Here is a 59,946-nt window from a genome sequence, read left to right as displayed (position 1 = left end):
TTCTCAGCGTGTAGTGCGGCGAGATCAACAGAGCTACTCCCCGGTGGGTCGCCATGATGGTGGCTCCCCTTGAGAAGATCTTCAACATCAGAAGTCTGAATTTGTTTACTCGACATGTGTTTGAGCCATAACTCAAAAAGAATTTATACTAACACGAATAATCATTAGTTGATATCATGTTTCGAATGTGCAAGTACAAATTAAAGGCTCTCAATTGGGCTCATTATTATCACAGTTACCACAAGATTTGTCTTTGTTTATATGTATGGAGTTACAACATCTCTAGTCGTGTCTCTAAATCGTCTCCCAAAGCGATTTGAGACGCTCCGAACATTTGATCTCTCCCAGTCGCGCATCTTAAAAGCAGATTTGGTTCAGCGCGACCCAGTACACTGCCCGACATTCCCTACCATTCCTGCTACATAGAGGTCATTACGTGGGCGACGAACGCGGAGAGATGGGGTGAGTGGTGGGCCCATCACGACACTCACTTAAACGCAAGGCGGACGTTTTTTCTTAATGGAGCGACGGTTTTGAGACGTTGGCATGCGAGACATCATGTCTTCTACACGCATTTGTTAGGGAACGCGTATAAAAGATAAAAAAAAATCCTATGCATAACCAGAACCATATGCGAGAGAAGAGGCAACGGAACATACCCTCGTAGATCGAACTAGCGGAAGTTGTCGATGACGTGGTTGATGAAGACGCAAGTCGATCCCCGCAGTTAGACTCGTCTAGTCGCAAGGAGATGTATTATCCCACGAACTAATGTTGCACGTGCAACACCTCCACGGTATCGACACGTACGAGATCAACAACACCGTGTCGAAGTGTTATCAAGCACACCGTCGAAGCGGAAACGTGTCGATAAAGATTCGACAGTGCTTCTACGAGCTCGACTAGATTAGATCTATGCGGGAGTAGAACTTGGGCAGCACTCCGCGAAGAAGTCGAAGTATATTTCCTTGGTAGTCCTTCGGTGTATATGACTAGGGCGCCGGCAAGGGGAGGGGCGGCGCGATGGCGGCGGCGTCCGGCGGCGGCTTTGGTGTAGGCGACGCGGCTAGGGTTTCAGGAGAGGGTTGGCTTGGGGTCCTTTGGCCGAGCCCTCCCCTCCCCTTTAAATAGGAGGCCGGTCGGCCCTTGCCCCCTCCTCTAAACCAACTAGAGGGGAGTTGGAGTCCGGGATGAACTCCTCCTCCCCCCCAACCGACCTAGGGGAGATGGAGTTGAAAGAAACTCCTCCCCCCATCTTGAATTGAGGGAGGAGAGTCCACCTTGGACGCTACTCTTCCCCTTATGTTCCGGCCTTGGTGGCCCTCCTGCGGCCAAGGCCCATGGTGCCTCTTTGGGCCTTTCCCTTCCGAACCCTTCCAACCTTCTGAAATACTCTAGACTCTTCCGAAACCTTCTAAAACTATTCTAGATCCTTCCGGTACTTTCCATATATGACCAAAACCATTTTGTATCACTCTCGGACACTCTCCGGATCATTCCAGGGTATTCCGAGACCTTTTGAACATCCTTCGAAGCCACTTTGATTCTTTATCTTTATAAGCACTTGATACGTCTCCGACGTATCGATAATTTCTTATGTTCCATGCTACATTATTGATGATATCTACATGTTTTATACACATTATATGTCGTATTTACGCATTTTCTGGCACTAACCTATTAACAAGATGCCGAAGAGCCAGTTGCTGTTTTCTGCTGTTTTTGGTTTCAGAAATCCTAGTAAGGAAATATTCTTGGAATTGGACGAAATCAACGCCCAGGGTCCTATTTTTTGCACGAAGCTTCCAGAAGACCGAGGGGGAAAGGAAGTGGGGCCACGAGGCGCCGCCACACTAGGGCGGCGCGGCCTGGCCTTGGCCCGCGCGACCCTAGCGTGTGGGGCCCTCGTGTGGCCCCCCGCGTTGCCCTTCCGCCTACTTAAAGTCTTCGTCGCGAAACCCTCTGTACCGAGAGCCACGATACGGAAAACCTTCCAGAGACGCCGCCGCCGCGAATCCCATCTCGGGGGATTCATGAGATCGCCTCCGGCACCCTGCCGGAGAGGGGAATCATCTCCCGGAGGACTCTTCATCGCCATGATCGCCTCCGGAGTGATGAGTGAGTAGTTCACCCCTGGACTATGGGTCCATAGCAGTAGCTAGATGGTCGTCTTCTCCTAATTGTGCTTCATTGTTGGATCTTGTGAGCTGCCTAACATGATCAAGATCATCTATCTGTAATACTATATGTTGTGTTTGTCGGGATCCGATGGATAGAGAATACTATGTTATGGTGATTATCAATCTATTACCTATGTGTTGTTTATGATCTTGCATTCTCTCCGTTATTAGTAGAGGCTCTGGCCAAGTTTTTGCTCTTAACTCCAAGAGGGAGTATTTATGCTCGATAGTGGGTTCATGCCTCCATTAAATCTGGGACAGTGACAGAAAGTTCTAAGGTTGTGGATGTGCTGTTGCCACTAGGGATAAAACATTGATGCTATGTCTAAGGATGTAGTTGTTGATTACATTACGCACCATACTTAATGCAATTGTCTGTTGCTTGCAACTTAATACTGGAAGGGGTTCGGATGATAACCTGAAGGTGGACTTTTTAGGCATAGATGCATGCTGGATGGCGGTCTATGTACTTTGTCGTAATGCCCTGATTAAATCTCACTATATTTATCATATCATGTATGTGCATTGTTATGCCCTCTCTATTTGTGAATTGCCCGACTGTAATTTGTTCACCCAACATGCTTTAATCTTATGGGAGAGACACCTCTAGTGAACTGTGGACCCCGGTCCTATTCTTTACATCGCATACAATCTACTGCAGTTGTTTTTTACTGTTTTCTTCGCAAACAATCATCTTCCACACAATACGGTTAATCCTTTGTTACAGCAAGCCGGTGAGATTGACAACCTCACTGTTTCGTTGGGGCAAAATACTTTTGTTGTGTTGTGCAGGTTCCACGTTGGCGCCGGAATCCCTGGTGTTGCGCCGCATTACATTTCGCCGCCATCAACCTTCAACGTGCTTCTTGGCTCCTCCTGGTTCGATAAACCTTGGTTTCTTTCTGAGGGAAAACTTGCTGCTGTGCGCATCATACCTTCCTCTTGGGGTTCCCAACGAACGTGTGAGTTACACGCCATCAACACTCACGTTCTAAATGTCGATAAACCTTAAGCGTGTGATCCTATGGGTTCAGATATATGTAGACATGTCTGGAATGTCCTTCCGCTACAATGATTGATGTTGATCGCTTGATAACCGCAACAATCCCTACATATAACACGAAGTTCTCTTGTCGCGGAACCTTTCGTATTACTATTCTATACACGTCGCATTGCTTTATGATACTTTACAAAGCCCGAGGTGAAACATCTAGGTTATCCTCGTTACCCGGCATGTTCTCTTTACTCATCACACATGATCGATGTTCTTGTGACGTAACAACTTCACGTGTCCAGCCAGAGGATGACGAATATCATGATATATATGAGTGGGCCAGAGAGTATCTTTCTTCCCATGATCATATGAAATGACGCTTCGCCATATTATCCGGAATAACGGAGATCATCTTTGTAATCACCCGGTTACGAAGTGACGTTTGAAGATCCTATGACATCCATATCATATGATAGCTCATAACATTGTCGTGGTCTAACGATCTTAATAACGGCAATACATTGTCTTTGATAAACAACCGATAACTTGTATTGACGATGTATTTCACTGTATTCAAATTAGGGTCTACCCAATATCATTGTTCACTGATAATGTTACTTACATGTATATCTGGCCATGGGAAGCCCAACCTGGCCCGAAAATCCCAGGTCAGGCCCAACAATGCCTGACCACCGGGCCGGGCCTGGGCCTTGAAATTTAGCCCGAAGATAATCTTGGGCCGGGCTTGGGCTTTAGTTTTGGCATGAAATTTGGCAAGGCCTAGCCCGACCTCCACTTCTCTATCTACTTCTCTGCCTCCACTTTCCCAGATTCATCCCAACAGACAGAGGCCCAGCGTGGGTGGTGCCCTAATTCCGCACACCCTCACTTGTCGATTGCCACGCTTCCTAATGATCCCCAGTTCCCCTTCCCTTTCCCCACCCCTCCCTCTTCTGGCAGTGTATGCCCGACCTCCTCCTTCTTATGACGCCGAGCACCACCACAGCTTCCCTGACTGCAGCACCTCCATCCTCACCCTTGGTCTCTGCACTTCGTCCTCGCTCGGGCCTCCGCCACATGTCCATCCTTGTCTTATCTCCTCCCTTGAATTCTTGATACGGAGGGATCTCCTCCCTCGAACTCTTGATGCGGAACGATCACAAGTTCAATACATTGATCCAAAAGAAAGCAGTTTTCAAGTTGATGGGCTTGCAATATAAGATACAATACATAAGGGCTCCTCCAACGTGGCTGCTGATACTTCATCAAGGAGGCCTCATTCAGTGTATGCAGTGTCCATGGCCAAATCCAAGTGGATGGAAATGGTCACGAAACGTTATCCGACTGACAAAAAAACAACACAACTGCTTACAGAGCTCAGTGTGCATAGTCCAAATGATCAAGGATTTGCTCTGGTGAATGGGGGTAATAAGACACAAGGACAAAATGTGGGCCACACAAAGAGGCACATCAAGTAGTTCTTCAGGCACTGCACAATAGTGAATTGGTGGACATTCTAGAGCTGTTCCCAGCTACCACAAGGTGAAACAAATATTCTTCTGGCCAGGTATGAAAGGTGATGTCTATGACTATGTCCTCAAATGATCAATCTGTCATCAAGCTAAAAGTGAGCATCCAAATTACCTGGTAACCTGCAGCCGTTGCCTATACCACCCGAAGCTTGGCATTTTTAAACAGTAGGCACAAAGTGCCCAGCTTTAAATTAATAAAGCCCATACGGCCAGGATTATTACAAGATGTAGAGAACCAGCTTACAAGCAACACAGACAACAGCAAAACAAAGGATAAACACAAGGAAAGCAGCTGGAGTTCTCGATGCCCTTCAAACGAGAGCGAAGCACCAGGGGGCGTCGAAGGGAGTGCTCGAAGAAGAAGCGTCGTCAACAGAGTGGCCGTCCTTGCCTGTACCAGGAGGAGCGAGCCATCGCCTGAGCGTTCTCTTCCATGACTAGAGAGGGACCCCTGCCCCCTCGCCCCGGCTCGAAGGGCGCCGCACCGCCGTCATTGGAAAAGCTCACCCTGAGCAGAGAACTATCTGTTAGAGATATATTACGTTTACTATAAACGGATAGTCTAGGATAGAGATAGGACTCTCGTGTCTTGCCTTGCACTCCAAGATGATCCCTGTACGCCTATATATACTCGCCCATGAGGCTCAATAATACATCCATCATATTCCGCATATCCCTCTATCCTTCTACATGGTATCAGAGCGGCGCCGATCCTAACCTAGCCGCCGCCCAAGCTTCCGCGCCGCGCCGCCCCCGGGGAGGTCGATCTCCATGATCTACTCCGGGGGCCGCGCAATCCGTATGAGGGTTCGTCCGCCGATCCGTTGATCCGCTGCCCTCGAGTCTTTTTTTTTCCAATCCGTAGATTGGTTTTTCTTTTTGCTCCGCCGATCGCTCGACCGGCGTTTTCTTTTTTTGGTTTTGCCGATCCTCGATCGGATTGAGTCGCCCACCGCCGTCGTCATCACACGCCTCTACTCCAACCTCGGCGTCGACTGCACCGGCCATCGTCATCAACCGCGCGGCACGGCCACATGCGTCACACACGGGACGCCTACGTGCGACGCAGCAGGCTGTCTTACCCGCGCGGTCTCCATCGCTGGTCCGTCTTCGTCGTCATCGCCCGGGACATCAACGACAACGCCGCATCGACTCTGATCTGCGTGTCGTCCTCGCCATGGCGCGTACACAGCTGCCGTCGGTCTGATCAACCGATCGCGCGCACGTCTACGCCAAGCACGTCCCCGAGCACGCGCCTACCACCGATCGAGCTACGGGCTGCCGCTGCGTCGCCCCTTCGGGCCGCAGCGCCGCCGCCTTTGGTCCATACTACCGGCCTCTGACGCGCCTTCCAAGGCGTGTATGTTGCTGGTGGCCTCCCGCCGCTGCATCGACTCGCGCCCTGCAGCTACGCCGGCCCCTCGGGCCGAGACGTCGCCGCACGCAGTCTACTTCGCCGTCCCCGCGCACCGACGCTCCAGGCTACTACCGCGCCGCCCCATCGGCGCAGGTCGCCACCGTCAGCGCAAGGTCTACGTCAAGCCGCCGGGTTCCTCCTCGCCTACTTCGAGTACCGCTGCCGCGCCTCCACAGGTAACCTGCATGGCCACTGCTGGCCGTTGCGGGTCCCGTCGACCACCTCCACGCCCATCTAGGCGTCAAGCATGACCACTCCAGGCCGCTGCTGCGACCGCCGCCTTCTACGTCTCCGTCCACCACGACCTCGTCGCCAGCGTCATCGACAACCGCGGACTGCATCGGCACCTCTCCCGCTTCGCCGCTCTGCGTCTCGCCACCGCTCCGGAGGCCTCCTCTGCTGGTCCTCCTGACACTGGCGCATGGTCCATGATGGTCCCTTCCCCCGCACGCCCGGTATTGGCAACACCGACGCGTGCCTTCGTCCCCGACGCGCCCCCGAGCCTGGCAAGCTCGGGCCAGCGCCTCGTCTTCATCGGCTTCGACAACGTCTTTATCGGCATCGACTCTTCTACGACTGCCTCGACCACGTCGCCGACTTCGTCTTTGCGTACTCGGTTCTGGCAAAACCGGAGTATGCCTTCGTCCCCGACGTGCGCCTAGTTCTGGCAAAACTAGGGCAGCACCTCGTCCTCGACGGCTCGGACTGCATCGACTTCGGCATCGACAACCTCCACGACTGCCTCGACGCGTCTCCGTCACTCTCCTTGCGCACTATGCGCTTGCGGCTTCATGTGCGGCTACCTCGACACCGGCACCCGACCACGACATCGACCACGGCATCCCCTCGCGCGGCTACCCCGACCAAGGTTGCAGCACCCACGCTCTCGGCTACCTCGACATCGGCACAAAGGGCTATCACCTCGCATGAGCACCTCTACAGTCCAAGCATCCGCGACGCGACATCGTCCACGACGCTCCCGCTACGACTGCGGGGGAGTGTCAGCCTTCTGGGGTCCACTTCGGTTTATCTCCAGTCTGACCGTCCACGTCGTTCATGTTGTTCACGGCGCTCCCGCTACGACTGCGGGGGAGTGTTAGAGATATATTACGTGTACTATAAACGGATAGTCTAGGATAGAGATAGGACTCTCGTGTCTTGCCTTGCACTCCAAGATGATCCCTGTACGCCTATATATACTCGCCCATGAGGCTCAATAATACATCCATCATATTCCGCATATCCCTCTATCCTTCTGCACTATCCAGGAACCAGACTGCCAATTGGACAAGATAGAGACGAGCTACACATTGCACCGAGCTCGCCTTGAGACGCCTTGCCGCCTGCCATGGATCCACTCACGCCGAACCGAAGCCGCGGGTCTGATCGTTGATGAAGAAGTTGTAGAGGACTAGGAGCTCGCCAAGGTACACCAGTAACCAAGACCCACCCCGAGCCACACTGCAGCCGCCACCACCAGCCAACACAAAGCCACACCCACCGCCCCATCGAACCCAAGGCGGCGCCTTCAAGAAGGTCACAACGCTACCAGCGCCACCGCCGCCCCAACAAAGTTGGGGTTTTCACCAGGGAGACGGAGGGGGAGGGGGAGGGGGAGGGGAGGAGAGAAAGGACGGTACCTCAAGAAGGATGCACAGCGCCCCCAGGCGTTGTCACCGTCGGACCAGCGAGGCTGACCAGGGATTTCTCCCTCACAACCCGAGAACCAGCATCTAACCCGGCCAGAGTTCCTGCGAAGGAGGGTTGCCATGGATAGTACCGGAGATGAAGGGTGCGCCTCGGACGAAGTGGGAGGACGGCCTTCAGATCTAGCATCGGTGTTCGCGAAACCGCCGCCACGCCACGACCAGCGCCCGACGGCACCTCGCCGTCCGCACGGCCGAGGGTGCTGCCGCATCCACGCGCACTGCTCGCCGCCAAGCCACTGGCGCCTCACCCTGAGGCCGCCGCCTCGGCGTCCCGTAGAAGCCGCGTCGTCGCAGCCTGCCGCCCGCGAGGAAGGCGACCGCGCCGCCGAGCTCCGCCGCCTCGACCTCGAGGAACCGCCTCGCCGCGGTGCGCCGGCCCGCCGCGCGAGGAGCCATCGATCCCTCGCAGTGGATCTCCGCCGCCCGAGGGAGAGGCCCCGCGCCATCTCCACACGAGCCAGATCCAGGGGCCTTCTGTGGGGCTGGATTTCATTGAAGGTTTGCCTTTTTTTTGGTCGTTTTGACACAATTCTAGTTGTGGTTGATAAATTCACCAAGTATGGCCACTTTATACCACTAAAAAACCGCTCAAACAGTAGCACAACTATGCATGGATAATGTGTATAAACTGCACAACATGCCTAGGTGCTGGAATTTGTACTAACGGAGTTGATTACGTACTTGGATTAAACGCTAGTAGTAGTATGTGCTAATGGCAACGGAAGTATTTTGCTTTTGTTGTTTGTGGTGTCTACTGAAGATGAAAGTTAGTGTCATGTTGTATTTGCGGTGACAGCGATCTTAGGTTTGCCAGGAATAATTCACTTTTTTTTGTGGGTTACATGCTCGGTATCTTATGGGTATGAAGCCCTTGTACAATACTATATATTAGTACTTATTTTTAATCAAATCTGAGCTCCTGATTTTATGGAGCGAACCCTGATGATCTTGAAGATCATGCAGTTGACAATTACCTGCACAAGTAAAAAATATTGTCTTGTGCTGGGCGCGCTCAATCTTTTAATTGATAGAGTGGGCAGTGCTTGCTTGTTTATATGTGACCAACTGTTCTGACGCAACATACCATCTGACCTCGCATGATCATCGACTCAACGTAGAAGATGGTGACAAGTTAAGAACCCAGGGTGAGCTGGCTCACTTTACCCGTCCCCTTTCTCTCTCTACCCTGAGAGAGTCGCCGGCTGGAGTGGGTAGGGGAGGGGAGGCTGTCCTCCTTGTATAGATAAGTGTAGTGGTAGGTGTAATTTTAGGTGCTTTTTTCATGTTGAGAATGTCCTATGTCGTGGAGGTTTTTCTCAGTGCCACCGCGTAGTGCGGCACGATGGTGGCTTCCCTTGACAAGATCTTCAACATCAGAAGTTCCGAATTTGTTTACTCGACAGGTGTACAGAACTATTTGAGCCATAACTCAAAAAGAATTTACACTAACACAAATGAGAATAATCATTACTTAGAGGGATATCACGTTTCGAATGTGCAAGTACAAATTGAAGGCTCTCAATTGGGCTCATTATTATCACAGTTACCAAAGGATTTGTCTTTGTTTATATGTATGTAATGTAATTACAACATCTCTAGTTGTGTATCTAAATCGTTCCTCAAAGCGATTTGAGACGCGTCGAACATTTGATCGCTCCCAACAGCGCGTCCTAAATGCTGATTTGGTTTGGCACGGCCCAATACATTGTCCGACATTTCCTACATGGGTGCCGAGCACAACTCAGAGAGACGGGGCGAGTGGTGGGCCCATCGCGATAGTCACTTAAACGCAAGGTGGAAGTTTTTCCTTAATGGAGCGACCGTTTTTGAGACGTTGGCATGCCAGATGCGTCTGTTGGGGAATGCGTATAAAAAATAAAAAAATCCTATGCATAGGACTATATGCGAGAGAAAAGGCAACGGAACGTACCCGTAGATCGAACTAGTGGAAGTTGTCGATGACGAGGTTGATGAAGATGCAAGTCGATCCCCGCAATTAGACTCGTCTAATCGCAAGGAGATGTATTATCCTACGAACTAATGTTGCACGTGCAACACCTCCACGCCTCCACGGTATTGACACGACACAACGCACCATTCTGTGCGCTTGGTCGATCACCATTTGGTACGACACAAGACAGTTTGGCTTTGAGCGAGGAGCTCCAACATGTAGTACGTGCTGACTTGGACGTTTGGCTGCAAGAAAGAGCAACAGTAGTCCCGGTAATTCATCAGCACTTGGAGCGAGCACATCGCCAGTGGTGCACGTTTGCCAACTGAAAAAAAAAAAAAGCATTGAAGCCAACGGAGAAGGCGAGCACTGATCTTTCGCTAGCTATGTTGCAGGATTGCGTCTCACGGCAACCCATCAAGATCTGCGGGGAGAGGATGGTCCGACGAGGGAACCCATCGCGATAGTCACTTAAATGCAAGGTGGAAGTTTTTCCTTAATGGAGCGACCGTTTTTGAGACGTTGGCATGCCAGATGCGTCAACAGATGCCCGTCGGCACCAGCTTGGGGACAAGCTGGAATTCCAGGAGGGGGTATGGGACGCGCTAGGCGTTGGTCGGCCGATCCCGGCAACATAATCGGTTGCTTTTCCACCCGTCTGATCACCATCTTACGGTCATTAATTAGTCACTCATTCCTCACGTCGCTGTTGCACTGTGTCAGGAGGAGGCGATGTCGCTTTCCGGCCGGGCAGCCATGTTGTGTGCTGGTCATGTACATGTCCTTTTTACACTGTGGAGCCTGCCGCTGCATGCATATCGCTAGTGCATGCTTTTCGCTGTGGAACCCCCTTTGTCCAAAAATAATGTTTAATTTTTGTGTGCCAGAGTCACAGACTCACAGTGTCACACAATGACTACTCCTGATTATGGTATTTGTTGTTAAAGTGAGTTACTAATGTAGTATTACAACAAATGAGCTCACAAAAATGTTTTAATACAGAGTACAACTTTTTGCAAGACACTGAGTTACCATAAAAATCAACAATGATGTCAACAATAATCACAACGGAATACAACAAAACTAGTTTGCATCAATTAAATAGTAGTGGTTAAACAACAATATTTTGGGTACAAATTCATTCACAACAAAAATCACTACTATTACAACAAATAATTATCAGCAAATTTACAAAAAAAGTATTTACGAAAAATCAGTTAAGACAATAATCATCAAAAAAATCAAGATTTTTGGGTATTTACAACAAATTAGTAACAACAAATCAACGCCATATTTACAACAATATTTATTAACAGAAAAAAACAAATAATTTCGGTGTTTACAACATATAGCCAGCAATAGCTTTAACAACAAATAAATAACAATTCCCATGGTAAAATATATTTACAAAAAATCACCAAATATATTTACAACAATAATTAACAACAACAACAAAAATACGGTATATGCCTCACCATAAGATTCCCCATCTCCTCGCCGGGAGGGGTAAGGGTCGCTCGCCGCCGGGGGAGAAGCAAGGTTGGCATGCTCGCTGGGTGGCGCGGTCGATGGGGGAGCATGGCGGCGCGCTCACCGGTGCAGGAGCATGGGCTCACCGAGGGAGGATCAAGGAGGCTCGCTCGCCGGTGGAGAATCTTGAACGGTGCGCACGCTGGGGCTGGAGCTGGGCGATTTGTGCGGTATCGGTGGGCTGGTGGGAGCGTTTTCCAGGGGGGTATTGTCACGGCACGATACATGCGTGATACACCGAAGGCGAGGAGAAGGGAAGAAGGGGGCAGTGTATGTGCGAGACCCACCTTGCGGCCCTAGACCAGCCCAAAGAGTAATGCCCAAGACGTTGGTGGTCGATTCAGAAACTTGTAAAGACTTGTTCTCCACAAGACACAATTTCGATGAATCGGTGATCGATTCAGAAACTTGTAAAGACTTGTTCTCCACAAGAGACAAATCCCCTTCCTCCTCCATCGTCGAGCTAGCTCGCTAGACGATTTCCATTCAAATCCCAGCATAACGCTGCCTGCGGAACCCTGTATCTGAACCACTTTACGAGTGGTCGATCGAGGAGCGCGTCAGAGTCTCACAGCAGCACGCACCAAACCAAACATTGCGTACCGTACCGTGGGCTTCCGTCGCCAGCAACCCAGATCCCATCTACCCAGCACCAAATAGCGGAACCACGGGCACATATATACCCCGTCCTGGGTCCGATCGAGCTCCGGCCCCAGTACAGCTGCTGAAACCACCGCGCGCTGCCGCGGCTTCCACCTAACCACCCACCTCGGCAAAGCCATGGCGCGGAAGAAGATCCGGGAGTACGACTCCAAGCGCCTCCTCCGGGAGCACCTCAAGCGCCTCGCCGCCATCGACCTCAACATCCTCTCCGCCTAGGTGATCATGGCCCCCTCCCCCTCCCTCCTTCGCGCGCGCGCGTGTCCGATCCGGGGTGGATCCCGCGGGGCGGCCGGTGGATCTACCCGGCGTATAACCCTGTTCTCAATATATGGAAAAACCATTCCCAGTTATCACTGTTCTCAACCTCTACCAATGCAAAAGCCAAAGGTAGTAACGGTTGCTCGCATCATTTCCTATTGCCACCAATAGTGTGCCCTTGAACTGCCCGGTCAAGAAGGTACCATCAACGGCGATGAGCGGCCTACAATGTTCGAAAGCCCTCGTGCATTGCTCGAATGACCAAAATGCACGGTGAAATACTCTCACTCTTTCACCGTTATGCAATGTCATTTTGGTACTAGAAGGCTCCACCACATGAACCATGACCGGGTTAGTAGCGGCCATCGCTAACAACAACCTAGGGATTCGGTTGTATGCTTCCTCCCAATCACTTTATAACATCTTGAATGCGACTTGTTTGGCCTTCCATGCCTTCCTGTACTTGACGTTGTAGTCAAAGCGGGATTTCACTGTATTTTGCATGGACCTAATGTGCATTGTTGGAAGTGATGATATATCACCCGAAAGCTTGCAAGCAATGAAATCGGATGTGAGTTGACGGTGGTCCGGCTTCGCATCCGCGCCATCAAGCTTCTTCCCCCGGTACATGTGATTTGATACACAACTTGTTATGTGCCAAGCGGGCCCTCCCTTCAAAGGTCTTGCACGGACAACCCATGGGCACCGATCCTCTTCACATTTGACCGTGTACTGCTTCCTCAAATCCGAGTGAACAACGGTGTAAGGGCGATGATGTTTAATCGAGAACTCCTTGATTGACCTTAAATTCCAACAAGGTATCGAACGTCAACCCTTTAACTATCCCATTCGTCCTGTGATTCACATCCCGGTGGGAAATAATTGTCCTAGCTCGAAGAAGTATACTCTTGCAACCATCAACCACAGCCCCATCCGCAAGACTAACATCTCGGAACAATGGTATCCGAATATCCCGTGCAGTTACCTTCTTGAAGATGTCGACTCTTTCAGCTTTCTTAGCCGTCAACCCATCCTCATCAAGATCTTCATCGGGGCCATCGTCATCCGAGTCCGATGCATAACATCGGGAATAAGGAATGGAGTGATACATGTTCTCTTGCGTCGAATATGTGTCCAAAACACCAACATTGTTGTCATTGATCTCGAAATCATTGTCACCATGCTCATACTCGTCATACTCTTTCTCCAACAGTTCATCTTGGGTCATGGGAGGTTCGGTGCCTTCTTCTTGGCTCATGTGTGGCGGACTCCTAGCATCAATCGGGGAGTCGCGTCGGTTAAGGTCAAGCTATAAATTAGCATCAACCGTCTTGGTCGCAAACAACTCCAGAGCCTTGTCATGTGATTCAGCCACCGTCTCCTTGTAAACGGACCAACGTTGCTCGAAGTTGATACGCATTGTCTTCAAACGGATGTGCATTCGAAATCCCACATTATGTCTTCCCTCTAGCTCAACAACATAACTTGGCTCATTCCAATTCAAGTCAATCCTCACTTTTGCTACCACCTCGACATAGTTGGGGCTACGGTCAAACACCAAGTGAAGCTCATCTGGCTCCGGCTCTATGTTTCCTTTCAAAAAAGCATCCTTGTCCACATGATGAACATGAACAATTCTTGCCATCCCTAGCATAATTTCAACAACTCATACATACATGTGTTCAATAATTAGCCATAGAATAAACAAATCTAACCATACAACCTAACCCTAACACTTTTCCTACTCCAACAAACTCTAATATTCCAAAAAAAACTCTGGGTGGCAAATCATGATAGGGTTTCACATCTAGATCCAACCAAATCCATGAAAACATTGGATGAAAAGAAGGGGATCGGAGAAGATTACCTGAAGGGACGGGTTGGGAACGAATTCCACGGACAGGTCTGTAGAAATCCACCAAGATTTGAGAAGTATTTGCGTGGGGGAGAGATGTGGGGCGCCTGGTCGGGGGAGAGGAGGAGGAAGAAACAGAGAAGAAGAAATTAGGCTGTTTCGGGCTAGGAGGCTCGGGCGACACATATAGCAGGATGTGTGGCGCCTGAGTGAGCGATGTCACACACCCCTGCCACGTCGGCTAGCCACGCCACACATGACACGATGTTTGGCGCTGCTCGCATAGGTTCCATAGAAAAGGGTTATCCCGGTGAAATAGTTTGTCCGGAGGGTTATTATATGCTATAATTTCGTGAAAGGGTTATTTTTTTCAAAGTTGCCTCATACAAGCTCTAGTTGCCAGACAAAGCAAAAGTTCATCCAGTGATTGCACGTTTCCCAACTGAAAAAAAAACATTGAAGCCAACGGACAAGGCGAGCACTGATCTTCCTGTAGCTTTGTTGCAGGATTGTGTCTCACGGCAACCTATCAAGATATGGGGGGAGAGGGTGATACCACAAGGAAGTAAGAGCATCTCCAGCCGTGTTTCCCCTCAAAGATATTTGGGGGACGCTGGCCAAAAAATCGTTTCAGCCGCGTGCCCCAAAGGCCGCTTCGGTTCGGACATGTCTCAAATATTGTCCGGTGTCCCTAGCCCATCATCTGTGTATAAAGGCTCTATCAGAAACACCGGACACGACTTTTACACTTTTTTTTGTTTGAAGGTTGCGTTTGGGGGACGTGGCTAGGAAGGGGATCAGAGAAGATTACCTGAAGGGACGGGTTGGGAACGAATTCCAGGGACAGGTCTGTAGAAATCCACCAAGATTTGAGAAGGATTTGCGTGGGGGAGAGATGTGGGGCGCCTGGTCGGGGGAGAGGAGGAGGAAGAAACAGAGAAGAAGAAATTAGGTTGTTTCGGGCTAGGAGGCTCGGGCGACACATATAGCAGGATGTGTGGCGCCTGAGTGAGCGGCGTCACACACCCCTGCCACGTCGGCTAGCCACGCCACGCAGGCACGAGCGCGCCACGCAGGACACGATGTTTGGCGCCGCTCGCATAGGTTCCACAGAAAAGGGTTAGCCCGGTGAAATAGTTTGTCCGGAGGGTTATTATATGCTATAGTTAGTTTTGTGAAAGGGTTATTTTTGTTAAAAGTCGCCTCATACAAGCTCTAGTTGCCAGACAAAGCATCCAGTGATCGCACGTTTCCCAACTGAAAAAAAAACATTGAAGCCAACGGACAAGGCGAGCACTGATCTTCCGCTAGCTATGTTGCAGGATTGTGTCTCACGGCAACCTATCAAGATATGGGTGGAGAGGGTGATCCGGCAAGGACGAAGGGCCACCAGATGGTTTAATTTTAATATATCCTTTCCTCCTTTATTAGAGGAAGTCTTCCCCTTTCCTTTGTCCTAGAGATACTTGCTGCACATAGGAGCACCTGGTAGTGATCGTAGAGACTAGAGAGATACCCGTCGGCAGCAGCTTGGGGACAAACTGGAACTTCGGAGGGGGTATTGTCACGGCACGATATCTGGCTGATACATCGAAGGCGAGCCCAAGACCAGCCCAAAGAGTGAAGCCCTAGACATTGCTGGTTAAGACCCGTAGCAGTCTAGCGTGTCGATGATCGATTCAGATACTTGTAAAGACCATCTCCAAAAAAAAAAACTTTTAAAGACTTGTTCTCCACGGGAGACAATTTCCCTTCCTCCTTCATCGCCGAGCTAGCTGGCTAGACGATTTCCGTTCAAATTCCAGCATAACGCTGCCTGCGGAACCCTGTACCTGAACCACTTTACGAGTGGTCGATCGAGCAGCGCGTCAGAGTCTCACAGCAGCACGCACCAAACCAAACATTGCGTACCGTACCGTGGGCTTCCGTCGCCAGCAACCCAGATCCCATCTACCCAGCACCAAATAGCGGAACCACGGGCACAGCACATATATACCCCGTCCTGGGTCCGATCGAGCTCCGGCCCCAGTACAGCTGCAGAAACCACCGCGCGCTGCCGCAGCTTCCACCTAACCCACCCATCTCGGCGAGAAGCCATGGCGCGGAAGAAGATCCGGGAGTACGACTCCAAGCGCCTCCTCCGGGAGCACCTCAAGCGCCTCGCCGCCATCGACCTCCACATCCTCTCCGCCCAGGTGATCATGGCCCCGCCTTACCCGTCCCCCTCCCTCGTTCGCGCGCGTGTCCGATCCGGGGTGGATCCCGCGGGGCGGCCGGTGGATCTACTCGGCGTCCCTTCCCCGGCGCGCGCGGGGGGTTCAGCCGCGGCGCTAGAGGATTTTGGGATGACGCGTGTTTCTACTGCCATACTTACTTTTTGTTCTGCTTTGGGATTGCCGAAACGTAGGACATGGTCAGTGTGTCTTGAATTCTGATAATTAGATGATAATTGGCTTCGAGCAAAGCATGTGGGTGAGACCGAGGCTCTCCGCTCTGTAGTAACAATCACGCATCGCCAACTCACATGAGCTGCTGACTTGCTGCCCACGAGGCAGAAATGCAAGTGCTAGCTATATCTATGATGCGGCCTGTGGGTTTCACCGACGGTGTTGCCTAACTATGCCTCCTCTCTAGGTTTCATCGGCCGAGACAAGTGACGCCCCTTATCAGATCTGTTAATCTGTTGGGAATTTTGTGTGTGTGGTCGGCTTGTATGGTCATTTCGTCACCTGAATGTGTGTTAGGGTGCTGCCTGCAACGTTTGTGCGATCTAGCTTCTAACTACAAATATTGCTATATTAAGTTCAAATGAATGTTTATTCGACCTGTCGTACACTAACGAGTTCCTGTCAAACACCAGTTCTTCATTCAGGAATTAGCTAAAAAAAATCTGAGTTAAGCAGAGAGTAGCAACAGTTTTATGGCGATTTTCGTTCTACAGAGAAGTGCCTTTGTTCACTTTCACATTACCTAATTTTACTAGTTGGCTAAATAGTTTGAATTACAAAGCTCATAATTAAAAAAAAAATTGGGATCTTGTGTTTGTTTCTTTTGTAAAATAATCCCAATGCTTGCTGTTATATTCAATCGTTAGTTTCTGACTTTGCAACACGCTCTTTGTCAGGTTACAGAATCGACGGATTTCACGGAGCTTGCGAACCAGGAGCCATGGCTCTCATCTATGAAGCTGGTTGTCAAACCCGACATGCTGTTCGGTAAGCGTGGGAAGAGCGGCCTTGTGGCCCTCAACCTGGATCTTGCTCAAGTACGCCAATTTGTCAAGGAGCGGTTGGGAGTTGAGGTACCTAGAACAGAACTAATACCATGGCATATACTTCTCTGATCAATCTTGGGAGTGAGAACTGTTTCTGATCTATCTTGGTATGCTTATATACCTAGGTCGAGATGGGCGGCTGTAAGGCTCCGATTACAACGTTCATAGTCGAGCCATTTGTGCCGCACGAGCAAGAGTATTATCTCTCAATTGTATCAGACAGGCTTGGTTGCACCATTAGCTTCTCAGAGTGTGGAGGTATTGAGATTGAGGAAAACTGGGACAAGGTTAAGACGATCACTCTTCCCACAGAGAAGACAATGACACTTGATGCATGTGCTCCACTGATTGCCACCCTTCCATTGGAAGTAAGCTTTTGCATTCTACCCATGCCATCTGTAACGCTCTAATTACTTATATTTAGGAAGTACTTGTCTGCTGCCGATAATAATTAGTATCTAGTTCTCCATTAACCATCATTCACAATTTCTGTCTAAATTTCAGGTCCGCACGAAAATAGGAGATTTCATTAGAGGGTCATTTTCAGTTTTCCAAGGTAGCTGGCACTTGCAAGTGCACTTAAAACTGAAGTTATCGTGTTGCCCTCAAAATCATCTTATAACCATTAATTCTTTTGGCAGACTTGGATTTCTCATTTATGGAGATGAATCCATTCACTCTGGTAAACGGGGAACCATACCCTCTGGACATGAGAGGTGAACTGGATGACACCGCTGCTTTCAAGAACTTTAAGAAGTACGATTTAGTCTTCCAAATCTTACCTTATGGTGTAGTGCAACTTTTTCTCAACATATCATTCTGACCATTGTATTCAATTTACAGGTGGGGTAACCTTGAGTTCCCTCTACCTTTCGGAAGAGTCTTGAGCCCCTCAGAAAGTTATATCCATGAACTGGATGAGAAGGTATACTCATATTTCGTTCTTTTCATTTTTTTTTTCTCAAGTTCGCTTCCTATAAATATAAATATTTAGAGTCTACAGTTCGCCTAAAAGTTAAATTATACCAACATAATATGGCTGTTTGATTTAGTACTGGATGTAGATAATGTAATGTAACATTTTTCATTCTTTCAGACGAGCGCATCACTGAAATTCACTGTTCTGAACCCGAAAGGACGCATTTGGACAATGGTTGCAGGTGGTGGTGCGAGTGTCATATACGCTGACACGGTATACTTAACTTTGTTCCAGATGTTTAGATAGGTTTTAAATGTTAATCAAGATGATAACAGATAATCTTATTTCCAGGTTGGAGACTTGGGATATGCTGCAGAGCTAGGAAATTATGCAGAGTACAGTGGAGCTCCCAAAGAGGAAGAAGTTTTGCAGTATGCTAGAGTGGTTTTGGATGTAAGAAACCTGGAACCTTGTAGCCCGCTGTTTCTACATATTCGTTTTCTCCCTTCTGAATATCATTTTGATACTGCGTAGTGTGTCACCGCTGATCCTGATGGCCGGAAGAGAGCTCTTCTCATTGGAGGGGGTATAGCAAACTTCACTGATGTTGCTGCTACATTTAGTGGCATCATTCGGGCTTTAAGAGAGAAGGTAAGCTGTACCATTTGGTTGGATTGCTGTTATATGCCCCAACCAACTTAAGCTGTCTACATTGAAATCCTCACCCATCTTATCACATTGCCTTCAAATATGGTACCAGGAATCCAAGTTGAAGGCAGCAAGGGTGAACATTTATGTTCGGAGAGGTGGTCCGAACTACCAAACTGGACTCGCCAAAATGCGTGCCCTAGGTTCAGAGCTTGGTCTTCCGATTGAGGTACGATCCAATAAGTTCTTGTTGGTGAACACAAATCAACCATCTCTACTTTTATTAATACACGAGTGATCTCAGCTTCTATTTCGTACTTGATTTTGGAGTATGTTAGCTAAGAATTAAGTATATATTAAAGGAGATTGTTGGGCATTCACATCCCCAGAACAGATGAGCTGATTTTGCCAACAATTCAATGCAGGTCTATGGACCAGAGGCCACGATGACCGGAATCTGCAAGCAAGCCATCGATTACGTCATGGCTGAAGCATAATGCATCATTGTATAGTTCCGATGTTCGCTGTTGTGTCCATGCTGTTCCATATAAATATGAAGAACTGTTCGAGTGAAACAAATGGAGAAACATAGGTTTTGTGGGTGAAGGAACTACTGTCGTAACACAATAATATATGTATCTTGATTTGCAGTTTTGATTCATGTATGCTGAGCTACAATGCATTCTCCGGTAACTTGTCTGCCTTCACAACAAGTGCTCCTGATTCTGCCGTGTGCCCAACATCCTCTTGGAGCGTTGTGTCATGACATGCATACAAACCATTTGCATAAATTGCAGCTTTACCTGTATTAGGTATCTCTTCGTGATAGCTAGGGCCGTAGGGTTCAAGAGGAATTCTATGTGACTGAAATGATATCTGGCCGAACCAAAGTGAAGTAGAAAAACATTTTGTACAGGTTTTACTGTTGTAAGAAAAATGAGACGTACCCTGTGTTTCTACAGCTGGTAGATTGAAGGGCAAAAAGGAATTTGTTGCCTGTACAGCTGGTAGATTGAAGGGCAAAAAGGAATTTGTTGCCTGTCAGACAACCTGTGTGCCACCCAAGTCAGTCGAAGACAGACCAGGAACGATCCTCTACAGACACAGACCAGACCAACCGGAATGATTTCGGCCGGCCCACAGGTCAGACTTCATCAACCAGGCTTAAGTGCTTGCCTCCTTATTAGTCAAGGATGCAGCGGTACGATCCTATAGAACAGATCCTGTTCAAGTAAGGTCGTGGTGGGGTGCTGTGGATTCTCCTATTTAAGCTGCTCGTGTTGTCTCTAATCTTCCGAGGTGGTACTATCTTTCGCTGATTAGCGAGTCCCGCTAGCGCTGCTCTCTGGTTCAAGAGCTACGGCCTTGTATTGGGCCGGCCCCCTTCACGCTGAATATGAAGCCCAATCTTTTCTTTCTCCTGACCTATCTTTCAAGGGGTACCAGTGTATCACTATAAAAAGCCCGACCTCTTCAAAGGTAAGTAGACTAGCCAGCGAGCGACACGTGGCAACAAGTACCGCGTCCGTACGTAGCGTCCGCACCTCGGCACCTGGCCGCCCTTCCCCATACGCAACGAGTACAGCGTCCCCGCCCGGCCGCCTCCCGCGTACGCAATGAGGCTGTCCGCGTCCTGCGCATACGATCGTAGGTACATCTCAAAGCCTGGAATCGCATGGTTTACGTGAATCTTAAGCTAGCAATGCATGCTCGTGAACAAAACAAAAGACTTGCTATTTTCGTTAATTAGTACTTCATCAGAATCACTCCCTTTTGAAACGTGCGAGTACAGGTACAGTTGCGTAGATGAGACACGTACATCCGCGCACACGAGTAAATACAGTCGTGTACACGAGTGAGTACAGGTACCGTTGCGCAGACAAGACAGGTATAGTCACGCACACGAGTAAGTACAGTCGCGTACACGAGCGATTACAGGTACAGTCGCGCAGACGAGACATGTACAGTCGCGCACACGAGTAAGTACAGTAGCGCACACGAGCGAGTGCAGGTACGGTCGCACACATGAGTAAGTATAGTCGCACACACGAGGAAGTACTACTACAAAAGCATAAGTACAGTAGCGCACACGAGTAAGTACAGTAAAGGAAAAAACTGCATCAAATACACTAAAAACAGAAATACTTATCACTTGAAGCACGAGTACAGTTAGGTACACACCACGAGTACAATCACACTAGTATTAGAAGCAAGGTTCAAGAAAGCGTTATGCGTAATCGGTGCGGTGACCTTCCGGTTAGCGCTTCAGCGTGCATAAGCGGCGCTTTCCTCCTCTTTTTTCTGCTTTTTTATGCTTAAGCGCTTATGCAATCGATGCGGAAGGCCTCCGCATTGCGCTTAGCGCGCATAAGCGACGCTTTTTTCCGCTTTCCCGAACCTTGATTAGAAGTACAAAAAAAGTATCTCGAAATCTATTAACATGGGGCCTAGTTTTGAAAATCTTGACGCGAGGATCTCAAAAATGAAAACAGTTCGTAATTTAGACTTACGGTTCGCAAGATATTTCATTTTATAAAAATGAATCTATAAAATAGAGGGAAAACTGGACCATCCCCTGTCATTCTCTCTCCTCTCCTAGCCCAACTTACTTCCTCTTACGACACTTGGCGAGCAGGGAGACCACTTCCCAACAAAATTCTAGCACTACAATGCGCCACGTGTCGCGTGCGAAAAGAATTTTAGACCTTCGCGAAGACCGGTCTTTTTTTTTTAGAGTTTTCGATCTTTCAAGACTGGATTTCCTTTCACGAATCATCTCTTTGGGCTTTGCCTCCCGAAGCACAAGGCCAAACTAACATGGTATCTTTTTCTAATTCTGAAAACAACATGGTATCTTTTTCTCTAATGAAATGAAACGCATGGCACAACCAACACACAACATATATGAGTTCTTTTTTATTTTTGTTTACCTCAAAGTACAAAATAATTTACCGTTGCAATTTTGCATGCTTGTAGGGTACATCATTAAATAAACTAAGATTTATTTCTGATTTTTTTAAAATTTTAAACACGACCGTCATTTTTATTAAAATAAGTGCTCGCCGGAGCTCGGGAGTCAAATAGTGTTCTCTTTGTTTTATTTAACTATTCTTGTGTTTCAGAAAATTCCCCCAAAAAAGGGCACTATTGTTTTTTGAATTTTCTCTATATGTTTTTCGTTTCTATGCTTAGAAGCAATGTGTTTTTTTTTTTCCTTTGATCTACTTCATGAAATGCAGAAGAAAAAAATCATGATGTCTAACCTAATAGAAAATTTTCTTTATTTTTGTGACTACTATAGCATATACATAATCTTACAAAGATCCCAGCTTCGCATTTGCAACCAGACGATAAATATTACTCCAAGATGTAAAATGCTTATGTTTTCCTTGTTGTAACTTTATGGAAATTTTGTGAACGAAAGAAACTATTCAACTGGTATCTCTAATTTTTGTGACCATGTAGTCCGTGAGATGTTTGAATATTATGCCATCCTTGGATAGCATTAATCCTCGAAAGCAACATGACAAATGAGATTGTACGAATTGATGGGAAACAAGATGCTATACACATCTAGTGCAACTACATGTAAAGCAAGTTCAAGTGCCTACAATGAAACAATTATCACATATGTGTCTATTGGAAAGTTTGCAATGCAAAGTCTTCTCCAAGGACACACCAAGCTAAGAAGAAGAGTTGGGATTTTCCACAGCTGAGTAACTCCCTCCTGCGTCGCCCCCGCGCGGCGACCAGGGGGAACCCTAGATCGCGCCACCGCCAGGCCCCCCTCCCCCTCCCCTCTCCTCCCTCGCCGCTGCCTGAGGGCGCGGTCGGGCAAAGCCCGGTTGGCGTCGGCGGCGGCGAGGTCCTCTCGTCCTCTGCTCGAATCGAGGGGCGCAGGCAGTCTCCTCCGGGATAGGGCGTGGCGTTCCGTCGGGGGCCACGACGCGCCGGCGTGGGCATGGCCTGCAGCGGCGATGCGACGGACGACGGTGGTGGCGGCGCATCTCCGGGCGGCGCGGGCAGTGGCGGCAAGGGCGGTGGTGGTTGCTCGGCCGACTTCTGCGAGGAAGGTCGCTCGACGGCGGCTGCGTGAGGGGCCGGCGGCGGCTCGTTGCAGGCTGGATCTAGGCTACCGGGCCTGGATCTGCCAGCGGCGGCACGACGGTGTCCTCTGTGGACGGAAACTGAGGAATGGCGGTGGTAGCTCAAGGAGGCGCCATCTTGCTTGCCTCGGCACTGCGCTCGGCGAGGTGGGGATGCGCGGCTGCCGGTGAAAACCGTGCTCCGACTCCGGTCTTGGCGGGCGATGACGGCGACACACGTCGTAACCTTCTTGAAGGCATCGTTGTCGCAGCATGCATCTACACTCTCGCGCTGCTCCGGGGGAAACCCTAGATTTGGGTCTCCCGGATCGGACGATGGCGGCACGCCCTGCGTCGTTCTACCTCTTGGGTCATCGTTTTTGGAGCAGCTGCTAGATGTTGGCGGTTGTCGGTGGAGTGGTATTCATCTACCACATTGTTGGCGCTGAGTCTCGGTGGCATGGTGCTGCAGGGTATCGACGACAAATGCGGGATGATGTATGCATGCAGGATGGTGTAGCCGTCTGGCGTCATGGTGGCATCGACGACAGGTCTTGCAAGGTTAATGCGATGATCTCTCTTGAAGATGGAGTCGAGGAAGACGGTGGTAGCAACTTCTGTGGCGTGTGCGTTGGCGTGCGTTGAGAGTCTACTTGACTGGATGTGCTTCTCACCTGCTATTGGATGGTTTGAGAAGGCATTTGGTTTTTTGGATGATGTGAGTTGGTTTATTGTCACCCTCTTCATCCCACTGTAGGTTTAGTGAGGTGGCTTTGAGGTTGATCTTTTGTATTGTTCTTGTAGGGTTTTGTGAATATTCTAATTAAAAAAAGCCGTGTGCATCCTTTGGATGCAGAAGCTGGGGCGATATTTCCCCCATTGCAAAAAAAAGAGCTACAATATGATGAAAAAAGCAACTTCTTAGGAATTTAAAGTATTAAATTGAGGTGTTGCAGATTAGGAATTCCCATTCCACCAAACTCCTTTTCCGTACAAAAAGAACCCCAGTTAGCCAGGTGTATCTTATGGTTACCCTCCTCATCATTCCACAAACAATTAGCTAGTTGAGTATCAATAAGTTTCACAGCTCATTTTGGGAATTTAAGAAAGGATAATATGTATATGTGAATACTAGCTAGAACTTATTAACTAGTTTCCTTTTTGCAGCAGAGGACAGGAGTTTTCCTCTCCAACCTGTCAACCTGCAAAGCAGAGAGGCAACATGTGAGGCAATCGATTCAGGTATTTCCCGATGGAACCACCAAACCGGTTCGGTTTTTAAAACTATGCTCGGAGCTCATTTGGAATGGTCCCAGAGAAACTCAAAATGCAGAGATGATAAGCACCAAGTGTTCAGAGGCAAGTGGAGATGCTTTGAGTTGTCTTGAGCGCGACATTCGGCAAAGCAGGTGGTCGTTCTAAAGATGCTTTAGGACTCTCGATGTGTGGGTAACGTGGGTTGAGGTCTGTCCGGTCTAAATTAAATAAAGAAGCTGCCTCCCGTCCCCATAAGCTGGCCAGCAGCTAGTACCGCTACCAGGAGTGCTTGTCAAACCAAACTAGCAACACAAGTGAAGCAAGAGAGCGAGAGTGAGGTCGATCGCCATGGACGCCGCAACGGGGGCCATGGGCTCCCTCATCCCTAAGCTACTGGAGCTTCTCAAGGAGGAGTACAGGATTCAGACCCGCGTGAAGAAGGACGTCGAGTTTCTTCAGAGGGAGATGAAGAGCATGGAGGCCGCCCTCCGCAAAGTGGCCATTGTGCCCCGTGACCAGCTCAACGAGCAGGTCAAGATCTGGGCCAACGATGTCAGGGAGCTGTCATACGAGATGGAGGATCTCGTCGATAGCTTCCTGGTGCGCGTCGAGTCACCCGCTGCAGATCAAGATACCTTCAAGGGGCTAATGAAGAAGATGGCTAACTTGCTGAAAAAAGGCAAGACTCGCCACAAGATCGCCGACGCTGTCAGACACATCAAAGATCAGGTCCAAGAGGTGGCTTCCCGGCGTGACAGGTACAAGTTAGATAATGTTGCTGCTAATCAAGAAACTACATCTGCAGTTGACCCTCGTATGCTAGCTCTATTCAAAGATCAGAGGGATCTCGTTGGCATCAAGGGGCCAAGGGACAACCTCATCAAGAGGCTCATGGATGGAGACGATGTTGCATCCGAGCAGCGGCTTAAGATACTCTCCATCTGTGGATTTGGAGGACTTGGCAAGACGACTCTGGCCAAAGCCGTGTATGATGTGCTTAGGCCGCAGTTCCATTCGGGGGCTTTTGTCTCGGTTGGTCGCGCTCCTAACGTGAAGAAAGTATTGAAGGAAATTATATATGAAATAGACATGAATGAGTATGCGGCTATTCAGGCGGCCACACTGGATGAAACACAACTCATCAAACAAATCAGTAGATTGCTTCAGAAGAAGAGGTACTCATCACTCGATCAATAAATCCCTATGCCGTTACATACTGAAGTTCATGTAGATATCCTATAACGACTTATCACTTTCGTCATCAACAGCATAACTAATATTCGGCGTGCGTATATAAATTTTGAGTCAAACTCATAAGAGATGCTAAATCCATATACAGTATGTACCATCTCTTTCCTGTCTTTCATCAACTATCTTGCTACCTAGTGCACGGAACACGTGTGGTTCAATTTAGTGTGGCCAACTACATTAATCATATGCTTTTCAGAGTTTTATCTCGTTGCTATCACTGGTGAGATGACCGATTGGTAAGCATGCTCACACTATGTCATAAGCTCCTAAAATTATTGAAAATAAGTTACCCTGTGGCGGTAAAATTTCATCACAGAAATAAAATCAAACAAATTCTTGTACGCTTATCCTTTTTTTCCTGCTTTAATTTATTCATTCATATGGTAGTTGTTTGGTGTATCACCTTATTCTAGATTGGGGTAGATTTGATGATCTTAATTCTGGAACACTGATAGTGGTGGTTCCCATGGTTTTATTACTCTTAGATCTACATACCTCTTAGAAATACTAATTCATGTATTGCACCACTATGTCAACAGGTACTTCATTGTTATTGATGATATATGGGATATAAGGTCATGGGAAATAATCACTTGTGCTTTGAAGAATAATTGTTGTGGAAGTATAATAATCGCAACTACTCGTATTTCTGAAGTCGCCAGCACAGCCGGTTATGCTTACAAGCTAGAACCACTTGGTTTTAATAGATCCAAGGAATTATTCTATAAACGGCTATCAATCGGTAAAGGCAAAAACACTTACGCTCAATCCACTGAGCTATCTGAAAAGATTTTACATAAATGTGGTGGTGTACCATTAGCTATCATCACAGTAGCAAGTTTGTTGGCTGATAAACCAAGGGAGGCTTGGTCTGAGGTATACAACTTGATTGGTTTTGGGGATGGAGATAACATACAGGTAGATAACACAAGAAAGATATTGCTATACAGCTATTATGATCTACCTTGCCACCTGAGAACTTGTTTATTGTACCTAAGCATATACCCTGAAGACCATGAAATCTCGAAATACCTATTGATATGGAAGTGGGTTGCCGAAGGTTTTATACATGATAAGCAAGGTGCGGGGTTATATGAGATAGGTGAGAGATACTTTAACGAACTTGTTAACAGAAACATGATCCAACCTACAGAGGTTGAGCATCAAGGCATTGTGACTGGATGCCGTGTCCATGACTTAGTCCTTGATATGATATATGCCGTGTCAAAGGAAGAGAATTTTGTTACCCTGTTGGGCAGTAACGAGTCATTGAAACGTCCACAAATCAATGCTCGTCGGTTAGCCATCCAATATAGAGCCGTAGAGCATGACGACCCACTAATTAGCATACCAATGCATCAAGTTAGGTCTTTTAGTACAATCTGTTGTCGTATCAATGCAATGCCATCGCTCTCGAGGTTTCAAGTCTTACGAGTCCTAGCTATAGAAGGATGCACCTTCAGGGAGGATTCTTCTTTTCACCTTGAGAATCTTGGGAGCTTGCTTCAGCTGAGGTACCTCGGGGGGTTGAGCTCTCATATTACTGAGCTTCCAAAAGATATTGGGAAGTTAAGGTTTTTGCAGATATTGGACCTGTGGGAGACCAGCATACAAGAATTGCCACGGAGTGTTGGTCTGCTAAGCAGGCTGAAGTGTCTGCGCCTTGGGAAGGATTTTGAAGGGTTGGAGGATTGGATCGGGAACCTAACTTCCTTGGAACATCTATGGTTGTATTGTATCATCCCAACCTTTGCGAAAGAGATAGGCAAGCTGACAGAGCTGAGGGAGCTCAAGATTGAGTGTACAGAAGCGAGCGATGAGAATTTCATTGATCTGATGGTATCTCTGGGCAATCTGCAGAAGCTGCAGGTCATACAAGTAACTATGTTTTGGTGCGATTTTCCTGGCAACAGTTGCGAAGACTGGGGCTATGTGCTCTCTCGGCACCTCCGTGATCTGCATCTGCCGGTCAAATTTTCTAGGCTGCCGGAGTGGATGAATCCCTCACACTTCCCGCACCTTGTTCATTTATTCGTGGAGGTGGAGACCGTCCAGGCGCAGGACTTGGAGATCCTTGGGAGGTTCCAGGAGCTCATTACTCTCTATCTGCATACTGATGACTTCACCATTCCCGACTTCGTGGGCGGTGGTGCATTCCCCAAGCTCAGACACTTCACTTGTACTGCCAAGCCCAGGTTTCTGGTGGGAGCTATGCCCTGCCTCGAGTATCTTGAGTATGTGGTCTGGGAAAGATTTGACGGTGACTTTGATAGCATAAAGAACCTTCCATGTCTTGAGAAAATCAATGTTTCTTTGGAGTATGCCACCGCGAGGGACGAGCAGGAGGTGAGAGTAGCGTTGATCGACGCACTGATGGTGGCCCATCCCAACAATCCTGCATTTTATACTAATTAAGGTATGCATACTCCTGCTCGTCCTTCGTACAACATGCAAACATGTACTACCTCCATTATCCATTCCAAAATAAGTGTCACAGTTTTGTCTAGATAGGAAAACAAGTTTAACTTGTATTAATGGTATAACGAAGTTACCTTTTCTTTCACCATTCACCAAGCTAAACAGTCTTTTTTCCTTTCACAGTTCAGTGTCTTCAAGACTTCAACAGACTGTCCATTCCGGTTCCGGTTCCGTTTGCGACTTCGTCAAGGCTAGTTGCTCGAGTCCTGCGCGTGCACGTGCACGTAGGAGAGGGACGTCATCTACCAGCGCCAGGGCTTCATCGACTACTTCCAGCACAAGGAGCGCTCCAAGTCGGCCAGCGTCTGTTCTACCATCCGACCTGGTAATCTGGTATGCTATGGCCTATGGCTATGCTCTTCTCCACGCTCGGCAAGGCAAAAGAGCGGCCGTCCGCGCGCGAGACGCTGTGGAAGAAACTTCTGGTACCGCTGTTGCCTTCTTCTCAAATTACAGTCAGTGTAGCACTACTAGTACATTTTACAGATCCCATTTCATCGATCAACTCGATAAATGCCAATTTACATTGTGCTTCGGCTCTGCACGCGCGGATGAGATGACCGTCGCTGGAGTTTCCGTTCCGGTGATGCCACTGACTTCACTTGTGATTCAGTGCAAAGATTGTTATCTTTTCACTTGCAGGCTATCATAAACTAAATTCACAACAATGTTCTAGTAGAAAGAAGAAAGAAGAAGAAATGAGCAGAGTACCGTACTAATCTGTCGTGGGCAGTTTGATTATACCATGGTATGCATTGTTGGAATTTGGTGTTGGGCCCTAGGCACATGGCCAATACAAATTCTGAAATTCTCTTTGGTCCATTCATGTATGGCATGGTGTGGGACTAAAATTTAGTCTCACGTTGCTAGTTGAGGAGATGTAAAATGGTTTATAAGGGTGTTGTTGTACCCCTTGTAAGTTCGTGAGAAGAGAGAGAGCCATCACCCACTCCTCCTCAGCAGAATAGATAACAATATTTCAAAAGCGAAAGAAAAATTTGAAAAAAAGAATTTTTGGAGAAACAAATTCACAAATCTAACCCTTTCAGCCGCACCTATCACTAGGGCGCCGCACCCAGCCTTGTCACTGCGTGGACGAGTGGGTTCCAGTTGCGCAAGTGTGGCACCCTTCACTAGGGTGTTGCACTGTGATGTGCCACACCCTTCACAAGGATGTGGCATATTTACATTGATTTGGCCGCGCGTCCGTCCCAACCCTAGCCAGCCATCAATTTCCTCAAGGTAAAAAACAACGGTTCGAGGTCCACGAGTGGTACATTTCAACCTCACTTGGCCTGTTTTTGTTGAAGTCTTATGTAATAATATTCTAGTCACTGCTTAGACAAGGCTTGGCGTCGAAAGAACTTAATAACACTCATGACTTGCCACACCCTTTTCTGTCCATTAATATCTCTGATTTTTGTTGGGCCTTAAATTAACACTTGAGATGAGGATAATATTTTATTTCCATCATCATTAGATCTGCCAAGACATTTGCCATCAATATGACAATAACTGATTAATAGTCTTCAGTATGCACAACTGACCATTAGTCTTCAGTACTAGTTACGAATATACAATGGCTTTGCTGTATTTCTGATAGCAAAGCTACTATAGTTGTATTTACATGTGTCAAATCTGAAGTACTTTGTGTACATCAGCGGTCAAAGATTGTAAGTTTGGGAACAGATGGAGTACTCGCTTTTGTTTGCGTGATACTGAAAATACCTAGAAGTATGGATCTTCTTTTCTTATATATTTTTAGAAGCTGGGTAATAGGGGCTAGAACCACTGGCGGAGCTCTGTTGGGGCCAAACCGGGCCTTGGCCCGCCCAGCTTTTTTGCAAAAGAAAATTCAACTCCTATGCACCTAAGGCCCAGTCTAGCACGTGAGAACACAACAGCCTGCTGTGCAGCCCAGCCACGGGAGATGTTGCTGCGCTCGACTGTCTCTGTCTCCATTCTCCTCTCGAAAGAACTGGACACAGGCAGTGGATGGGGCACCCCGCTAGGTGTAGGAGTTTAGACAAGGAAATAAGGGGGATTTGGGGGGCAATCGGAGGATGGCAGAGGAGGCAGCACTGCAGCAGGGCCGCGCGCAGCTAGCGGTGTCTGGGGCGCCATAGCTACAACCTGCAGGCGCGGCTGCATCGCAAGGGTTCGACACGCCGGCGCTGGCCGGAGGTTCAACAGCCGGCAAGCGACCGAATCGAGCCCTACTTCTTTCCAATATTCTTGTCCAGGTACATTCCTTCTTTGTTTTCCTAATTTTTTTTGGGTAAGGAGTAGCAATTTCATAGCACGGGATGGGGGAATATTTACTGGTTTTCTTCAAATTTCAACAGCCATGGGAAAAGCCACTTAGAGAAAAATTGACTTTGTCTTGGAAATAAAAGAAATAACATCAATGAAGTTACAGAAAAAGAGAAGAAGAAGAAGATACTTCAGCACTCCATTTGGTCGTTACTCTTCCATTTCCTACAAGCGCTGAACATGTATTTCTAGTATGAATATTATTAAAACAAGCCTGCACAACAAGATGAAAGATGTCAATCTTGCTAATAACCCGTTAATTCACATAGAGTTTGATATTTTGGAGGAATCAACTATGATGATGCCATTTCAGATTTCAAAAGCATTAAGGGTTGGGCAGCTGACCTGTAGTATCTATCTCCATACTTAAACCCATCTAATGTCTAACTTATTCTGGTATACCTTCTTTTGTTGTATATATGTATATGCATCTTCTGATTTTGTAACCAACGGGAACAAAGAAAATTTGATCAATAACTACTCAAGCGTTGTGTTTCACAACAATTTTTTGTGTTTATTTTAGCTTGGCCCGCCCATGATTTCTTTTCAAGCTCCGCCACTGGCTAGAACCCATAACTAGAACTATCACCACTTTGTTTAATGGGTCAAAAAGAAGGGAAATGAGGGATAGTATCTCTAGGAACTTGAGATGGTCGAACTCCATGGAGAAAAGCTTTGGATTTGAGGAATTCGGGAAAGGGCCTCGAACCTCTGTTCTTCTTTACTTGGGGGAATGAATGGTTGGTTAGGGCTAGGCTCAACGCACGGCCAAATCAATGTAAATGTGTTGCGCCCTTCACAAGGGCGTGACACATCATAATGGAGCGTCCTAATGAAGGGCGCCACACTTGCGTAGCTAGGAGCCACTCGTCCATGCTGGCAGCGTGTGCGGCGCCTTGCACCATGGCGTGACAAGGTGGGGTGCGGCACTCTAGTGACGGGCAGATAAAAAGTGTTAGATTTGTGAATTTGTTTCGCCGAAAGTTTATTTTCCAAATTCCTTTTGCCTTTGGGTTATTTTTGTCCATTTTGCCCTTCTCCTCCACCTCTGCCGCCCCGCCTCACCGCGGGAATCTCGCTGAACCCTAGCATTTACGACACATATGCGTCTACCTCCTTCTAGAACCTCGGTTCTTTACTTGGGGAAATGGATGGCTGGTTAGGGCTAGGCTGGACGCGCGACCAAATCATTGTAAATGTGTTGCGCCCTTCACAAGGGCGTGACACATCACAATGCAGCGCCCTAATGAAGGGTGCCTCATACGTCTCCGACGTATCGATAATTTCTTATGTTCCATGCCACATTATTGATAATATCTACATGTTTTATGCATACTTTATGTCATATTTATGCATTTTCCGGCACTAACCTATTAACGAGATGCCGAAGAGCCAGTTGCTGTTTTCTGCTGTTTTTGGTTTCAGAAATCCTAGTAAGGAAATATTCTCGGAATTGGACGAAATCAACGCCCAGGGTCCTATTTTTGCACGAAGCTTCCAGAAGACCGAGGGGGAAAGGAAGTGGGGCCACGAGGCGCCGACACAACAGGGCGGCGCGGCCTGGCCCTTGGCCGCGTGGCCCTGGCGTGTGGGGCCCTCGTGTGGCCCCCCGCGTTGCCCTTCCGCCTACTTAAAGCATTCGTCGCGAAACCCCCAGTACCGAGAGCCACGATACGGAAAACCTTACTGAGACGCCGCCGCCGCCAATCCCATCTCGGGGGATTCTGGAGATCGCCTCCGGCACTTCGCCGAGAGGGGAATCATCTCCCGGAGGACTCTTCACCGCCATGGTCGCCTCCAGAGTGATGAGTGAGTAGTTCACCCCTGGACTATGGGTCCATAGCAGTAGCTAGATGGTTGTCTTCTCCTCATTGTGCTTCATTGTCGGATCTTGTGAGCTGCCTAACATGATCAAGATCATCTATCTGTAATTCTATATGTTGTGTTTGTCGGGATCCGATGGATAGAGAATACTATGTTATGTTGATTATCAATCTATTACCTATGTGTTGTTTATGATCTTGCATGCTCTCCGTTATTAGTAGAGGCTCTGGCCAAGTTTTTACTCTTAACTCCAAGAGGGAGTATTTATGCTCGATAGTGGGTTCATGCCTCCATTAAATCTGGGACAGTGACAGAAAGTTCTAAGGTTGTGGATGTGCTGTTACCACTAGGGATAAAACATTGATGCTATGTCCGAGGATGTAGTTATTGATTACATTACGCACCATACTTAATGCAATTGTCTGTTGTTTTGCAACTTAATACTGGAAGGGGTTCGGATGATAACCTGAAGGTGGACTTTTTAGGCATAGATGCATGCTGGATAGCGGTCTATGTACTTTGTCGTAATGCCCAATTAAATCTCACAATATTCATCATATCATGTATGTGCATTGTTATGCCCTCTCTATTTGTCAATTGCCCGACTGTAATTTGTTCACCCAACATGCTATTTATCTTATGGGAGAGACACCTCTAGTGAACTGTGGACCCCGGTCCATTCTTTTACATTGAATACAATCTACTGCAATACTTGTTCTACTGTTTTCTGCAAACAATCATCATCCACACTATACATCTAATCCTTTGTTACAAAGAAGCGGTGAGATTGACAACCTCACTGTTTCGTTGGGGCAAAGTACTTTGGTTGTGTTGTGCAGGTTCCACGTTGGCGCCGGAATCCCTGGTGTTGCGCCGCACTACATCCCGCTGCCATCAACCTTCAACGTGCTTCTTGGCTCCTCCTGGTTCGATAAACCTTGGTTTCTTTCTATGGGAAAACTTGCTGCTGTGCGCATCATACCTTCCTCTTGGGGTTCCCAACGAACGTGTGAGTTACACGCCATCAAGCTCTTTTTCTGGCGCCGTTCCCGGGGAGATCAAGACACGCTGCAAGGGGAGTCTCCACAATCCAATCTCTTTACTTTGTTTTTGTCTTGCTTTATTTTATTTACTACTTTGTTTGCTGCATTATATCAAAACACAAAAAAATTAGTTGCTAGCTTTACTCTATTTACTGTCTTGCACTCTATATCAAAAACACACAAAAATTAGTTACTTGCATTTACTTTATCTAGTTTGCTTTATTTACTACTGCTAAAATGGCTACCCCTGAAAATACTAAGTTGTGTGACTTCACAACCACAAACAATAATGATTTCTTATGCACACCTATTGCTCCACCTGCTACTACAGCAGAATTCTTTGAAATTAAACCTGCTTTACTGAATCTTGTTATGCGAGAGCAATTTTCTGGTGTTAGTTCTGATGATGCTGCTGCCCATCTCAATAATTTTGTTGAATTGTGTGAAATGCAAAAGTATAAAGATGTAGATGGTGACATTATAAAATTAAAATTGTTCCCTTTCTCATTAAGAGGAAGAGCTAAAGATTGGTTGCTATCTCTGCCTAAGAATAGTATTGATTCATGGACTAAATGCAAGGATGCTTTTATTGGTAGATATTATCCCCCTGCTAAAATTATATCTTTGAGAAGTAGCATAATGAATTTTAAACAATTGGATAATGAGCATGTTGCACAAGCTTGGGAAAGAATGAAATCTTTGGTTGAAAATTGCCCAACCCATGGACTGACTACTTGGATGATCATCTAAACCTTTTATGCAGGACTGAACTTCTCTTCGCGGAACCTATTGGATTCAGCTGCTGGAGGTACCTTTATGTCCATCACTCTTGGTGAAGCAACAAAGCTTCTTGATAATATGATGATTAATTACTCTGAATGGCACACGGAGAGAGCTCCACAAGGTAAGAAGGTAAATTCTGTCGAAGAAACCTCCTCCTTGAGTGATAAGATTGATGCTATTATGTCTATGCTTGTGAATGATAGGACTAATGTTGATCCTAATAATGTTCCGTTAGCTTCATTGGTTGCCCAAGAAGAACATGTTGATGTAAACTACATTAAAAATAATAATTTCAACAACAATGCTTATCGGAACAATTATAGTAATAACTATAGGCCATATCCTTATAATAATGGTAATAGTTATGGTAATTCTTATGGGAATTCTTACAACAATAATAGGAACACACCCCCTGGACTTGAAGCTATGCTTAAAGAATTTATTAGTACACAAACTGCTTTTAACAAATCTGTTGAGGAAAAGCTCAATAAAATTGATATTCTCGCTTCTAAGGTTGATAGTCTTGCCTCTGATGTTGATCTTTTGAAATCGAAAGTTATGCCTAATAAGGATATTGAAAATAAAATTGTTACTACAGCAAATGCCATCCAAGTTAGAATTAATGAGAATATAAGATTGATGGCTGAATTGCATGCTAGGTGGGAAAGAGAAGAAAATGAAAAACTAGCTAAAGAGAATAATGTAGCTAAAGTTTGGACTATTACCACCACTAGTAATGTTAATGATTCACATGTTGCTGCACCTCCTACTAATAATGGTAAAATAATTGGTGTTGGCAATGTTACCACTTCTAATGCAAAGCCTGCAAAACTGCCGGAAACTGCTAAAACTGCTGAAACTGTCTGTGATAAAACTGCTGAAATTTTTTCCAACATTGGGGATGATGATCCCATTGCTTTAGATCATAATGGTTTGGATTTTGATGATTGCCATATCTCTGAAGTTATAAAGTTCTTGCAAAAACTTGCTAAGAGTCCTAATGCTAGTGCTATAAACTTGGCTTTCACAAAACATATTACAAATGCTCTCATAAAAGCTAGAGAGGAGAAACTAAAACTTGAAACTTCTATTCCTAGGAAGCTAGAGGATGGTTGCGAGCCCATCATTAAGATGAAGGTCAATGACTTTGTTTGTAATGCTTTATGTGATCTTGGTGCAAGTATTTCCGTTATGCCTAAGAAAATTTATGATATGCTTGACTTGCCACCATTGAAAAACTGTTATTTGGATGTTAATCTTGTTGATAATGCTATAAAGAAACCTTTGGGGAGAGTTGATAATGTTCGCATTACCGTTAACAATAACCTTGTCCCCGTTGATTTTGTTGTCTTGGATATTGAATGCAATGCATCTTGTCCCATTATATTGGGAAGACCTTTTCTTCGAACTGTTGGAGCTATCATTGATATGAAGGAAGGTAATATTAAATATCAATTTCCTCTCAAGAAAGGTATGGAACACTTCCCTAGAAAGATAATGAAGTTACCTTTTGATTCTATTATTAGAACAAGTTATGATGTTGATGCTTCATCTCTTGATAACACTTGATACACACTTTCTGCGCCTAGCTGAAAGGCGTTAAAGAAAAGCGCTTATGGGAGACAACCCATGTTTTTACTACAGTATTTTTGTTTTGAATTTGAGTCTTGGAAGTTGTTTACTACTGTAGCAACCTCTCCTTATCTTAGTTTTATGCATTGTTGTGCCAAGTAAAGTCTTTGATAGGAAGGTTCATACTAGATTTGGATTACTGCGCAGTTACAGATTTCTTTGCTGTCACGAATTTCGACCTGCCTCTCTGTAGGTAGCTCAGAAAAATATGCCAATTTACGTGCGTGATCCTTAGATATGTACGCAACTTTCATTAAATTTGGGCATTTTCATTTGAGCAAGTCTGGTGCCATTTTAAAATTCGTCTTTACGAACTGTTCTGTTTTGACAGATTCTGCCTTTTATTTCGCATTGCCTCTTTTGCTATGTTGGATGAATTTCTTTGATCCATTAATGTCCAGTAGCTTTATGCAATGTCCAGAAGTGTTAAGAATGATTATGTCACCTCTGAACATGTAAATCTTTATTGTGCACTAACCCTCTAATGAGTTATTTCGAGTTTGGTGTGGAGGAAGTTTTCAAGGATCAAGAGAGGGAAATGATGCAATATGATCAAGGAGAGTGAAAGCTCTAAGCTTGGGGATGCCCCGGTGGTTCACCCCTGCATATTTTAAGAATACTCAAGCGTCTAAGCTTGGGGATGCCCAAGGCATCCCCTTCTTCATCGACAACATTATCAGGTTCCTCCCCTGAAACTATATTTTTATTCCATCACATCTTATGTACTTTGCTTGGAGCGTCGGTTTGTTTTTGTTTTTGTTTTTGTTTGAATAAAATGGATCCTAGCATTCATTGTGTGGGATAGAGACACGCTCCGCTGTTGCATATGGACAAATATGTCCTTAGGCTTTACTCATAGTATTCATGGCGAAGGTTGAATCTTCTTCGTTAAATTGTTATATGGTTGGAATCGGGAAATGCTACATGTAGTAATTCTAAAATGTCTTGAATAATTTGATACTTGGCAATTGTTGTGCTCATGTTTAAGCTCTTGCATCATATACTTTGCACCTATTAATGAAGAAACACTTAGAGCTTGCTAAAATTTGGTTTGCATATTTGGTCTCTCTAAAGTCTAGATAATTTCTAGTATTGAGTTTTGAACAACAAGGAAGACGGTGTAGAGTCTTATAATGTTTACAATATGTCTTTTATGTGAGTTTTGCTGCACCGGTTCATCCTTGTGTTTGTTTCAAATAACCTTGCTAGCCTAAACCTTGTATCGAGAGGGAATACTTCTCATGCATCCAAAATCCTTGAGCCAACCACTATGCCATTTGTGTCCACCATACCTACCTACTACATGGTATTTCTCCGCCATTCCAAAGTAAATTGCTTGAGTGCTACCTTTAAATTTCCATCATTCGCCTTTGCAATATATAGCTCATGGGACAAAATAGCCTTAAAAACTATTGTGGTATTGAATATGTACTTATGCACTTTATCTCTTATTAAGTTGCTTGTTGTGCGATAACCATGTTTCCTGGGGACGCCATCAACTACTCTTTGTTGAATATCATGTGAGTTGCTATGCATGTCCGTCTTGTCTGAAGTAAGGGAGATCTACCACTTTATTGGTTAGAGCATGCATATTGTTAGAGAAGAACATTGGGCCGCTAACTAAAGCCATGAATCATGGTGGAAGTTTCAGTTTTGGACATATATCCTCAATCTCATATGAGAACACTAATTGTTGCTACATGCTTATGCATTAAAGAGGAGTCCATTATCTGTTGTCTATGTTGTCCCGGTATGGATGTCTAAGTTGAGAATAATCAAAAGCGAGAAATCCGAAATGCGAGCTTTCTCCTTAGACCTTTGTACAGGCGGCATAGAAGTACCCCTTTGTGACACTTGGTTAAAACATGTGTATTGCGATGATCCCGGTAGTCCAAGCTAATTAGGGCAAGGTGCGGGCACTATTAGTATACTATGCATGAGGCTTGCAACTTGTAAGATATAATGTACATGATACATATGCTTTATTACTACCGTTGACAAAATTGTTTCATGTTTTCAAAATAAAAGCTCTAGCACAAATATAGCAATCGATGCTTTCCTCTTTGAAGGACCTTTCTTTTACTTTTATGTTGAGTCAGTTCACCTATTTCTCTCCACCTCAAGAAGCAAACACTTGTGTGAACTGTGCATTGATTCCTACATACTTGCATATTGCACTTGTTATATTACTCTATGTTGACAATTATCCATGAGATATACATGTTATAAGTTGAAAGCAACCGCTGAAACTTAATCTTCCTTTGTGTTGCTTCAATACCTTTACTTTGATTTATTGCTTTATGAGTTAACTCTTATGCAAGACTTATTGATGCTTGTCTTGAAGTACTATTCATGAAAAGTCTTTGCTTTATGATTCAGTTGTTTACTCATGTCATTACCATTGTTTTGATCGCTGCATTCATTACATATGCTTACAATAGTATGATCAAGGTTATGATGGCATGTCACTCCAGAAATTATCTTTGTTATCGTTTACATCGCTCGGGACGAGCAGAACTAAGCTTGGGGATGCTGATACGTCTCCGACGTATCGATAATTTCTTATGTTCCATGCCACATTATTGATGATATCTACATGTTTTATGCATACTTTATGTCATATTTATGCATTTTCCGGCACTAACCTATTAACGAGATGCCGAAGAGCCAGTTGCTGTTTTCTGCTGTTTTTGGTTTCAGAAATCCTAGTAGGGAAATATTCTCGGAATTGGACGAAATCAACGCCCAGGGTCCTATTTTTGCACGAAGCTTCCAGAAGACCGAGGGGGAAAGGAAGTGGGGCCACGAGGCGCCGACACAACAGGGCGGCGTGGCCTGGCCCTTGGTCGCGTGGCCCTGGCGTGTGGGGCCCTCGTGTGGCCCCCCGCGTTGCCCTTCCGCCTACTTAAAGCCTTCGTCGCGAAACCCCCAGTACCGAGAGCCACGATACGGAAAACCTTACTGAGACGCCGCCGCCGCCAATCCCATCTCGGGGATTCTGGAGATCGCCTCCGGCACCCTGCCGGAGAGGGGAATCATCTCCCGGAGGACTCTTCACCGCCATGGTCGCCTCCGGAGTGATGAGTGAGTAGTTCACCCCTGGACTATGGGTCCATAGCAGTAGCTAGATGGTTGTCTTCTCCTCATTGTGCTTCATTGTCGGATCTTGTGAGCTGCCTAACATGATCAAGATCATCTATCTGTAATTCTATATGTTGTGTTTGTCGGGATCCGATGGATAGAGAATACTATGTTATGTTGATTATCAATCTATTACCTATGTGTTGTTTATGATCTTGCATGCTCTCCGTTATTAGTAGAGGCTCTGGCCAAGTTTTTGCTCTTAACTCCAAGAGGGAGTATTTATGCTCGATAGTGGGTTCATGCCTCCATTAAATCTGGGACAGTGACAGAAAGTTCTAAGGTTGTGGATGTGCTGTTGCCACTAGGGATAAAATATTGATGCTATGTCCGAGGATGTAGTTATTGATTACATTACGCACCATACTTAATGCAATTGTCTGTTGTTTTGCAACTTAATACTGGAAGGGGTTCGGATGATAACCTGAAGGTGGACTTTTTAGGCATAGATGCATGCTGGATAGCGGTCTATGTACTTTGTCGTAATGCCCAATTAAATCTCACAATATTCATCATATCATGTATGTGCATTGTTATGCCCTCTCTATTTGTCAATTGCCCGACTGTAATTTGTTCACCCAACATGCTATTTATCTTATGGGAGAGACACCTCTAGTGAACTGTGGACCCCGGTCCATTCTTTTACATTGAATACAATCTACTGCAATACTTGTTCTACTATTTTCTGCAAACAATCATCATCCACACTATACATCTAATCCTTTGTTACAGCAAGCCGGTGAGATTGACAACCTCACTGTTTCGTTGGGGCAAAGTACTTTGGTTGTGTCGTGCAGGTTCCACGTTGGCGCCGGAATCCCTGGTGTTGCGCCGCACTACATCCCGCTGCCATCAACCTTCAACGTGCTTCTTGGCTCCTCCTGGTTCGATAAACCTTGGTTTCTTTCTGAGGGAAAACTTGCTGCTGTGCGCATCATACCTTCCTCTTGGGGTTCCCAACGAACGTGTGAGTTACACGCCATCAGTGCCACACTTGCGCCGGTAGGAGCCACTCGTCCATGCTGGCAGCGTGTGCGGCGCCTTGCACCATGGCGTGACAAGGCGGGATGCGACGTTCTAGTGACAGGCGCGACTAAAAAGGGTTAGATTTGTGAACTTGTTTTGCCGAAAGTTTACTTTTGGAATTCCTTTTGCCTTTAGGTTATTTTTGTCCATTTTGCCCTCCTCCTCCTCCATCTCTGCCGTCCTACAACACTGCGGGAATCTCTTTGAACCCTAGCATGTACGGTACATATGTGATTTCCTCCTTCTAGAACCTTCGCGCCGCCATCGTCTTCCTCATCCCGTCCTTTGGCATGTAATGACAGATGCGACAGTAGGTGAAAGAGCAAATTCTTTCCCTCTATGTTTTATGTGTTTGATAACAACACATGGATAAATTTTTACCATGTTTACTTAAGTATGTAGGATTTAAGTCTAGCACTATGGTTGATGACCCACCATTTTCCAAAGTTCACCATCTGGTTCTAGCACTAGATGTTTGGCCTTTGTTTATGGTGGGATGCAACAAGTTGAGGAGATATGAAGAAATAAGAGATCAAAAGGAAAAGGCTGGTACATTACAACGGGGGGATCATTCGGCCCAGCATTGGTTGGACCATCCGGTCACCCTTATCCTACGCCATAGGGACGCGCCAAGGAGCTGACACATGCACAGAAAAATAGGGGTGGATGTTCCTTTCATCCCCCGGATGGTATTTCCATCCGGACCTTCTCTAGGGAGATGTCAGACTTGTAGATGGTGGGGCGGATGTAAAATTTATCTGGGCCCCGGATGGTATTTCTATCCCCCTGCCCACACACACCAGGGAAGTGGCAACCTCATACATGGGGGGTGGAAGTTCCAAGTATCCTCCCACCCACTACTATAAAAAGGTCTAGCCGTGGGATTGCTAGCAGTGACGCACCAAAAAGTGGTGCTCCACTGGTACGCATGTTAGTATTTACGCAACTATCTAGTAGTGCACTACTACTAACTTTCTACTTGGTCCACCCCCTCCCCAGTGCACCACTTTTTGGTGCGACATTGCTATGTGAGATAGTAGTGGCGCGCGCGACTGGTATGTCTGGCCATTTTTTAAATGATGAAAAATTGTACCCCTGTAAGGGCACATTGGCCCTAAGTGTGTTTTTGGTAATTAATCGTAATCCACTATGGACTAATGTTTTCATTGTTGTTTATATGCAGGAATGTTCCATAGGTCTTGATTGTATTCCATGTGCTGCATTCAAGTGTGGATGCCATGAATATAATGATATACCTTTGGTATTGGCATCAAGATCATCAATTTGAAGAGAAGAATACGATATGATCAAGAAGAAGAAATGAAGAGAATGAAGAGATACAATGTTGACCAAGACTAAGAGTGAAGAATTGAATTCAAGTTAGTCAACACATGAAGCATAAAGAGTGTACCATTTTTTATCATGTGATCTTGTGGTATGGTAAGCCTTGTCAGTTATGCTTCATGAGCTAACCCACTATATATGTGCATTTGTGTTGTCTATGTGGGTTAGGTATCTTTCCATGGGCATGCATCAAGAGTATGATCTCATATAGCCCATGTGAGGATGGCATCAAGTATAGATGTCATCAAGGTTGAGAAGGGCAAGTTCAAGATGAGCATATCGAAGATATCATGCTTGAAGCTTGCGGTCCATTTGGTAATGGACATGTGAAGATGTGCCTCGATGATGCTATCCCATCATGGTGTATAGGGGGCATTTGTGAGTCTTCACGAAGCAACAACCATCAAGTGAGGCGTTCCGGCTTGAGTGAAGCTTGAAGCGTTGTCATCAAGATCAAGTGGGATGCGCAAGGAAAAGGTATGGCCTTTCTAGGTTTTCCTTTTACCGGTCTCAAGGTGGTTGTTGGGAGACCGGGTTATAGGATAGATAGCCACACTATCAAGAGAGGATTTCGGTTGGGTAACTTGATCACATCGTCTTAGGGAGCTCAATATTTTGCATACTTTGCATCCCTATATTCTTGTTGCTTATTGGTGTTTCTCTGTGTGAGGTTCTTGAGCTTGTTGCTAGCTTTTCAACAAGCCCAAGTTCATCGAAAATGGAATCCGCATGCATCTTCTATTGCGTTTTCGAGTTCGGACGTCTTGACCGTTTCTTGATGTTGGGAGACTCCTTCTCTAAAATCATCTAAAAATATTCTGTGAGGAGTCTCAATATTTCCAACAAAATTGGTTTCATCGTTGGGGTTCGTCGTTATCTTTCCAACAAAAATGGTTTCATCTCAATAGGAGTTTGGGAACTTTGTCAAAGTTTAGTTCTTTCGAGAAAACTGCGTTTGAGGGGTTCTGGCGAGTTCCGGCGGCACCGGCTCTACCGCTGGAAATATTCCGGTGTGCCGGAAACATTCTGGTTTTGCTGGAACACAGTATTGTAAGCGTTTTCGGCTAATCTGGAAACGTTCCGGCGGACCGGTCCGGAACTGGCGCACGGTCCGACACGACCGGAACCTCTTGGTCCAGGCAGCCGTTCCAGCTAGAGTTCCGGCTGGGTGGTTTCCTCGTCGTTCCGTTCCGGCAGTTAAACCGACTGTGCCGGTTTGACTCGCAGGAATTCCCCAAACGGCTAGTTTTCTCCCTTGGACTATAAATAGTCCTTCTTCTTCCTTGAGGAGGTAAGGTTAACCATTCTATTTGCTCTCTCTCTCTCCTACTCCATTGTTGAACCTCAAAAGCTTGCTTCCTCTCCATCCCTCCTATGATTCTTGCATATTCTTGAGGGATTTGAAAGAGGAGATCTAGATCTACAACTCCACCAATCCATTTCTCCTCTTTGTGAGGGGAACTCTTGGGATCTAGATCTAGGAGACATTTGTTGATTTCCTCCTTTGTTCTTCCTCTCTAATTCCTCCCTAGCACTTGTTGCTTTGGTGATATTTGAGTGTGAGGGATTTGAAAACCTTTGGTGTTCTTGCTTTTGCATCCTTGCATAAGTGTTGAGTTGTCCATTACGATTTGTTCGAGTAAGAGACCGTGAGCTTGTTACTCTTGGAGGGGTTACCTCCTAGTTGGCTTGGCAGTTGGTGCTCTGGTGACCTCTTGGTGGAAGATTGTGAAGAGGCCCGGGCTTCTCCTTCATGGAAGTTGTGAAGTGGTTGTGGAGCTTGCCATCTCCAGAGTGGACGAAAAGCTAGCCATAAGAGAAAGGCATTTGACCTTCGTGGTATTGGCTTGGAGAAGAAGGTGAGCCTTCGTGGTGTTCGGGAGACCTTCGTGATAGCCCGCACTCTCCAACATGACGTACTGATACATCTCCAACGTATCTATAATTTCTGATGTTCCATGCTAGTTTTATGACAATACCTACATGTTTTGTTCACACTTTATATCATTTTGATGCATTTTCCGGAACTAACCTATTAACGAGATGCCGAAGTGCCAGTTCCTGTTTTCTGCTGTTTTTGGTTCCAGAAATCTTACACAGGAAATATTCTCGGAGTTGGACGAAATAAAAGCCATACTTCCTATTTTCCACGGAAGGTTCCAAAGCACCAAAGAGGGACCAGAGGGGAGCCAAGGGGGCCCCACCCCACATGGCGGCGCGGCCAAGGGGGGGCGCGCCCCCCTATGGTGTGGGTCCCCCAGGACCCCTCCGAGGCTGCCCTTCCACCTATAAAGTCTCTCTGTCGCGAAAACCCTAAAAAGATAAGCCACGATACGAGAAAAGTTACGCAGCCGCCGCCATCGCGAAGTCAAGTTCGGAGGACAGAATCTCTGTTCCGGCACGCCGCCGGGACGGGGAATTGCCCCCGGAAGCCATCTCCATCGACACCACCGCCATCTCCATCGCCGCTGCTGTCTCCCATGATGAGGAGGGAGTAGTTCTCCCCCGAGGCTAAGGGTTCTACCGGTAGCTATGTGGTTCATCTCTCTCTCCCATGTGATCTTTATGTGATCATGAGCTTTGTATCACTATTACTATGTGCTACTCTAGTGATGTTATTAAAGTAGTCTATTCCTCCTTCATGATGTAATATTGACAGTGTGTGCATCATGTAGTACTTGGCGTAGGTTATGATTGTGATCTCTTGTAGATTATGAAGTTAACTATTACTATGCACTCTAGAGGTTACTTTAATATGAACTCCGGATTCACTCTCCATGGTGTGATGGTGACAGTGTGTGCATCGTGTGTGTTTCCTTTATGACGTTGTGGAGCTTGTTTACTCCGGCTTGAGGGTGCTCTCGTAGCCCTACACAATGAATGGTGTTTATTATCCAACAAGAGGGTGTTAGAAAGTAGCACAAGAGAAGAGAAGTTATTTATTTATGTGATCATTGTTGAGAGTGTCCACTAGTGAAAGTATGATCCCTAGGCCTTGTTTCCAAATATCGAATCACCGTTTATTTACTGTTCTACTGTATGTTTACTTGCTGCCATATTTATTTCAGATTGTTATTACCACTCATATTCATCCATATTACTTGTATTTCACTATCTCTTCGTCGAACTAGTGCACATATACATCTGACAAGTGTATTAGGTGTGTTAAGGACACAAGAGACTTCTTGTATCGTAATTGCAGGGTTGCTTGAGAGGGATATCTTTGACCTCTACCTCCCTGAGTTCGATAAACCTTGGGTGATTCACTTAAGGGAAACTTGCTGCTGTTCTACAAACCTCTGCTCTTGGAGGCCCAACACTGTCTACAGGAATAGAAGCGTGCGTAGACATCAAGCTATTTTCTGGCGCCGTTGCCGGGGAGGTAAGCAGGTAAAAGGTATTCACATCCTCCGACTACTAAGCTATTTCCTAGCACTGTTGCCGGTGTGTGAGTGCTCGAAGCTATTTCCTTTAGATCATGCAATTGCATCTTTTTGTTTCTTGTTTTTATTTTCACTAGTTAGGCTTAATGGAAAACAACAACAAAATTAGAGATCTTTATGAAATTTATATTGAATTAGGACATGATGTGTTTGAAGAGAGAATTGAAAAACCCATGGAACTTTGTTTGCAAAATAGTTGTAGCAATGTTATTAGCATGAACTCTTTGAACACTATTATTGCTAATGCTATGGAAGAATTTAAGCTTGGGGAAGCTGGTTGTGATATTTTTAGTCCCCCAAGTTTTGAGGAGAAAATTTTCTTTGATGATACTTTGCCTCCCATTTATGATGATTATAATGATAGTGGTATTTTGGTGCCACCTACTATGGAGGATAAAGTTTATTATGATTATACCATGCCTGCAATTTATGATGATTACAATGATGAATATCATATTTTCAGTCCACCTACTATTGAGGAGAAAATTAATTATGACTACAATATGCCTCCTATATATGATGATTATGGTGATGAGAATAATAATGATAGCTATGTTATCGAATTTGATCCCACTACAATTAATAGTAATGACTATGATTATGTGGAGAGTAATAATTTTAGGGATTTCTATTTTCGTGCCCCTGCTTCGCTAGTTGTACTCAGTTTTCCCCAGCTCTTTAGTTTTTCCTCAGCTTTCCCCTCCCTCTAGTTTGAAACCCCTCGAAGACGCGGGTTGCCGTCAGGTCAGAGGTCTTACCGTTACCGTCAGGTCAGTTCCTCTCTGACCGTCTCGTGCTGACGGGTAGCCATCCATCTACCGCTGACGCGTGGGCCGTTTATTTCCTGATTGTATATGCGGTGCTGCCAATGACAAATGGGGCCGCTCTATGGGGCTGCCGCAGCCAATGACCAGTGGGTCGTCTATTTATTTATAGAAAATTATATATTGCCGCTCTGTGGGGCCTCCGCAGCCAATGACCGCTGTGGCAGGTGACTATTTTCGCAGCTTAATCTAAAGTGACTCTTATGCTAAACATTGTGCATCCCGACGTTGACCTAGCAGTGGCGGCGAGCATAGCCGTTCTGACCATGCCGATATCGGCATCGGCATCGGCATCGTTTGGAGGATGTGGTGCTCGAATAATAGTGGAAATGCGATATTATTTTTTACATGCATAATATATAGAAAATAGCTAGATCTCTAAATCGATGCATATGAAGCTACATATATATTCTTGGTCATAATCCCCTTATCTAAAGGGGATGGATGCATGGTTTCACGTCGTCGTCGCTTTCATCGTCAGTATCTTCGTCGTCTGAGTAGTAGTACCTCCTGCACATTGTTCCGTCGAACACCTTCACTGTGAGCACATCATCGCCTTCATATTTGAAGTGTACTGATGTCTACGGGTGCTTCTATTCTTGTAGACAGTGTTGGGCCTCCAAGAGCAGAGGTTTGTAGAACAGCAGCAAGTTTCCCTTAAGTGGATCACCCAAGGTTTATCGAACTCAGGGAGGAAGAGGTCAAAGATATCCCTCTCAAGCAACCCTGCAATCACGATACAAGAAGTCTCTTGTGTCCCCAACACACCTAATACACTTGTCAGATGTATAGGTGCACTAGTTCGGCGAAGAGATAGTGAAATACAAGTAATATGGATGTATATGAGTGGTAATAGCAATCTGAATAAAATATGGCAGCGAGTAAACATGCAAATGTAACAAAGAAATAAACGGAGTTTCGATGCTTAGAAACAAGGCCTAGGGATCATACTTTCACTAGTGGACACTCTCAACATTGATCACATAATAAAACCACTCTACACTCTCTTGTTGGATGATGAACACCACTAATTGCGTAGGGCTACAAGAGCACCTCAATGCCGGAGTTAACAAGCTCCACAACATTCAATGTTCATATTTAAATAACCTTAGAGTGCATGATAGATCATTGCAATTACACCAAGTACTAACATAGCATGCACACTGTCAGCATCACACTATGAAGGAGGAATAGATCACATCAATACTATCATAGCAATAATTAACTTCATAATCTACAAGAGATTACAATCATAACCTACGCCAAGTACTACATAATGCACACACTGTCACCATTACACCATGGAGGAGGAATAGACTACTTTAATAACATTACCAGAGTAACACATAGATGAATAGTGATACAAAACTCATATGAATCTCAATCATGTAAGGCAGCTCATGAGATCATTGTATTGAAGTACATAGGAGAGAGATTAACCACATAGCTACCGGTACAGCCCCGAGCCTCGATGGAGAACTACTCCCTCCTCATGGGAGACAGCAGCGTTGATGGAGATGGCGGTGATGTTGATGGAGAAGCCTTCCGGGGGCACTTCCCCGTCCCGGCGGCGTGCCGGAACAGAGACTCCTGTCCCCCAGATCTTGGCTTCGCGATGGCGGCGGCTCTGGAAGGTTTCTCGTACCGTGGCTTTTCCGTATCGAAGATTTAGGTCAGGGACCTTTAAATAGGCGAAGAGGCGGAGTCGGAGGGCTGACGAGGCGGTGACACAATAGGGGGGCGCGGGCCCTAGCCTGGCCGCGCCGCCCTATCATCTGGGCCCACCAGGGCTCCCCTCTGGTGGCTCTCGGGTGTTCTGGAAGCTTCGTGGAAAAATAGTATGTTGGGCATTGATTTCGTCCGATTCCGAGAATATTTCCTTACTAGGATTTCTGGAACCAAAAACAGCAGAAAACAGCAACTGGCCCTTCGGCATCTCGTCAATAGGTTAGTTCCGGAAAACGCATAATAATGACATATAATGTGTATAAAACATGTGTGTATTGTCATAAAACAAGCATGGAACATAAGAAATTATAGATACGTTTGAGACGTATCAAGCATCCCCAAGCTTAGTTCCTACTCGCCCTCGAGTAGGTAAACGATAACAAGGATAATTTCTGAAGTGACATGCTATCATAATCTTGATCAATACTATTGTAAAGCATATGAGATGAATGCAGCGATTCGAAGCAATGGTAAAGATAATGAGTAAACAATTAAATCATATAGCAAAGACTTTTCATGAATAGTACTTTCAAGACAAGCATCAATAAGACTTGCATAAGAGTTACTCATAAAGCAATAAATTCTTAGTAGAGGCATTGAAGCAACACAAAGGATGATTAAGTTTCAGCAGTTGCTTTTAACTTGTAACATGTATATCTCATGGATAGTTGTCAACATAAAGCAATATAACAAGTGCAATAAGTAAACATGTAAGAATCAATGCACACAGTTGATACAAGTGTTTGCTTCTGGGATAGAAAGAATAGGCAAACTGACTCAACAATAAAGTAGAAGATAGGCCCTTCGCAGAGGGAAGCATTGATTACTATATTTGTGCTAGATCTTTTCATTTAGAAAACAAGAAACAATTTTGTCAACGGTAATAATAAAGCATATGTGTTATGTATAAGATATCCTATAAGTTGCAAGCCTCATGCATAGATTACCAATAGTGCTCGCACCTTGTCCTAATTAGCTTGGATTGACATGGATTATCATTGCATAGCATATGTTTCAACCAAGTGTCACAAAGGGGTACCTCTATGCCGCCTGTACAAAGGTCTAAGGAGAAAGCTCGCATTGGATTTCTCGCTTTTGATTATTCTCAACTTAGACATCCATACCGGGACAACATAGACAACAAATAATGGACTCCTCTTTAATGCATAAGCATTCAACAACAGTTAAAATTCTCATAAGAGATTGAGGATTAATTGTCCAAACTGAAACTTCCACCATGAATCATGGCTTTATTTAGCGGCCCAATGTTCTTCTCTAACAGTATGCATACTCAAACCATTTGATCATGAAAATCGCCCTTACTTCAGACAAGACGAACATGCATAGCAACTCACATGATATTCAACAAAGGTAATAGTTGATGGCGTCCCCAGAAACATGGTTAGCGCTCAACAGGCAACTTATAAGAAACAAGATACATAGCTACATATTCTTCACCACAATAGTTTTTAAGGCTATTTTTCCCATGAGCTATATATTGCAAAGGTAAAGAATAGAATTTTTAAAGGTAGCACTCAAGTAATGTACTTTGGAATGGCGGAGAAATATCATGTGGTAGGTAGGTATGGTGGACACAAATGGCATGGTTATTGGCTCAAGGATTTGGATGCACGAGAAGAATTCCTCTCAATACAAGGCTAGGCTAGCAAGGTTGTTTGAAGCAAACTCAAGTATAAAACGGTGCAGAAAGACTCACATATGAACATATTGTAACTATTATAAGACTTTACATTGTCTCCTTGTTGTTCAAACACCTTAACCAGAAAATATCTAGACTCTAGAGAAACTAATCATGCAAACCAAATTTTGACAAGCTCTATGTAGTTCTTCATTAATGAGTGCAAAGTACATGATGCAAGAGCTTAAACATGATCTATATGAGCACAACAATTGCCAAGTATCAAATTATTCAAGACATTATACCAATTACCACATCCAGTATTTTCTGTTTCCAACCATATAACAATTAACGAAGCAGTTTCAACCTTCGCCATGAACATTAAAAGTAAAGCTAAGAACACATGTGTTCATATGAACCAGCGGAGCGTGTCTCTCTCCCACACAAGCATTTATTCAGAGAATGAAAATAACAAAACGAAAATAAAAGCAAACAGACGCACCAAGTAAAGCACATAAGATGTGACGGAATAAAAATATAGTTTCAAGAGAAGAAACCTTATAATTTGTCGATGAAGAAGGGGATGCCTTGGGCATCCCCAAGCTTAGATGCTTGAGTCTTCTTAAAATATGCAGGGATGAACCACGGGGGCATCCCCAAGCTTAGACTTTTCACTCTTCTTGATCATATTGTATCATCCTCCTCTCTTGACCCTTGAAAACTTCCTCCACACCAAACTCGAAACAAACTCATTAGAGGGTTAGTGCATAATCAAAAATTCACATGTTCAGAGGTTACACAATCATTCTTAACACTTCTGGACATTGCTCAAAGCTACTGGAAGGTAATGGAACAAAGAAATCCATCCAACACAGCGAAAGAGGCAATGCGAAATAAAAGGCAGAATCTGTCAAAACAGAACAGTCCGTAAAGACGAATTTTAAAGAGGCACCAGACTTTCTCAGATGAAAATTCTCAAATTGAATGAAAGTTGCGTACATATCTGAGGATCATGCACGTAAATTGGCAGATTTTTCTGAGTTACCTACAGAGAATCATACCCAAATTCGTGACAGCAAGAAATCTGTTTCTGTGCAGTAATCCAAATCTAGTATCAACCTTACTATCAAAGACTTTACTTGGCACAACAAATGCAATAAAATAAGATAAGGAGAGGTTGCTACAGTAGTGACAACTTCCAAGACTCAAATATAAAACAAAAGTACTGTAGTAAAATAAACATATGGGTTATCTCCCAAGAAGTGCTTTCTTTATAGCCATTAAGATGGGCTCAGCAGTTTTAATGATGCACTCGCAAGAAATAAAAGTTGAAGCAAAAGAGAGCATCAAGAAGCAAATTCAAAACAAATTTAAGTCTAGACCACTTCCTATGAAAAGGAATCTTGTAAATAAACAAATTCATGAAGCATAATGCAACAAGCATAGAAAGATAAAACAAGTGCAGCTTCAAGATTTTCAGCAAAAAGAGAGGTGTTTTAGTAACATGAAAATTTCTACAACCATATTTTCCTCTCTCATAATAATATCCAGTAGCATCATAAGCAAACTCAACAATATAACTATCAAATGAAACATTCTTATCATGAGTCTCATGCATAAAATTATTACTACTCCCAACATAAGCATAGTCATTCTTATTAATTGTAGTGGGAGCAAATTCGACAAAGTAGCTATCATTATTATTCTCATCAAGTGTAGGAGGCATAGTATAATCATAATAAAATTTACTCTCCATAGTAGGCGGCACCAAAAGACCACTATCATTATAATCATCATAAATAGGAGGCATATCATAATCAACATAAACTTTCTCCTCAATACCCGGAGGGCTAAAGAGATCATTTTCATCAAAACCGACCTCCCCAAGCTTAGAATTTTCTATATCATTAGCAACAATGGTGTTCAAAGCGTTCATACTAATATCATTGCTACTAGCATGCAAATAAGGTTCCATAGGTTTTTTAATTTTCGCATTAAACCATTCATGTCTTGACTCAGGAAATAGTACAAAAAGCTCACAGATGTTTTCCATTATGCCTTACTAGTGTTTAACAAGAAACAAAAAGATGCAATTGCAGGATCTAAAGGAAATAGCTTCGAGCACACACACAACGGCAACAGAAAAGTACTTAGTTACCTGGGACCGGAGTATGAGTGCCTTTTACCTTTCCTCCCCGGCAACGGCGCCAGAAAAGTGCTTGATGTCTACGGGTGCTTCTATTCTTGTAGACAGTGTTGGGCCTCCAAGAGCAGAGGTTTGTAGAACAGCAGCAAGTTTCCCTTAAGTGGATCACCCAAGGTTTATCGAACTCAGGGAGGAAGAGGTCAAAGATATCCCTCTCAAGCAACCCTGCAATCATGATACAAGAAGTCTCTTGTGTCCCCAACACACCTAATACACTTGTCAGATGTATAGGTGCACTAGTTCGGCGAAGAGATAGTGAAATACAAGTAATATGGATGTATATGAGTGGTAATAGCAATCTGAATAAAATATGGCAGCGAGTAAACATGCAACAGAACAGTAAATTAACGGAGTTTCGATGCTTAGAAACAAGGCCTAGGGATCATACTTTCACTAGTGGACACTCTCAACATTGATCACATAATAAAACCACTCTACACTCTCTTGTTGGATGTGAACACCACTAATTGCGTAGGGCTACAAGAGCACCTCAATGCCGGAGTTAACAAGCTCCACAACATTCAATGTTCATATTTAAATAACCTTAGAGTGCATGATAGATCATTGCAATTACACCAAGTACTAACATAGCATGCACACTGTCACCATCACACTATGAAGGAGGAATAGATCACATCAATACTATCATAGCAATAATTAACTTCATAATCTACAAGAGATTACAATCATAACCTACGCCAAGTACTACATGATGCACACACTGTCACCATTACACCATGGAGGAGGAATAGACTACTTTAATAACATTACCAGAGTAACACATAGATGAATAGTGATACAAAACTCATATGAATCTCAATCATGTAAGGCAGCTCATGAGATCATTGTATTGAAGTACATAGGAGAGAGATTAACCACATAGCTACCGGTACAGCCCCGAGCCTCGATGGAGAACTACTCCCTCCTCATGGGAGACAGCAGCGTTGATGGAGATGGCGGTGATGTTGATGGAGAAGCCTTCCGGGGGCACTTCCCCGTCCCGGCGGCATGCCGGAACAGAGACTCCTGTCCCCCAGATCTTGGCTTCGCGATGGCGGCGGCTCTGGAAGGTTTCTCGTACCGTGGCTTTTCCGTATCGAAGATTTAGGTCAGGGACCTTTAAATAGGCGAAGAGGCGGAGTCGGAGGGCTGATGAGGCGGTGACACAATAGGGGGGCGCGGGCCCTAGCCTGGCCGCGCCGCCCTATCATCTGGGCCCACCAGGGCTCCCCTCTGGTGGCTCTCGGGTGTTCTGGAAGCTTCGTGGAAAAATAGGATGCTGGGCATTGATTTCGTCCGATTCCGAGAATATTTCCTTACTAGGATTTCTGGAACCAAAAACAGCAGAAAACAGCAACTGGCCCTTCGGCATCTCGTCAATAGGTTAGTTCCGGAAAACGCATAATAATGACATATAATGTGTATAAAACATGTGTGTATTGTCATAAAACAATCATGGAACATAAGAAATTATAGATACGTTTGAGACGTATCATGTACATAGCAGCCGAAATCCACACCGTGCGTGATGGCGAATTTCTCCCAGCCCTTGTCGAGGTACATCCAGCCTTGTCCGTCAAATAGGACCTCCACGGTCCAGAGACGAGGACCGCAGTCAGCTGCTCGCAGATACACCTTAGCTGGCTCCTGGCCGTCAAGATAGTCCGCAAATTTTTTTGGGAGTTCCTGCAAAGAGATCGAGCGCCGATCGTTTGAAATTAAAGGTTTTTTAGAACATGCCCATAATTAATCACATGCATCATATATGTGGGAATGCGTACGTACCTTTTTGACCAAAGGGTCTTCATAGACGACGATGAAGAACTCCTCTATGATCAATGGCAGTGTTGACGGTGGTGGTGGCAATGATGATGATCCACTTCCCCTTCCCCTTCCCCTTCCCCTTCCCCTTCCCCTTCCGGTCCGCGTCCGAGACGTGGAAGCCATGGCAATGGATCAAGTGTATGTGAACGAAGAAGAGAGAGGCAGAACCTATTGACACAAGGGATGGCCGTGTGGGTGTTTATAAGGGAGAGATGACCGTTGTAGGGGTTTACACAATAAAATAAGGAGGAGGTGAACGTTGGTGGGGGTTTACACAATAAATTAAGAAGGAGATGACCATTGTGGTGGTTTACACAATAAATTAAGGAGGAGACGACCGTTGTGGGGGTATATATCTCAACAAAAAAGTAATGCGGACTATCTTGACGGAAATGGAACTTCGTGATATAGTTTATCATTTTACCATGAAAAGTAATGCCTAAAAGAAATGGTAATTCGTGATAGTTTATCATTTACCGTAATGGCTACAACAAATCGTTGATGGTTTATCATTTTTTGCTTGAAAAGTAATGGCTACAAGAAATGGGTGATGGTGTATCATTTTTTGCGTGAAAAGTAATGGCTACAACAAAATCGGTGATGGTTTATCGTTTTTTGCGTGAAAAGTAATGGCTACAAGAAATGGGTGATGGTGTATCATTTTTTGCGTGAAAAGTAATGGCTACAACAAAATCGGTGATGGTTTATCGTTTTTTGCGTGAAAAGTAATGGCTACAAGAAATGGGTGATGGTGTATCATTTTTTTGCGTGAAAAGTAATGGCTACAACAAAATCGGTGATGGTTTATCATTTTTTGCGTGAAAAGTAATGGCTACAAGAAATGGGTGATGGTGTATCATTTTTTGCGTGAAAAGTAATGGCTACAACAAAATCGGCGATGATTTACGTTTTTTGTGTGAAAAGTAATGGGTACAAGAAATGGGTGATGGTGTATCATTTTTTTGCGTGAAAAGTAATGGCTACAACAAATCGGTGATGGTTTATCATTTTTTGCATGAAAAGTAATGCCTAAAAAGAGTTTATAATTATTTAGCTCGTGAAAAATAATGCAGAAAACCAAACTTTGCGTGAAGCTAACCGATGACAGAGAGAGAGAGGGTGGTGGCCCCGACCAGAGAGAGAGATAGGGGTTATCCTGCCCGTTAGATCATACGATCAACGGTCGGCGGGCACGATCCGCGTGACATGGGCTAGACCAATCAGTGCAATGTTGGGCGTCTGTGAGAGTTTGTGAAGGGAGAGGTCAAAACTGAGTAGTATCAAGAAACCAAGGGCAAGTGAGTAGTAAACAGACTAAGGGATTCAAATATGAGATTTAAAAAATGGAAAATGCGTGTTTTGTACAATGAAACCCATCTTGGCCTACCTCAAACTATTTGCAATACAAATCTACATGAGTGTGAAAATTATGGCCTCATTCAGACAAAGTATGTTTTGGGGAAGGCTGTTTTGGGTAGGGCTTATTATGGAAAACCATGCACCTTCATAGCTACTAGGTGATTTGAGAAGTGGCAATTTGTGGTGAAACTTGATTTATCTATGATTTATCTATGATTTGAGAAGTGGCAATTTGTGGTAAAGACTCAATGAGTAAATGCCACTCTTTTTCGGAATTTTTTGCACATTAAATAACTCATTTAACTAGTTAATCCCATTTGTTGACTCTCTGTTGACCAGCCACTTGAGGGTAAAACTGAGTATATTGCACTAGCCAGTATTAGCACTCAAGGCGAAAACTGGGCACACAAAAAATGCTAGTATATGACTCGAGGGTATACCTGAGTATATCTAAATTTCCAGGGTTAGACCCGAGGACGCGTGTTGCGGTGCAGAAGTGGAAGACGTGCCATTATTGACGCATGTCGCGGTGCAGACGTGCAAATAGTGGACGTGTAGGATGCGGGTCGCATTTAGGACGCGTAAGCCCCTCCCTCCCTCTGCACACAGTCGTCTCATTCTCGCTCACGCACGAAACCACCCCTCTCACGTCCCATCAACTTCTCCAAATCGAAAAAACCCCAACCGCCGTACGCACGCTACCCTGCCGGCGATGGAGAAGAAGAATGCGCCGGCGGCCGTCGCCTCCGAGCCCGTTGCCTCCGTGCCCGTCGCCTCCGAGCCCGTCGCCGCCGAGCCCGTCGCCGCCGAGCGCGTCGCCTCCGAGGGCGGCGCATCCAAGCGTGGCGCCTCTGTGAACTGGGCCTCTCTCTCGGCTGATGGACCACTTCACAAGATCGGCGAATGCTTACTGGCGAACGAGGAGTACGCCGACACCTACTCTGCTATGAGGCAAGTCTGTAGAAATTGGCGCTCAGGTTTGCCTGAGCCCAACGTGCACCTGGACGAATGGATCATGCTAGACCACGCCCTTCCACGCGTCGCTGAGTTCACCTTCCTCAAACTCGGCACATCACGCTACGTCACCATAGATCTAACGGAAGTTCATACAAGGTTCAAATTCCTCCATATCTACCTTTTTATTTTCAATCTTAAACATCTTAGTGCTGAATGTTATGTAATGTCTCAGGTTTAGAGACGATCGAGGGGTAGATTTTAGAAAGGGATGTGCATTGCATTGCATTGCAAATTCTGGGGAAATTTCGCGCTTTTAAACAAAAATTGCATTGAAGGGGGACAAGTTTCTCTCTCGACACCTTACAGGGTTAGGGTTTCGAGAGTGCGACAAACCTGTTCCTTATTCAACTAACTAGGGTTTTGAGAAGAGAGGGGAGAGTTTGCATCACAAATTTTAGTTGCATGACTGAATTCAAAGTTGCATGATTGAATTCAAACCTAAGTTGAATTTGAATTTCAAATTCAAACATTAAATAAATATCTCATAATCCAAATTGTGAGGAAATTCATTAAGTAAATAATAATAATTCACATAATGAAATATACAAATAATAAATAAAGCTCATTAGAGAAAACCTTGAGCTTTATTGATAATCACACAAAATACAATGTCAATTACAATATCCAGAAATGAAATATGAAGTTACAACACATTTCATGAATTGAAGAAATAGAAAAAGAAAGAGGAAAATTACAAATAAATGAAATATCCTAAACTACAAGATAATCTTGAGCTTGATGATCTTCATGTCCATTTGATCATCATTTTGACCCTGCACATAACCACAACAAATAAAAGTTATGCCAAGTGGCATAGCCACTTGGCAGGTTCAAAATCAAATAGAATTGGTGAGGATATGACCAAAGCTGCCGAGCTGATCCATCCCTCAGCCAAGACACAAGCCAGATACCAAGCATGTGCACACACACACAGCCTAGGAGCTCACCAGGCCTTGTGCATGCAGCACACACACACAGCACAGAGAGGAGTCACCAAAACAGCCAGGCAGTGCTGTCGACCAGGAGAGCTTGCATGGATCATATATAAACTTTTTAGAGCCAAACCCTAGCTCTTTCATCGACAAAGCAGCAGGGTAAGTCACCAGATAGCAAGAACAGCTCAAGAACACCAAGAACAGGTGAACAAGCAGAGTTGTCTCACCTATTCCCCAAACACAGAAATTAACCAAGCATCAAGCTCACAAGGAGGAGCAGGGCAAGCACCAGCTCATCACTGAAGCAAACCAACCAACCAGAAGCAAATCCTCTACCACAACAACTTTATCTAGGAGCTGGAGTGAGGTATACACATCATCATGAACAAACCAGATGGTTTTGTTCATAAATTGCACAGGCATGATCACAAGCACACAAAGGGTGGGGTAACCCTGTTTTGATCATCATTTGGTCAGAGACCAAGTGTAACCTGGTAGAAATGGCAAGGACCAGGGATCAATCAAGCCTATACCCATGGTTATGCCAACCAGAATAGAGGTAGCACCTTCCAAATGGAAACAGGAAAGAAAACCATCCCAGAGACTTATCCAAGTATAACCAGACTACACTAGCCTTTTAAGACCATCAGAATATAGACATTTATATGTCTATTTTCATTTCAACATCAATTATACTGGAAGCCCATGAATGACTACCAGTAATATTGCACAGTAGCATACAGAAGAGGTAGGAGCAACCTTTACTAGCACACCAAACATTGCTAGGGTCACAACAACTACCTAGCCACACAGTAAAGCCACAAGAGAAGCATATCATCACTCCAAGGAGTTCATGCATCACAGGAGGTGCCAACACATGTTGGTTTCCATCCAGATAGGGCATAGGATGCACCAGATCACTACTGCATCAGGTAGATCATGTCTGTTGTCAGAAATATGAAGCCAAGCTTCACTGACAAGCATAGATAAATAAAACAACACACACACAGATGCATCCAGAGGTAGCAAATTCCTCAATCAACCACCAGTTTTGCTTTCACAAGCAACAGCAACCACCAGTACTTGGTGAGGAGCTGGATCCACAAGCAACATCAGCATTTGAAATGAATCCATACAAATTTATAAGCAACAGGAAGCCCTGATGATCACAGGATCATCCAAAGCCACAAATTAACCAACCATTGCATCACAGATAATCAAATACATGAAATATAATTGTAACCAGTAGCACACCAACTAAATGTGGAGTTATTTAGCCAACACACAAGCTAAACTGAGCTTTACAGTGAAGAAAAGCCCAAGAGCACTACACAGATAGCACTGTTTTTTTGCAAATTTGCAAGGACCACACACCTCAATCAAGCCAGGGCTAGTAATTGAATACACTTGATGATTCAGATGAAATAGCATCAAGAACAGAGGTACAGGGAAGCAGCAGCACAAGCACAAGCATGAATTCATAAGCAATGGCCATGATAGCAGCACAGCAGCAGCATATGCATAGCAATAGAGCAAGCACCACAGCTAGCAGTCACAGCACATGTAGGTAGCAGCAACACCATAGGACAGCAACACAAGTAAAGCAGCAGCAGCATCACAGCATAGCCGCGCCTCCATGAGTAGAGGCAGGCCAGTGGCCAGAACTAGGCTAGAAAGGAAGGAGAAGAGAAAGAACAGGTAGTAGAGAAGGAGGGAGGCGGTGTGAACTTACAAGTTAATCGGAGAAGGGCACGGCCATGGCGGCACGGCGGCACACGCCGGGCGAACGGCGGCGCCAGGCCACGCCTAGCCAGGCACCACCCCGCCACAACGCCTCGATCACCATGGCGAGGCACATGGCTGCGCCACGACGCCAGGAGCGTCGGCAGCGACAAAATCGCTGCGGCACATCACGGCAGGCGAGCGGAGGCGTTGGGGGCGAGTCAAGGAAGCAGCGAGCGTCAGATCGACACGGACCATCAGGTCCGCCGTCGAGAGGCGGACCAGATCCGCAGCATCTCGTCGCCGGCGACGGCCGGAGGCGGCGGAAATAAAGCGGCGACGGCGGAGGCGATTTTGGTCGCGGGAGCCCGAAGAGGATTAGGGTTAGAGAGTGAGGGAGGAAGACGACGCGACTGGGTCGGTTGGACCGAGCCCAGTGGGCTGGTCCAACCTAACCAGCTCGGTCGCCTGACAGGTGGGCCCGAGGGGTATTTTGGACATTTCCAAAATACCCATTTAAAATGAGTGTTTCTAAGAATTTTTAAAAAATAGAATATAGCTCTAAAAAAATAATTAAAAATATGAAAACTGATCAGCATAAAATTCTCTACCTGAATAAAATACAAAAGGGAATTTTTGAAGACAATTAAGAAAAAGTCTTAATTTGATGATTAAAATAAATGATTTAAATCACACATATTATTTTCAATCATGAAAATAAGTCCATTAATGCCTTTGAACTTTAAAAACACCTTGACAACACTTCAAGGTTGTATTTTACCCTAAACAAAGTATCCTTAAATTATTCTTAGTATTAACCTCTCACATGAAATGCTAAGACATCGGAAAGGGGGGAACAAACCCTAAAACTGGAATCATGCATAATTGCTTCTTTAACCATTGCCCTTATCGGACAATGATGCTATTTTTCAGAACCAGAGCACAAGGGTCAGTCCACACCATCCAACTGCAAAACTTTGTAGTGTTCAGGCAAGTTCATCACTTGCTCATGTCATTTGAGTACTTCTATCAAATTACTTGCAAAGTACTATGGTTATCACTATTGCATAAAAACCAAAACCACTACTTTCATAACTATGAATATGACTATGTGGTGGGCAATGGAACCATGGATCGTGTTGATATGGTGGAGGTTCCATTGCAAAGGTTTATATCCATCTAGGATTAAACAACAAATGTCGTCCAGTGATTCTTGTGCCGTAATACCCGTGTTAACCATAAGATCCGGAGTGGGACGGAGTAGTCAAAAGTGTTTCCACCTCTCGTTCATCAATGGATGCGCTTTACCATAGACACTTGTATCTGTCAGGGCAAGCGGTTGGCTGGGGAAGCCTTAAGTCCCCACGGCATAGTCCGTAGACACTTGTCGCTCGAAGAACAAGCGGTTGGCTGGGGAAGCCTTAAGTCCCCACGGTATTGCGGTCTATGATGGGTTGCAGCTACCGGCGAAGGAGTTTGGTTAACGAGTCCCAAACTGTTGTCGTGGTCGGGGTCCACCCGTGAGTGGGAATAATGGGACCGGCGAGGACCCAGGGTCGGGGCATGCAACAAAGGGTGGGTGTTCGAGGTAGCGGAGGAACATGATTGGCTAGACCTTATTCCGGGCATCACACCATAGGAAGTGTGGACGGGAAAGCTGCCCGGTTGGCACCAAGGTTAAGATCTCTTATGGGTAAAGCAACACACCTCTGCAGAGTGTAAAGAACCGTGACCTGTCACTCCCTGTTCCGGGATATGGAACTGCGAACGCGGCCGGAAAGGAGCTCCATGAAGTTCTAGTAAACCGGTGAAGGCTGGCGGACATAGCTCTTTGAAATAAAAGCAATCTCTTGAAGAAATGTTTATCAAAACCTGCATTGATACTAGACTTTCTGGTCTAATATCGTAGCTAGTGCATTAAACACCTCTTATCTATAATGAACTTGTTGAGTACGCCCGTACTCATCCCACTCTTAAATCCCTTGCTTAGATTGTCTGAATCATCTGGAGGAGGACTACGATAACCATGAAGGAGCCGAGATCATCGGCTATGAAGAACCAGACCTCTCTGGAGGTATTGAAGGCGTAGACTACCTCATAGTCTACGGAACCGGGGAGGCTTCCGGAGGAGATCAAGCCTAG

At 45.4% G+C, this 59,946-nt stretch overlaps 2 protein-coding genes and 1 pseudogene across 2 annotated transcripts; 2 read left to right on the top strand and 1 right to left on the bottom strand.

The window, feature by feature from the left end:
- Positions 1–16,129: 16,129 nt before the first annotated feature.
- Positions 16,130–19,591, top strand: LOC127299229 (ATP-citrate synthase alpha chain protein 3). The gene is made up of 11 exons (XM_051329165.2): positions 16,130–16,284; positions 17,214–17,390; positions 17,489–17,731; positions 17,868–17,919; positions 18,005–18,119; positions 18,207–18,288; positions 18,460–18,555; positions 18,634–18,735; positions 18,817–18,933; positions 19,043–19,159; positions 19,356–19,591. Exons 1-11 carry the CDS (start codon positions 16,186–16,188, stop codon positions 19,425–19,427), a joined length of 1,272 nt encoding a protein of 423 aa, XP_051185125.1. The 5' UTR covers positions 16,130–16,185; the 3' UTR covers positions 19,428–19,591.
- Positions 19,592–19,965: 374 nt separating this feature from the next.
- Positions 19,966–20,171, bottom strand: LOC127304963 (small nucleolar RNA U3; annotated as a pseudogene).
- A 4,406-nt stretch (positions 20,172–24,577) lies between these two features.
- LOC127299228 (disease resistance protein RGA5) lies at positions 24,578–28,208 on the top strand. The gene is made up of 3 exons (XM_051329164.2): positions 24,578–25,447; positions 26,063–27,939; positions 28,125–28,208. Exons 1-2 carry the CDS (start codon positions 24,621–24,623, stop codon positions 27,936–27,938), a joined length of 2,703 nt encoding a protein of 900 aa, XP_051185124.1. The 5' UTR covers positions 24,578–24,620; the 3' UTR covers position 27,939; positions 28,125–28,208.
- The last annotated feature ends 31,738 nt before the right edge of the window (positions 28,209–59,946 follow it).

The sequence above is a fragment of the Lolium perenne genome, chromosome 5 (assembly GCF_019359855.2).
Source record: "Lolium perenne isolate Kyuss_39 chromosome 5, Kyuss_2.0, whole genome shotgun sequence".
Lineage (NCBI taxonomy): Eukaryota > Viridiplantae > Streptophyta > Magnoliopsida > Poales > Poaceae > Lolium > Lolium perenne.
Note: the sequence above shows the minus strand (reverse complement) of the source record. Positions and strands in the feature narration are given on the sequence as shown.

Excerpts from the sequence above, each read along its gene's own strand:
- LOC127299229 (XM_051329165.2), top strand. The coding sequence starts at position 16,186 with ATGGCGCGGAAGAAGATCCGGGAGTACGACTCCAAGCGCCTCCTCCGG. Across the intron at positions 18,120-18,206 it reads GCTTTCAAGAACTTTAAGAA|GTGGGGTAACCTTGAGTTCC; the intron begins GTACGATTTAGT and ends TTCAATTTACAG. Across the intron at positions 18,289-18,459 it reads TCCATGAACTGGATGAGAAG|ACGAGCGCATCACTGAAATT; the intron begins GTATACTCATAT and ends TCATTCTTTCAG.
- LOC127299228 (XM_051329164.2), top strand. The coding sequence starts at position 24,621 with ATGGACGCCGCAACGGGGGCCATGGGCTCCCTCATCCCTAAGCTACTG. Across the intron at positions 25,448-26,062 it reads AGATTGCTTCAGAAGAAGAG|GTACTTCATTGTTATTGATG; the intron begins GTACTCATCACT and ends CTATGTCAACAG.